The following is a 60,948-nucleotide window of genomic DNA, read 5'->3' on the forward strand; positions in this document are numbered from 1 at the left end:
ATTTTCCTCACACTCATGTGTTCCTCTGCCAGTTTTAGGTTAATTACTGCTGTGATGTACCAAGTGACTGATTGGTAGTAAAGGTGTTTTCTTTCTTGTGGTGCCTCACAAGCTCCTTGTCAGTTAAATAACTTGCTGACCTCTAGGAAATTGCCTCCAGGATTTTTGTTGTCTAGAAGGATTATTGCCCACTAATAAAGCCTGTTATTCTGACACCCTATTTCATGATATCTCCAATAAAATCACATTGCAGAAACCTCCACTACTTGTGTAATTCATCATTGTTTTTTTAATTCATCACTGTAAACATTTACTGTATATTGCTGAGTGAACAGCAAGGTCAGAAATATTTCCTAACCATTATGTAAGTATCAAGATGCCTGGTATATTTTCATAACAATATTTTTTGAAAGTAAAAGGCTACGTATTAATAAATGATGTGCTTCAAAATTTACTTGCTGTACCTTGGAGACAATTAGAGAAAAATCCCTCATCTGCCTCACTATTTCCACCATGTTATCACCAAAGGTATAAGCCACATCTAAGAGCAAAGAAGTCACAATGTACAGAAGATGCCACCAAGTTTGCAAACAGCTGTTAAATGCTTCCCCTCTCCCCCAGATGCTTTACAACTACAATGGGGTTTCCACCAAAACAGTGGTATTCCACTTAAGTATCAAATCTTAAACAACAAATGCATAATTATTCTATTCACATAATAGCCAAGTAAAAAGTCATCCAAACCATGATTCCAAGGATAATTTTCTAAGCTATACAGCATTTAAAGAATTAGCCCAAAATCATTACCTACAGAAGTTTATATACAATTTGAATAATAGGGTACAGGCCCGACTCAATATTCACTGAAGTCGAGGTCAAAACTGCCAAGATAACTCCTGAGCCATGATTATAAATCAGAACTGCATCACGACTTCTAAAATACCAATGAAACACTCACGATACTTGGGTGTTATAAAAGCCCAGGAAATCAAGGAAAGGTGGATTATATAGAATTCTGTCACCACAGTTCACACTTAGCTTTTGTATAATACAAGGCAGGAGAGTTATTTTAGGCAATGAATGCAGAGGAAATTGTTTGATAGCTCACCTTCAAGAGCTTATTCTTATTGAAAAGTATTCTTGCTATTTTTAATCTATTTGAAGTCTTATACTTTAGACAGGTCTACATGCCACAGCTGTGTTGAGAATCCCCTCATGGGTGACTTTTGCAAATGAGTCCTCTAGATACATAAAGCTTATTTGAAACAACTAGAAAGACAAAATGCACAGATCTGAAGTACATGCTTTTTGCTACTCTCAAACATGGCTTCTAGCAGATTTGAAGAGCGACTAAATAATTAAAGAAGAAACGCTATGACAAATTTCATAATGCTAAAGCTGATTTACACAGAGAAAGAATTATTTAATCTACCCTTTGCATCTTGAATCTGTAACTGCTTTTCACAATCACTTATATAAGAGGGTTTTTTCCTTCAGCAGGATATTAAAGCTTCGCCATAATTCATCTACAATGGACAGTCATTTATCAAAACTAAATAAAAACAACTGCTTTGTAAACACAGAAATTCAAAATAACTTACTGTCATATATACCAACTGCACATAAAATAGATAAGTGTTTTAAATAATTAATTTAGAAAGTCAAGTGGTTTTAAAACATGAACCCACTTAAGCTTACAAGTGCCCTACACTACAATGCAAATGGATTAATAGACTCACTGATTATTAATTCTGTAATGCCATGCTATGCTCATAATGTTTATGATGTTATGACAATATACACAATATTAACCATAATTAGCAATCAATATTTCTCTTTCAAAGCCTTAATTTCACATTGGAGTACAGCCTTATTCTTTTAACTAGGCAGTTGTTACCTAGTGCAAGTCCTAGGAAATGTCTGACTAAATCCCAGGCACCAGAGGAACGCCAGTGGGGGTGTAAGAGGCCAATCTCAGGCCGGAGCAATTACAACAAAGCACACAATCTACTAATCTCAAATAGGTACATTTGGAGGACTTAAAAAGAAGCTCTCCTGCTCATAGGATTGATGCTGGTGAATTGTTTTTCTCCGAAGCTCAAATGAGAAACGGAACTGAGCCTAGTTGCAAACAGAAAGGAAGAAACACAAAATGGGTTTATTTTGTACAATTCAAGTCAAGGAGATGAAAGTGTTCTTCGTTGCAAGTATTCATATCACAATCTCCTTGGCATCAGTGGGATCAGTGGTGTGACAAAGGGATTTCAGAGCACCAGAGATGGGGTGAGCAGTCTCTCTATATCCCTGCCAATGGACAGCTTACCAAAAGGTTTTTAACTATAAAGCATTAGGCATTCAGCCCACGGTTCATAAACTACAGCCACAGTTATTGTCATTGGAATATTTTCATGTACTTGTATTAATGTATTTCAAACATACAGTCAAAGGTTATACATTTGAAACCATATGTAACCGTCTGTATTGATGTCAAGATTTAGTTCAAGAATATGATTGACTTTTTAAATATTTTCCTTTCTCAAGTCACGGAGCATTTTGATAATTAAATAATTATCAAAAAAGACACTGCCATATCATCCTATCATCAGGCCTATTCCATTACTCCTGTGGATTATTTGAGTAACCCATAATAATAGAAGTTCTAAACAGCATTAATTTAGAGAGAAGAGACAGGATAGGACCTTCCAGTTTCTTACCATGAGAACTGTAAGGTTTACTCTGAAGGCATCCAACTGGGGTTCAGAATAATTCATTTTGTGTATGAGATCTCTTATTTAAAGTCAAAAGTAGGGAATATGCTTCAGCTTCTAAAAATTTACAATCTAATCCATTTTTTTTCAACATGTGTAATTTATGAAGTATCCACAGTACAAGTCCAAACTGAATGAAAACTATATTTTGATTAACTAAAATCTCATTATTTTTCTAATTGGAATACGCATAAGATTGTACAGTAGCAAAGCCCTCCAACTTCCACTAAATTCACTGAATACCACACCTTAACTTTATACAAGATAAAGGTACTTAACTAATTCTGTAGTGTTTGACAGTTGTAAGGTCACAGTTTTGCATTGAAAACTGTACAAAACTGTATTCTAACTGCTGTTTTCAACATCACCTTATGCTACACAAAATCACAATGCAACCTTTTCATTCCCGCTGAATACATGAAATATTATCATTAGTTACTAAAATTAATTGTTGGACACTATTGTGCTCTTTAGAGAGGTTAAAAAAATCCTTTGTTGCCCTTTAACTGAAATCTTTTGAAGTGCAAAAAAGCCAGAATCAAAGCGCAGCATTAAAGGAGAATAAACAGAAATAACCTTATTAATGAATGAAAAATAGATACTTGACCATAATGAGAATGGTTCCTATGAATGGTGTTTACCTTCTATTAATATTTATTTTGTTAATTATAACTTAGAAAAATAGTGCCTCAGATCAAAGCTTACAGCATCGTACCCTTTCAATATGTATGCTTGTTGGTTTTGTCATTTTTTTTATTCCTGTCATTGATTATCCTTTTCCCTAGTCCTCCTTCCACCTCTGACCATCATTCACCACACATGGTCTTACACTGCATATCACCTATCCATAAGGAAAACCAGTGTATTCTTCAGCCAGTGATCAAATTCAAAGTGCCCAATTAAATAAGTCTAAATTACAAAAGGTTTTTTTTAGTTCATGTTATAACTTGCCTGCTGACATTACCCCTATATCACAGAATTAACTTTTTTCATTTCTACTTCTAGATTATTTAGTTCCTAATGCCTTCCATTGCTCTCTTAAGACATATTTTAAAGCTGGTTATCCCAGCAAGGCACAACATCAAGACTGAGGTTTACCCAAGTCTTTTGCTGAAAGCCAGGAGGACAAAACAAAAGGGGAAAAAAAAAACCCAAAAACCAAGACAGCTTTGTTTTGTAACCAACAGCACAGAAAGAAAAGCATGTTTGCTTTCCTCACTCCCATCTTTACAACATCTTAGCATCAAGATGAAGTTGTTCCTTTTGCTCTTCCCTTGCTATTTCTTCCCCCACCAAAATTAAATGCCTGATGCCCTCTAGATCAACTTTTCAATGAAACTCTGCTGTGACAGAGAATGGCTACCTGAGCATACAAACACAGAGCTCAATGCCTTTAAACCCCTGCTAGTCCTTCATGAGAACGGGTCCATCCTTTCAGATGCAAAATGGCAACCTGAACTGCATAAAAAAAAATTATTTGATCTCTCCTTGAGTGCACAGTACACAAATTTTGCTCTGTAACATACCTGTTTAAGTAGTGCATCATCAAGGCTTTCTAGCCTTTACGAGAAAGTGTCATTAACATGGGGGGTGGGACATTAAACACGCATTTTTATCATTAACTCATTTTAAAGGCACATTCTCTTTCCTTTTAAATCTACATTTCACCTTCAGTTTGATTTTGGCAAACAAGACAGAGTCATAAGACAGAAAAGATCAACCCAAAACTTCCCAAAGTGAATGTGACCTCTGCAGATTGCATCCTGTTTTACCAGCTGCTTCCTCAACATCTGTGCACCTAAGAGTAGCCCAAGACACTGCAAAGGACACAACCACTGCTAATTTTGATTCTATAGTTATAGTATAGTTATAGTAAAAATTCAGGGAGATATTTCAGGGAAAAAAGAGCAGGAAATAAACAGTCTATAAGAGTTTCTGTGGTATCATGATACAGCACATTAATAGCTTTAATGTGAAAAAAATTACATATGGGCTAATAAAAAAGCCTTCTTTTAATTCCCTCTGTAATACCTCCCCATGACTTGACCATCTGTACATTGATATATGAGTAAAAACACTTGAATTTATGGTTCCAAGGGACTTGTAGATTCATAGTAGCTGACTGCAATGGCACCGTGGTGAGAACACCCCCTGGACAACCTTCAGCTCTGCACAAGCAGCCAAAGTTAGAATTTCCCCCTCCAGCTGCTTCAGAGTCATGCTGACTTCACCAAACAAAGAGTAATTTCATAAAACATCTGTCTGACCTAAAACAATACTTGAAAAGAAACAAGGGTAAGTTTGAAGGTAAGACAACTTGGAATGATCTCTCCTCTGTAAAGATGCTAATGCACATCCACTCAGTTCAAAACACACCAACTCCTAAAGCATTGTTCTCTCACTCCCCAGTAATACTTGAATAAGCTACATATACTCTTACAAAAATGATATGAAGATTATGGTTGTGTACAGAATACGTATAAAACGTTGTTTCTAGTACAAAATTTAAAGCTTCAGATTTTTTTCTAAATTCAAATTCATGGCTTGGAAATTTGCTTTGTAGGAAAACCATACGACATTCTCCTCTTAGAACTCAAACTTCCATGGGAAATAGAAGGAGAAAGAACTTGAAAAAGTATTTATGAATATCTTAAGTTTCTCTAAATCAGGAACTATAGTAATTTTCTGGTTCTGATTCCCAGCAAAACGATTTTACTAAGGAAACAGTTTCTCTGCAAACATGAACTGAGGGTTTCATCAATGCCAGTAATGAGGGATGGTTACTGTAAGTGAATGTTTCACCTTGGGGTGTATATTACAATCCAGCAAACCACAAACTATCAGGAGCATCTAATCTCATCTCACTAATTTCCCTGAAGAGTCCTCCTTGGATTTCTGACTCAGGAGTATGGGCAAGCAGGGAAACCTCTTGATAATGTTTGTTTTTCAAGGAGGAGCAGAGCAGTGTTTTTACATCTTTGCACAGCAGTCCTATTTTTACTGGGCCTGAGTTACCCTACAGTGCGCAGAATTTCTGACTTTAGGGTTGAAATTAGAACTGCAAAATCCTAAATACCAAGGATGCGGTGTGTCCTTACAAGAGAAACATCAAAAGCTAATACGCTTTGTGCCAAATTAAAGGTTTTGAGTACAAAGATCTAACAACAGAAGAGTTCATACATGCTTATACGAGAAAATATGAAGTGCATCTTCAACCTAGGGGTTGGAAATTACTAATTAAAATAAGAAGGCCCTAGCCCTTAGATGCTGTTTCAACTTTCTTCTCTTTTGATCTTAATGTGAAACAATTTATAACATCAAAATGGTGTTATATACAGAATTTTTTTTTAATTGTAATGCCAACATTCATAATAATTATAATTTGCTTTTCAAATCATCTTTGAGAAGAAAGGAATAATAAAATTATCCTACTAAATCCACTAGGGGATTATTGTTGCACTGGAATATCAAAGAACTTAGGATGCATTGAAGATTTATTGTCATACAAAACATTGAAGTGCTAATTATCTTAATCTGAAACTGGGTGTTCTTCCTTTGACTAGATGCTGTACATCAGTATGACAGTCTTAATGCTTTCTGGTCAGACTGATAGATGAAACCGATTTTGTTACATTACTCAGTATGTCTGCAAGTTAATATAGAAATAAAATGATTTCCTTATAAATTTTAAATTATAAACTATAGAGACACAAGCACAGTACAGCTGTTGCTTTCAATTGCAGTGCATGCTGTATTACAAAATGAATTCAGCAACTTCCCACCCCCAACATGAGAAAATTTTGGGAGTTTTTCCTCTGAGCTGAGGTTCATCCTAAGAAATAGTTCAGTTCAAAGTGATCAAGGCATTTAACATTTGAATGAGTTTACCAATTTAAGCAACAGTACTATTCCCATGCTTAGAGCCAGGAGCATACACACCTCACCTCACTGATTGAGCAGGGGGACCTGCAAGTCCACAATTATTCTGGAATATTAACTCTGTGGTTTACAAGCAACTCCATCCCATGATTTTTAGCAAGACTGAAACACAGCAAGAAGATTCACATATTTCCCGAGATAATGAGCCCTTGTTAATTCTTCATTTATCCTTACTAACAATACCTAGGAAACCAAGCTTTATATTGTAAATGGCTAAGGAAAAGGAAAACACAAATTTTTCCAAAGAGCTATATGGGAATAAAATAATCCATTTCAAATTATTTCATGCATACCAAACCTTGCAAAGCGGGCATGAAAGCATTCATGCCTAGGCATAAAGTATTTATGCTGATAAATGCCATCTTTCACTTGCACATCGGTGTAAGTTAATAAAAATCTTTCAAAAGCTTCCTTGGTATTTTTCAGTTTTCAAATCCAGATTTAAATAACATCCATCAAGAATTTACATACACAGGAAAAGCACAGCAACAACAAATTTAAAACTGACTCTCTGAAGTTGGCAACTCTTAGTACGCAAGACAATGCAAACAAAGCTAAAAGCAATAACTAAAAATAGACATAATTTTCTCTTTTCATCAAAAGCTGATTACAACCCCTCTAAGAAACCAGCATGACCTCCACAGGCTCCATTGTCCTATATAAGAAAGATACAGTGGCATTTATTTCTTGGATTCATGGAGTGGGTTTGTGACCTGCCTGGGCAGGGTGAGGAGGGCAGAGCTGAGCAAGCACAGCAGGTGTCTGCAGCACCTGCTCATTCTAGCACACTGCAGGACCACGTTCCAAATACAGGTTTCTACAGATGATCTCATGCCATGCAATTTGTAACAAAACTAAGGAAATCTAGGATCAGGTGGCTGCAGAGAATGCTCGCTGATTTACAAGGTTAATTTCCCATAGCAGCGTCTAGGCGGGTTAGTGAACTATGAAGCATTTTCCTTTCAGTAATGGAACAGAATAACATGCTGACAGAACTGACTGAAAATACTTAATTTCTCCCTCTTACAGAAGAATATTTAATGTGACTTCTAAATGACCCAACTGAGAGAGGCATTCTTTCCCTACATAAAATACATGACGGGGAGAAGAAAAGATATATTTTTAGAAAAAAACACTCCTTTAACTGTATCTGCTCTTTGCCACCAGCCTTTGAAATTCTTCTTCAACAGAGGACTAGCACCATGGAATAGGGCAGGAAATTCCATGACCAGAATTAAATCTAAGTAAACAAAGCAGGATGCCAAATTTCAGATTCCTAAGGTTCATGAGGTTGAATTCTCCAACACATGATGACCATAGCAGTATCAGAGAGAGCATAACAACGGCTGATGTTGGCCAAGAGTCCACAAGAAATGACTTTGACTGCTGCTGACTGGTGAACACCACACACCTCTGAACAGAATGACTCTGACAGCATTCCTGATTGCACTATCATGCAGCAGGAAGACAACCAGGAACCAAAGAAAATTCCCCAACAGCCTCCCAGAGAAGTCCCCACCAGCTCTGTACTGCTTTCATTAAGAGATGTCAGGCCACAGCTTTAATGACATGCTCTTCACAACAGTACTCCATACACGAACTTTCATGCAAATGGCTGCATGAACAATTTGAACATGTTGGAATTACAGAGGAAATTTCCAGCTGCAGTAGAAAATTAGACATTCGATGGAACTGAGCAACCGAAAATGTTATATACAATATTTCCAGGTATTTTTATAATAGACCAGTATCACTCTATCCTGCATCGAAGCAAATAAATATTTAGCATACAACCAGCTCAACTCTGCAGAGTAACACTAATGACAAGGTTTCTTTTCAAATTAATTTGTATTATTATCACTCTGATAATAACACATTACTATTACTCTTGTAATAACACATTAACTGCAATTCATGGAAATAAAAATACGCTGTTTAACATGAGTATTGTTTTATGTCAGTTTAAAGAACACAACTCTGAAGCACTTCACAGCCTCTAAATTCATGTTTAGATAACATTAGTAGATCCTTTTTACCAGTATGCAGGTATACAACCTCCCTGAATGTGGTTTAGCAGCAACATATTTCCCTAAATGACACACAAAAAAAAGACTTGGCACAAAAAACCCCTTTGGTTATATTTTCTAGAAATCACCATTTCCCCTAGCCTTGGTCAAAACTTCTTCCATATTCCATAAATGCCACCAAAATTAGGAGACATTTGCTCTAAGTTGGCCTATTCAGGAAAGTATGATGGATTCTTCAGATAACACATTCAAGTAGTCTTTGCTGAGTACACTAGGATTTATGATGGCAATTAATATAAACTGAAACAAAAAAGAAGATAAAATGTTTCAGGAGTAGATATTATTGCAAATTCTGGATTTTAGGATCAGAGTTTTTCCAAGAATGCTCAGCCATTCTCCTGCAGCAAAAGTATTTTTAACTGTCACTCTGAATTGTCCATGGTTCATCTTGAAATTAAAGAAAATCCTGGCAGCAAAAGTGAAGACTCAACCAAAACCTATCCATCTCATTCTGCTGACAATTTGATCTCAATCTCTTCATTACTCTCTGGAAGCTCCTCTACCAACTTTTCTTTCTTTTTTAGTATTAAGGGACAGAGGGATGGCCCCTCATACATTTGGAGCATCCTCAGAGCAAATTTTAATAGAACTACTCATGTTTTATCATTACCACAATCTCATATTATGTAACACTACCTAAAACAGCCTCTCCTTTGGAATAAATTTGATGTCACCAATGATTGCCCATCGCACTTCACAACTATCTGAATAGGACCCAGTATTAGATGATCTTGTTTTATTGTTCTAATATTGAGAAGAAAGAAAAGTCAGTTAAAAAGCTTAGTGCTGGAAAATGAATTTCTTATGATGCTAAGTGAAGAGAGAGACAGATTGCAGCTTGCTTATGAAGGAGGTTACTGGGGAACTGGCTTCTCTAATTCACATTCTCAAACAAAGCCATTCTGACAAATGCTCTAAAACACATTTTAAATGGCAGCCTAGAGCCTTATCCCCCTGTTCGTATGCATGTGAAAACCCTTTTCTAGCATTAAATGAAATAAAAATTACATTAGGAAAAAGGAAAAGAAAGTGTGCATATGTCCCTATACAAAGACTCCACTTCAAGAAGCACTTCAAGTGCAGTCATATGTCTGTGTAAATCCAGTTTTCATATTCTCCTATCACTGGAATTCCTTTAGACAGCACAAAGTACCCAGTAACTGCAGGGTCATCTTGCATTAGCATGCAGCTTCCCTCCCACTTGTAGAAAAGGTGTTTGTTTGCTGCCATTTCAGAAAGCCTGTTCACCCTTACCTACAGCACCTTGTTTTTTATGGCAGGTACAAAGCATACTGGAAGAAATGGAGGAAATGAAGTGCCTTCTACCAGCAAGTAGGATAAAAGTAAACTTAAATCTGCCACGTTTTTGTTGATAATTTCACCAGGGTGTAGAATTTCTGCTCCAAAAATCAAAATCAAACTTCAAAGAATTTGCACCAAAGATTTGAGGAAACCTAAAATAAAAGATTAAACAAAATTTTCCAGTTCACTACAGACACTCATTTCTAATACAGTAAAAATAGAGGACTGACAGGAATATTCTAAGAAACCATGGACTGCAGTACAGTACTTAAACCAGCCTGAAGTCTCATACAAGTAGAATTATCTTTTTTTCAGGACAACAAAGCTTGGAAGTTGCATACACAATAATATCCTTTCCTGCACAATTTGGTGGCAGAAATTATCTAGAAAGTTAGCCAAAAGAAAATTTGGAACACTTTTTTTTTATATGTGCAGTATAAAACATTCTTGTTGTACTACAGAGAAGCAAATCTTTTAAGAGAGTCACTCATAGCATGCAAGGTTGCAGTGAAAGATGACTCACATTTTCTCCAACTCAGTATTTACCCAGAGGGCAGAACGTACAGGGAAGGGGAGGAAAGAATCATTACTTAATTGCAAGGCATTGCTAGCACAGGAGTGGGTTAAGGCAGCAAAAAACCCCGAATGCCAGTAACTTCAGCTGAAGAATAGTAACTAGAGACTATTCCACATGGCTGGAATTCAGATTTGTGACAGCTCAGAGCTAAAGGAGGCACAACTTTTGATTTGTTTCTTGCTATGATCAGAACTACTGCAAAAACAGAACCAGAGACACAGATTCTTGTAATGGAGACACTGAGCAACTACAGAGATAATGGATCAGAGTTCCTGGCTGCACTTATCAAATGGGACATCATATCAGAAGCCTGATAACCTGTACAGCACAGAGCCTGGCTGCCAGGCTCACAAGACCTTTAGGCTAGAAAATAAAAATCCATTACCATGACCTTTTCACTACAGGTTATTAGAGTTTGTTCCTATCTGGAATCCAAGTATCTCACACATGAGTAAGTTGCACTTTTATTATAGGAAGCACAATTACCTGGAAAACTATTTACTGTATCTCCACCATAAATGTTATGTTTCTCAGAGCTGAAAGATAGTTACAAATACAGGCTCCAATTTAGCATAAAATTTCCAGCTTTCTAAAAGTACAGTTCCATTTATATTCTGGATTTCCATCTTATATCAATGCATAGGATTGTATGATAGGATGTAAAAGCGAGTTGATAATGCATTCCCTTGAATTTTATCCACAAAACTTAGGAAAAACAACACCACCAAAATAAACCAAACCCAGATTCCAATCTCTTCACTGTTGCAGATGTGCTCCCCAGTAGAGCACAGTTCCACCATTTCTGGGTGTTTCTTCACTTGATATTGCTGGTATTGCTTTCAGAATCCTTTCACACTGAATTGACAATTTAAGTGGGATGTCAACAGTATTAGCACCAAGTGCTACAACTTGTAGCTCTGCTACAACTAAATTCTATTTTTCTCATGAAATTATCATCACTCAGGTTTTTCAGCCAAAGAGTCACACCCAATAGTCACAATGGGTTTTGAAGCAGTGGTCAGGACCTTGTAACCCTGGAAAACCACTGCTCCCAACCAGCACTCTTGCTCCCAGGGGGAAAAAGTTGCACTGAGCAAGTTTATATTAGTTTGTATTAGCACAGTTCACTAAAGGACTCAGTTATTCTGCCTGTGTCATCTCTCCCATCTACCCAACCATTCATTTTTCTATTCCCCAAAACAAGTCATTAAAATGTTAGCATCATTTCCAGTTCAACAATTGAACGTAAGTCCAAGGTGCTCTGCTGGCCTGGGCAGAGCATCCTGTTTCCCCACACACACCACTTCTGTGAGCTCTCTTAGCCAGCTCTTCACACACTTAACATGGGGTAAAGGATCAGAGTAGTTTCACCTTGGCAAATCAGGAAATCATATGGTATTTAAACTCTATGAACACTTAGAGAATAGTTTTTTTAACTTTGAATAAGCAGAATTTACAGTGATACTTAAAGTGCTTTCTTTGCAACATCAAGTACTGCTACTCTCTATAATATGCATAGGCTTATAAAAGGCAATGCAATAAAGAGCTCCTAAAACAAAAACCAAAGGATGGCCATCATCTTAAAAAAAAAAAACCGGCACAAAGTGTACAAAAAGTAAATAAACCATGCTTGGAACTTAGATCTCTTACATCTTATTTTTAAAACAACCAGACACCCATACTATTGGACCAGATTTTAAATTATATCAAACTAAAAGGTACTAGTTCCTATTTTAAATCAGCTACAAGCCCTTGAGATTAATTCCAACTCTTTGCAATGCTGACTACAGAGCACCCAATGTCCATGGATGTCTACACTGTGTAACTGGAGACACTGCTCATTTTCCTCAATGAGTCTGCAGCATTATTGGAATAATCCTGAAGTCTAGCAAACCATTTCTCCAGTTTTTTCATGTATAAGAATTTGACCTTTCTTAGTGGATAGTCTTTAGTTGAATTCTGGTTTTTTTCATTCACAGCTAAAATAATCACCTTCGTTTCTATGCAAATATCTTTCAGATATCACTTATTCCTAACTTCAAACCAAATATCTTGCACATATAGTAATTTACAATTTCCTGAAAAACATCCACATTTACCTGGAAAGCCGTTTACTTCATCTCTACTACAAATGTTATGGTTCTTGCAGCTGAAAGTTAGGTACAAACACAGACTTATTTAGCTCCAAATTTCCAGCCCTTCCAAAGTACAGTTACACTTGTCCACTCAATTTCCATCTTATCTCTATACGTCAGATGTAACAGCAAGTACATTATACCTTCAGTTCTCTTTAATTTTATCAACCAAAATTTAAAAAACCTAAACCCAGCCTCCCATCTCTTTGCTCTTGGAGACATGCTCTTCGGAGGGGCGCATTTCCTCCATTCCTTGATTATTTCCTCTCTCCCCTTGATAACTCTTCCTATTGTTTTCCAAATCTTTGCACAGGGATTTGACCATTTTTTGATATGTCACCAGTACTGGTAGCAAATATCTCCCATGACAGAAACATATTCTACCCTCCCTATGAGTTTCACATCTCTCAGGTCTTGTTTGCCAAAGAGTAGCACAAAATATTCATATTGAATTTGGAAGCCAAAGTCTGAAAGGACCTTGTAACTAAACAAAGCCCCTGCTCACAACCAGCACTCTTCCTCCCAGAAAACAAAATTGCACAGAGCAATAATACACTGCTCTGTATTAGCACAGCTCACTAAATGGAACAGTTATTCTGCCTAATAGTATCATCTCTCCCATTTACCAAACCATTCATTTTTATCACCCACAGTACATGTCATTAAAATGTTGTCATTATTTCTGGTTCAACAATGAACATACTCAGAGATGCTCTGCAGCCTGGGCAGATGATCCTGTCTCCCCACGCACACCATTTCTGTGAGCTCTCTTTTTAGACTCTGTGTAGTCTTAGAACCTAGTTTTTTCAACTTTCAATTATTACAATTTTCCCCCATGTCCCCTCATAATTGAAATGCTTTCTTAGCAACATCAAATACTGCTAGTATTTCTGTCATTCATCTGCTGATAAAGGACATTTCTAACAGAGAGCTTGAAAACCAAACACCACTGACACTGCATCATGACCAATTTAAAAGCATTTGATTTTGTATTTGAAATGACACTTGAACCAGATGACTCAAAAAGCCCTCTGGAGGCAGATGACAAACAGTCGTTGACATGTGAACCTTAGATAAAATCATCAATGTCATTCCTAAAACTGATTAATAGATTAAACTCCTATTTAAAATACCTCACTGTGTGGTTATTCTTGTACATTTTGGAACATTTTACTTAAATAAAATTTTGTACCCATAATACTTGATACTATACAGAGTTTATAAACCTTATATAACTTCTTATCCCAATTCTATAAAGAGAAAATAATAGGTCTCTAGCCATAGGGAGAGCACAGGTCCCAAAACCCAAATCCAGGGAAACTGACAGAGAGCCCACTCAGAACACCCCAACCTTGGTTGGAAGAATTACAACAATGGCACCAACGGCACACTTCACTCCCCAGAGCACCAGCTTTGGAAACACCACCCAGAAACGCATCTCTGACAAGATCCAGGATCAACAGGGTTTTCCCAAGGAAGGAGTCGATGCTACCTTAGTGAAAACATAACTAGAAGCTCTCCACTTTCTCTTCTGGCCCTCAGTCCCGAAGAGAATAGACCTTTTTCATGCTGACATACGTTTTAGAAACACATCTCCATGTATATGGCAACCATAGGATTGGCAGCAGCCCGTGAGCCCTGGCAGTCCCTCTGTCAGAGCCATGACAGTGCCACAGCAGTGACACCGTTCTCAGGACCCCTACCTGCAGCCTGGGCCAATCCTGACACCTGATGGCCGCTCCTGCCAGCGCCGACGGCCACGGCACAGCCAGCACAGCACAGCCAACACTGACCTGCTGTCCAGCACGCAATCAAACTGCTGATTCAGCCTAGAATAACCATTACAGAACCTTTCCCATCTCAACATTTGCCTGATCTCACAGGCCTCATTGTGCACTTACACACTTGGCATTTCTCCTAGGGCTTAAGGAACAGAATCAGATCATTGAAAAATAAATAACATTCCTCACACAAAATAACTTCATACTGGTCTTACCCATTGGTAGCTTGACACCTTTGTGATAAGCCTATTCTATGGCTTATTATTATTCTATTAAATGGAAAATGACAAATGCTTACCTGTTGCAGTGCATCCTCCCCCAGAAGGCCCTATTGACACAAGCAAGCCTCGCTACACCCAACGCCATTTTTTTAGATGATTTCATTACAGCTGAAAGAATGCTTATTTCCACCTACAAGAATGCTAAAGAAATCTTAGGAGGAAAAAATACCATTAGTACCAGAACGTCTCAAGTACCTGTCATGTCATTTAGAAAGCACATTGCACCAGGAAAGCAACTGATTTCTAGAACACTCTTTTGATAGATACACTGCTCTTGCTTGAGAAATAACATTGGTCAAACAGTGAGGGAAGCATTATATTCCATTAGAGTTACAGGTTACACAAACTCACACTCTCAAAATACCTCTAAGCACTCCAAAAGAAAGCACATTTTAAATAAGAGCCTGATGGCTTATTCCAGTACTTAAATACATTTGAAAACATTTTGTCTACATTGAGAAAGAGAAGTATAGATACACAAAGAGACATTGTTTCCCCATTTGGTTCAGAACAGGTTTATAAACACACACATGACATACAAGTGTCAGAGCCGACACAAACCTGCACATAATGTACAAAAAGCAAAAAACAGTCTTTGAACTGAGAGCTCCCACAGCTTATTCTTAAGCCTACCAGGCAACCACAGTATTGGACAGGATTTAAAAGTACATCAAAGTCAAAGGTATTCTCTCCTTTTCTACATCAGCTACAAGTCCTTGAGATTCATCCCAACTTTGCAACGCTGAAAAGATTACACAGCACCCAAGGTCCATGGATGTCTATGCTCTGTAACTGGAGACGCTGCTCATTTTCTCAGTGAGTCTCCACCATTATTGGAATAATTCTGAGGTCTAGAAATCATGACCCACACTTGCCATGTATAAGACTTGGACATTTCTTAAGGGATATTCTTCAGCTGAATTCTGGCTTTCTTCATTTCCAGCTAGAGAAACAACTTCACTTCTGAAAAGATCTATTTCAGATACCATTTATTCCGAACTTAGTTATGTGCAAACTCTTTGGATGTAACTTACAATTTCACTAAATAATATCCACATTTACCTGGAAAACCATTTACTGAAACTCTACTCTAAATGTTATGTCTATCACAGATTAAAATTAGCTACAAATACAGACTCTAATTTAGCTCAAAATTTCCTGAACAAAGAAGGTAAAAGCAAGTACATCATGCATACAGTTCTCTCCAACTTTAGAGACCAAACCAAAGAGAAAAATCAAAGCCAAACACAAACCTTGTCACTAGATCAGATGTGCCCCCAGCAGAGCACTTTTCCTCCCGTTTTTGACTAGTCACTCTCTCTTCTTGATATTTTTGCTATTGTTTTTCAAATCCTTCCAAAATGATTTGACCACTTAATTGGGATGTCAGCAGTACTGGTACCAAATGATCTCTTCTGCTACAAATAAATTCAACCTTCCCTATGAAGCCAGCATCACCTGGGTTTGCTTGCTAAAGAGTCACACCAAATATTTATATTGAATTTTGAAGGATTGATCAGCAAGTACCCTGTCACCAAAGAAAGTCCTTTCTTAGACCGAGAACTCTTGTTCCCACAACATAAAAATTGCACTGAACAATAATACACTGCTCTGCATTAGCACAGCTCACTAAATGACCCAGGTATTTTACATAATGGTTTCATCTTCACCATTTACAAAACAATTCATTTGTGTCACACACAGTACATGTCAATATAAGTTATCATTATTTACAGATACACAATGAGCACAGCCAGAGAGTGGCCCTGCTGGCCTGGGCAGGGCATCCTGGTTCCCAACACACACCACTCCTGGGAGCTCTCACACAGCTCTTAATGCATTCCATAGAGGATAAAGCACCAGATAGATCAAAGCTTAAAATAAATAATAAAACATAGCTAAACAAGTTATTTAGTAAATGAAATGTAACACCATAACTAAAAAAAGTCATACAACAAATCTATATATATATTTTAGTTATTATAATAATACTACTAATAATACCATTTTTACTTCAATATATACAACAAATAGATAACAACAATACAACAAATAGATAACAAAAAACTTATACATTTGTGTTATTATAATACTACTAATAATACCTTATTTATATCAAGATATATAACAAGTACATTAACAAATCCATTAATACACTTGTAAAATATTTTAAGTTCATTCATTCCAAGTGTTGCTTCAAATAACTTATCCTAACTTTTAACAAAAGTTGTTTGTCTAAACTGTAAGATATAGTGTTTATTTTCTTATAAATTTAAAACAGCTCCAATTAAAACAGCTAAAATAAAACAAGGACAAGCACCTACTCATGAGTAAAAAAGATGCAGTTTGTTACATCATCCATCTCAACTCCAAAGAATAATAATAGGTATTGATATCAGACGGTTTAAAAGTTTCTTCTGTTCCCTTTATATAAAAATATTTAAACCCTATTATAATAACTTCCCTAAACTCTTACTACTGATATATTAATTATATCATGCGAACCTACTAATTTTTGTAATAAACATTATTTATAAGCTCCATTGAAAAGCTAACTTTATCAGCTACATAAATTAGGAAATCACATGGTATTTCAACTATGAACATTTACAAAACAGTTTTTTAACCTTGATTTAGCAGAATTTCCCCCAATGCCCATTGCATTACTGAAATGCTTTCTTTGCAACACAGAATACTGCTACTGTGTCCAATACCCATCAGCTTATAAAAGGCAGTGCAATGAAGATCTTCTAAATCAAATACTAATAACAACTAAAGACCATCACCTTAAAAGCATTTGATTTTGCTGGGGCAATGACACTTAAACCAGGTTACTCAAAAAAAGCTCTGGAACCAGATGACACACAGTCTAACATATGAACCTTCAATAAAAGTAACCACTCCATTCTTAACATTAATTAATAGTTTAAAATCCTATATCAAATATCTCCTTTAGTTATTCCTTTACATATAGGACAGCTTAGTAATTGGCCAACATTTCTACACCATCTAGAAGGAAGCAAGGTGCTCTTTTAGGCCTGACCATAAGTTAAAGGCTTTACAGCCTGCTTTGCTCACAGGGTAGCAGTGACTCACCCAGCACTGCCCCATAGTTTGCAGAAGGGCTCCCCTGGCACAGCTGATCCTGCCAAGAGCTGTTGGTGCCTCCAGAGCCTCCTCAGGGCTCCCCCTGCCCTCAGCCACCACCTCAGGCTGCTCTGCCCTGGGCCAGGCCTCAGCACTGGCCACTCACCCCAAACACTGCCAGCAACCCACTGCTGCCCTGGCACCCGCCTGGCACCCCAAACACCCCCAGGCCAACAGCCCATTGTGAGCACACCGACAGCCTGGCACCCCAAACATTCCCTCCGCTGCTGCCGCATGGCAACCAAGGGCACAACACACAAACAGCATTGCCATTTCTTGGAGTACCACAGATATAGGCTGGTATTGCTACCAAAGATAAAGATTCAACCAAAACCCCATGCATTTCATTCTGCTGCCAACCCTCTCTGACTCCCATCAGAGAATCACCCAGAAGTCTATGATGACAAGAGCTACTTCAGATACCAATTATTCCCAACTACAATCCAAACAACTTAGATATAACTAACATGAAATATCCCTAAATATTGTCCACATTTTCCTGAAAACCATTTACCGCATGTCTACTATAAAGATTTTTATTTCACTTACTTACAAACACAAACTCTAAATTAGATGAATATTTCCAGCCTTTCCATAGAACAGTTCTATTTATAACCTAGATTTCCATTTAATATCAATACCTAGCACATAGAAGCAAGTAAAAAATGCTTTCAGTTCACTTTCATTTTTTAAACCAAAACTATTAAAATCCAAACAAACCCAGATTCCAACCTAGTCACTGTTATAGATAAGTTCTCCCACGGGACACATTACCTCCATTTCTTGATTTTTTCCTCGCTCCCTTTGATAACACTTCCTTCTGTTTTCCAAATCTTGGCACAGTCATTTGACCATTTAAGTGAAACTTTACCAGTACTGGTACGAAATGCGACCCATGATAGAAACGTATTCTACCTTTCTTACTCATCACTCAGGACTTGTTTCCCAAAGAGTCACGCCAAATATTCCCATTGATTTTTGAAGCATTGGTCACAAAGTACCTCGTAACACTCTTGCTCCCAGGAAAAAACCCTTAAAATTGCACCAAGCAATATAACACTGCTCTGGATTAGCACAGATCACCAAAGGGCCCACTTATTCTGCCTAACACCATCATCTCTCCCATTTACCAAACCACTCATTGTTTCATGCCCAATAAATGGCATTAAAACGGTAGCATTATTCCCAGTTACACAAGGAACATACTCAGAGTTGCTCTGCTGGCCTAGGCAGATGATCCTGTTTCCCCACACACACCACTGCTCTTAGGTGTCTGTTAAAACCCTGTGAACACTTACAGAAGAGTGTGAATAACCATGAACTCTTGGAATTTACCTCAATCCCCCAGGCATTATTCAAATGCTTTCTAAGCAGGATCAAATACTGCTACTGTCTCTACCATTCACCAGGGGAAAGAAAGAGTGCTCCAGAGAGCTTTGGAACCAAACACCACTGACACTGCATCACCACCATTTGAAAAGCATTGGATTATGTTCTTGCACTGACACGTAAACCTAATTACAGAAACCAACTTGGGAACCAGATGACAAATAGTCTATAATAGGCGAATCTTAGATAAAACCATTCATTTCAATCTTAATTGTTTAAATTCCTATTAAAAATAAAAGAAAAACTAAGTGAGAAGTTCTGTTTCAAAACTACTTATCTCAAACACAGTTTAGAATTTCTAAGATTCAATACTTGAACCAGAAGCTCTCCACTTCCTCTTCTGTCTCTCATTCATGAAGAGAAAAGACCTTATTTCAAGCTAACATTCATTCTAGAAATTCATCTCCATGTATATGGCAACCATAGGATTTGCAGCAGCCCGTGAGCCACAGCTGGCGCACCACAGCCACAGCTGGCGCGGCAGAGCCAACACTGACCTGCTGTCCAGCACGCAATCAAACTGCTGATTCAGCCTAGAATAACCATTACAGAACCTTTCCCATCTCAACATTTGCCTGATCTCACAGGGCTCATTGTGCACTTACACACTTGGCATTTCTCCTGGCGGTTAAGGATCACAATCCCATCATTGAAAAACAATCACATACATCACACAACATAACTTCCTACTGGTCTTGCCCATTGGTAGCTTGACACCTCTGTGATAAGCCTATTCTATGGCTTATTATTATTCTATTAAATGGAAAATGATAAATGCTCACCTGTTGCAGTGCATCCTCCCCCAGAAGGCCCTATTGACACAAGCAAGCCTCCCTAGACCCAATGCCATTTTGTAGATGATTTCATCACAACTGAAAGAATGCTCATTTCCACCTACAAGAATGCTAAAGAAATCTTAGGAGGAAAAAATGCCATTAGTACCAGAACGTCTCAAGTACCTGTCATGTCATTTAGAAAGCACATTGCACCAGGAAAGCAACTGATTTCTAGAACACTCTTTTTCATAAATACACTGCTGTTGCATGAGAAATAACATTGGCCAAACAGTGAGGAAAGCAGGATATTCCATTAGAGTTACAGGTTACACAAACTCACACTCTCAAAATACCTCTAAGCACTCCAAAAGAAAGCACATTTTAAATAAGAGCCTGATGGCTTATTCCAGTGCTTAAATACATTTGAAAACATTTTGTCTACATTGAGAAAAAGAAGTATAAATACACAAAGAGAAATTGTTTCCCCATTTGGTTCAGAACAGGTTTATAAACACACACATGACATACACAAGTGTCAGAGTCGACACAAACCTTTACATAATGTACAAAAAGCAAAAAACAGTTTAAAACCCAGAGAGTGGCCCTGCTGGCCTGGGCATGGCATCCTGGTTCCCCACACACACCACTCCTGGGAGCTCTCACACAGCTCTTAATGCATTCCATAGAGGATAAAGCACCAGATACATCAAAGCTTCAATAAATAATAAAACTTAGCTAAGCAATTTCTTTAGTAAATAGAATTTAACACCATAACTAAAAAAAGTCATACAACAAATCTACACATTTTAGTTATTATAATAATACTACTAATAATACCTTTTTTACTTCAATATATATAACAAATCCATAACAACAATACAGCAAATATATAACAACAAATTTACACATTTTAGTTAGTATAATACTACTAATAATACCTTATTTACGTCTATATATATAACAATTAACAAATCCATTAATACACTTGTAAAATATTTTTAGTTCATTCATTCCAAGTGTTGTTTAATGTAACTTATCCTAACTTTTGTTAAAAACTGTTTGCCTAAAATGTAAGATATAATGTTAATTTTCTTAGAATTTGAAAAAAGCTCCAATTAAAACAGCTAAAATAAAACAAGGTCAAACACCTATTCATGAGTAAAAAAGACGCAGTTTGTTCCATCATCCATCTCATTGAACATTCTATTCTTCATTACAGTCTCTACTGGTTTTGTCTTCCACAACTAACTCCAAATAATAATAATAGGTATTGATATCAGACTGTTTAAAAGTTTCTTCTGTTTCCTTTATATAGAAATGTTTAAACCATATTATATAACTTCCCTAAACTCTTACTACTGACACATTAATTATATCATGTGAACCTACTAATTTTTGTAATAAACATTATTTATAACCTCCATTGAAAAGCTAACTTTATCAGCTACATAAATTAGGAAATCACATGGTATTTCAACTATGAACATTTACAAAACAGTTTTTTAACCTTGATTTAGCAGCATTTCTCCCAATGCCCATTGCATTACTGAAATGCTTTCTTTGCAACACAGAATACTGCTACTGTGTCCAATACCCATCAGCTTATAAAAGGCAGTGCAATGAAGATCTTCTAAATCAAATACCAATGACAACAAAAGACAATCACTTTAAAGGCATTTGATTTTGCTGTTGCAATGACACTTAAACCAGGTTTCTTCAAAAAAAGCTCTGGAACCAGATGACACACAGTCTAACATATGAACCTTCAATAAAAGTAACCACTCCATTCTTAACATTAATTAATATTTTAAAATCCTATATCAAATATCTCCTTTAGTTATTCTTTTACATATAGGACAGCTTAGTAATTGGCCAACATTTCTACACCATCTAGAAGGAAGCAAGGTGCTCTTTTAGGCCTGACCATAAGTTAAAGGCTTTACAGCCTGCTTTGCTCACAGGGTAGCAGTGACTCACCCAGCACTGCCCCATAGTTTGCAGAAGGGCTCCCCTGGCACAGCTGATCCTGCCAAGAGCTTTTGGTGCCTCCAGAGCCTCCTCAGGGCTCCCCCTGCCCTCAGCCACCAGGCTGCTCTGCCCTGGGCCAGGCCTCAGCACTGGCCACTCACCCCAAACACTGCCAGCAACCCACTGCTGCCCTGGCACCCGCCTGGCACCCCAAACACCCCCAGGCCAACAGCCCATTGTGAGCACACCGACAGCCTGGCACCCCAAACATTCCCTCCGCTGCTGCCGCATGGCAACCGAGGGCACAACACACAAACAGCATTGCCATTTCTTGGAGTACCACAGATATAGGCTGGTATTGCTACCAAAGATAAAGATTCAACCAAAACCCCACGGATTTCATTCTGCTGCCAACCCTCTGACTCCCATCAGAGAATCACCCAGAAGTCTATGATGACAAGATCTACTTCAGATACCACTTATTCCCAACTACAATCCAAACAACTTAGATATAACTAACATGAAATATCCCTAAATATTGTCCACATTTTCCTGAAAACCATTTACCACATGTCTACTACAAATATTTTTATTTCACTTACAAACACAAACTCTAAATTAGATGAAAATTTCCAGCCTTTCCATACTACAGTTCTATTTATAACCTAGATTTCCATTTAATATCAATACCTAGCACATAAAAGCAAGCAAAAAATGCTTTCAGTTCACTTTCATTTTTTAAACCCAAACTATTAAAATCCAAACAAACCCAGATTCCAACCCAGTCACTGTTATAGATAAGCTCTCCCATGGGACATATGACCTCCTTATCTGGATTTTTTCCACGCTCCCTTTGATAACACTTCCTTCTGTTTTCCAAACCTTTGCACAGTCATTTGACCATTTAAGTGAAACTTTACCAGTACTGGTACGAAATAGGACCCCTGATAGAAACGTATTCTACCTTTCTTACTCATCACTCAGGACTTGTTTCCCAAAGAGTCACGCCAAATATTCACATTGACTTTGGAAGCATTGGTCACAAAGTACCTCGTAACACTCTTGCTCCCAGGAAAAAACCCTTAAAATTGCACCGAGCAATATTACACTGCTCTGGATTAGCACAGATCACCAAAGGGCCCACTTATTCTGCCTAACACCATCATCTCTCCCATTTACCAAACCACTCACTGTTTCATGCCCAATAAATGGCATTAAAACGGTAGCATTATTCCCAGTTACACAAGGAACATACTCAGAGGTGCTCTGCTGGCCTGGGCAGATGATCCTGTTTCCCCACACACACCACTGCTCTTAGGTGTCTGTTAAAACCCTGTGAACACTTACAGAAGAGTGTGAATAACCTTGAACTCTGGGAATTTACCCCAATTCCCCAGGCGTTATTCAAATGCTTTCTAAGCAGGACCAAATACTGCTACTGTCTCTACCATTCACCAGGTGATAGAGAGAGTGCTCCAGAGAGCTTTGGAACCAAGCACCACTGACACTGCATCAGCACCATTTGAACAGCATTGGAGTTTGTGCGTGCACTGACACTTGAACCCGATGACAGAAACCAACTTGGGAACCAGATGACAAATAGTCTATAATACGCAAACCTTAGATAAAACCGTTCATTTCAATCTTAATTGTTTAAAATCCTATTAAAAATAAAAGAAAAACTAAGTGAGAAGTTCTGTTTCAAAACTACTTATCTCAAACACAGTTTAGAATTTCTAAGATTCAATACGTGAACCCGAAGCCCTCCACTTTCTCTATTGGCCCTCATTCCTGAAGAGAATAGACCTTTTTCATGCTGACATTCGTTTTAGAAACACATCTCCATGTATATGGCAACCATAGGATTGTCAGCAGCCCGTGAGCCCTGGCAGTCCCTCTGTCAGGGCCAGCACAGTGCGAAAGCAGTGACACCGTTCTCAGGACACCGACCTGCAGCCTGGGCCAATCCTGACACCTGATGGCCGCTCCTGCCAGCGCCGACGGCTGCGGCCCAGCAGCCACAGCCGGCGCGGCCCAGCTGCCACAGCCGGCGCGGGCCAGCTGCCACAGCCGGCGCGGCCCAGCAGATCTTCTAAATCTTCTAAATCAAATACCAATGACAACAAAAGACCATCACCTTAAAAGCATTTGATTTTGCTGTTGCAATGACACTTAAACCAGTTTTCTTCAAAAAAAGCTCTGGAACCAGATGGCAAACCGTCTAACATATGAACCTCCGATAAAAATAACCACTCCATTCTTAACATTAATTAATAGTTTAAAATGCTATCTAAAATATCTCCTTTAGTTATTCTTTTACATATAGGACAGCTTAGTAATTGGCCAACATTTCTACACCATCTAGAAGGAAGCAATGTGCTCTTTTAGGCCTGACCATAAGTTAAAGGCTTTACAGCCTGCTTTGCTCACAGGGTAGCAGTGACTCACCCAGCACTGCCCCATAGTTTGCAGAAGGGCTCCCCTGGCACAGCTGATCCTGCCAAGAGCTTTTGGTGCCTCCAGAGCCTCCTCAGGGCTCCCCCTGCCCTCAGCCACCACCTCAGGCTGCTCTGCCCTGGGCCAGGCCTCAGCACTGGCCACTCACCCCAAACACTGCCAGCAACCCACTGCTGCCCTGGCACCCGCCTGGCACCCCAAACACCCCCAGGCCCACAGCCCATTGTGAGCACACCGACAGCCTGGCACCCCAAACATTCCCTCCGCTGCTGCCGCATGGCAACCGAGGGCACAACACACAAACAGCATTGCCATTTCTTGGAGTACCACAGATATAGGCTGTGATTGCTACCAAAGATAAAGATTCAACCAAAACCCCACGGATTTCATTCTGCTGCCAACCCTCTCTGACTCCCATCAGAGAATCACCCAGATGTCTATGATGACAAGAGCTACTTCAGATACCACTTATTCCCAACTACAATCCAAACAACTTAGATATAACTAACATGAAATATCCCTAAATATTGTCCACATTTTCCTGAAAACCATTTACCGCATGTCTTCTATAAAGATTTTTATTTCACTTACTTACAAACACAAACTCTAAATTAGATGAAAATTTCCAGCCTTTCCATACTACAGTTTTATTTATAACCTAGATTTCCATTTAATATCAATACCTAGCACATAGAAGCAAGTAAAAAATGCTTTCAGTTCACTTTCATTTTTTAAACCAAAACTATTAAAATCCAAACAAACCCAGATTCCAACCTAGTCACTGTTATAGATAAGTTCTCCCACAGGACACATTACCTCCATTTCTGGATTTTTTCCTCGCTCCCTTTGATAACACTTCCTTTGCTTTCCAAATCTTGGCACAGTCATTTGACCATTTAAGTGAAACTTTACCAGTACTGGTACAAAATACGACCCCTGATAGAAACGTATTCTACCTTTCTTACTCATCCCTCAGGACTTGTTTCCCAAAGAGTCACGCCAAATATTCCCATTGATTTTTGAAGCATTGGTCACAAAGTACCTCGTAACACTCTCGCTCCCAGGAAAAAACGCTTAAAATTGCACTGAGCAATATTACACTGCTCTGGATTAGCACAGATCACGAAAGGGCCCACTTATTCTGCCTAACACCATCATCTCTCCCATTTACCAAACCACTCACTGTTTCATGCCCAATAAATGGCATTAAAACGGTAGCATTATTCCCAGTTACACAAGGAACATACTCAGAGGTGCTCTGCTGGCCTGGGCAGATGATCCTGTTTCCCCACACACACCACTGCTCTTAGGTGTCTGTTAAAACCCTGTGAACACTTACAGAAGAGTGTGAATAACCTTGAACTCTTGGAATTTACCCCAATTCCCCAGGCATTATACAAATGCTTTCTAAGCAAGATCAAATACTGCTACTGTCTCTACCATTCACCAGGTGATAGAGAGAGTGCTCCAGAGAGCTTTGGAACCAAACACCACTGACACTGCATCAGCACCATTTGAACAGCATTGGAGTTTGTGCGTGCACTGACACTTGAACCCGATTACAGAAACCAACTTGGGAACCAGATGACAAATACTCTATAATAAGAAAACCTTAAATAAAACCATTCATTTCAATCTTAATTGTTTAAAATCCTATTAAAATTAAAAGAAAAACTAAGTGAGAAGTTCTGTTTCAAAACTACTTATCTCAAACACAGTTTAGAATTTCTAAGATTCAATACGTGAACCAGAAGCCCTCCACTTTCTCTATTGGCCCTCATTCCTGAAGAGAATAGACCTTTTCCATGCTGACATACGTTTTAGAAACACATCTCCATGTATATGGCAACCATAGGATTGGCAGCAGCCCGTGAGCCCTGGCAGTCCCTCTGTCAGTGCCAGCACAGTGCGACAGCAGTGACACCGTTCTCAGGACACCGACCTGCAGCCTGGGCCAATCCTGACACCTGATGGCCGCTCCTGCCAGCGCCGACGGGCGCGGCACGGCAGCCACAGCCGGCGCGGCACGGCAGCCACAGCCGGCGCGGCACGGCAGCCAAACACTGACCTGCTGTCCAGCACGCAATCAAACTGCTGACTCAGCCTAGAATAACCATTACAGAACCTTTCCCATCTCAACATTTGCCTGATCTCACAGGGCTCATTGTGCACTTACACACTTGGCATTTCTCCTGGCGGTTAAGGATCACAATCCCATCATTGAAAAATAAATAACATACCTCACACAACATAACTTCCTACTGGTCTTACCCATTGGTAGCTTGACACCTTTGTGATTAGCCTATTCTATGGCTTATTATTATTCTATTAAATGGAAAATGACAAATGCTTACCTGTTGCAGTGCATCCTCCCCCAGAAGGCCCTATTGACACAAGCAAGCCTCCCTAGACCCAATGCCATTTTTCAGATGATTTCATTACAGCTGAAAGAATGCTCATTTCCACCTACAAGAATGCTAAAGAAATCTTAGGAGGAAAAAATGCCATTAGTACCAGAACGTCTCAAGTACCTGTCATGTCATTTAGAAAGCACATTGCACCAGGAAAGCAACTGATTTCTAGAACACTCTTTTGATAGGTACACTGCAATTGCATAAGAAATAACATTGGTCAAACAGTGAGGGAAGCAGGATATTCCATTAGAGTTACAGGTTACACAAACTCACACTCTCAAAATACCTCTAAGCACTCCAAAAGAAAGCACATTTTAAATAAGAGCCTGATGGCTTATTCCAGTGCTTAAATACATTTGAAAACATTTTGACTACATTGAGAAAAAGAAGTATAAATACACAAAGAGAAATTGTTTCCCCATTTGGCTCAAAACAGGTTTATAAACACACACATGACATACACAAGTGTCAGAGTCGACACAAACCTTTACATAATGTACAAAAAGCAAAAAACAGTTTAAAACCCAGAGAGTGGCCCTGCTGGCCTGGGCATGGCATCCTGGTTCCCCACACACACCACTCCTGGGAGCTCTCACACAGCTCTTAATGCATTCCATAGAGGATAAAGCACCAGATACATCAAAGCTTCAATAAATAATAAAACTTAGCTAAGCAATTTCTTTAGTAAATAGAATTTAACACCATAACTAAAAAAAGTCATACAACAAATCTACACATTTTAGTTATTATAATAATACTACTAATAATACCTTTTTTACTTCAATATATACAACAAATACATATCAACAATACAGCAAATATATAACAACAAATTTATACATTTTAGTTAGTATAATACTACTAATAATACCTTATTTACGTCTATATATAACAATTAACAAATCCATTAATACACTTGTAAACTATTCTTAGTTCATTCATTCCAAGTGTTGTTTAATATAACTTATCCTAACTTCTGTTAAAAGCTGTTTGTCTAAACTGTAAGATACAATGTTAATTTTCTTAGAATTTTAAAACAGCCCCAATTAAAACAGCTAAAATAAAACAAGGAGAAGCACCTATTCATGAGTAAAAAAGACGCAGTTTGTTACATCATCCATCTCATTGAACATTCTATTCTTCATTACAGTCTCTACTGATTTGTCTTCCACAAGTAACTCCAAAGAATAATAATAGGTATTGATATCAGACTGTTTAAAAGTTTCTTCTGTTTCCTTTATATAAAAATGTTTAAACCATATCATAATAACTTCCCTAAACTCTTACTACTGATACATTAATTAAATCATGTGAACCTACTAATTTTTGTAATAAACATTATTTATAAGCTCCAATGAAAAGCTAACTTATCAGCTACATAAATTAGGAAATCACATGGTATTTCAACTATGAACATTTACAAAACAGTTTTTTAACCTTGAGTTAGCAGAATTTCCCCCAATGGCCATTGCATTACTGAAATGCTTTCCCTGCAACACAGAATATACTGCTACTGTGTCTAATATCCATCAGCTTATAAAAGGCAGTGCAATGAAGCTCTTCTAAACCAAATACTAATAACAAAAGACCATCACCTTAAAAGCATTTGATTTTGCTGTTGCAATGACACTTAAACCAGGTTACTCAAAAAAAGCTCTGGAACCAGATGACACACAGTCTAACATATGAACCTTCAATAAAAGTAACCACCCTATTCTTAACATTAATTAATAGTTAAAATCCTATATCAAATATCTCCTTTAGTTATTCTTTTACATATAGGACAGCTTAGTAATTGGCCAACATTTCTACACCATCTAGAAGGAAGCAATGTGCTCTTTTAGGCCTGACCATAAGTTAAAGGCTTTACAGCCTGCTTTGCTCACAGGGTAGCAGTGACTCACCCAGCACTGCCCCATAGTTTGCAGAAGGGCTCCCCTGGCACAGCTGATCCTGCCAAGAGCTTTTGGTGCCTCCAGAGCCTCCTCAGGGCTCCCCCTGCCCTCAGCCACCAGGCTGCTCTGCCCTGGGCCAGGCCTCAGCACTGGCCACTCACCCCAAACACTGCCAGCAACCCACTGCTGCCCTGGCACCCGCCTGGCACCCCAAACACCCCCAGGCCCACAGCCCATTGTGAGCACACCGACAGCCTGGCACCCCAAACATTCCCTCCGCTGCTGCCGCATGGCAACCAAGGGCACAACACACAAACAGCATTGCCATTTCTTGGAGTACCACAGATATAGGCTGGTATTGCTACCAAAGATAAAGATTCAACCAAAACCCCATGCATTTCATTCTGCTGCCAACCCCCTCTGACTCCCATCAGAGAATCACCCAGAAGTCTATGATGACAAGAGCTACTTCAGATACCACTTATTCCCAACTACAATCCAAACAACTTAGATATAACTAACATGAAATTTCCCTAAATATTGTCCACATTTTCCTGAAAACCATTTACCGCATGTCTACTAAAAATATTTTTATTTCACTTACTTACAAACACAAACGCTAAATTAGATGAAAATTTCCAGCCATTCCATACTACAGTACTATTTATAACCTAGATTTCCATTTAATATCAATACCTAGCACATAGACACAAGTAAAAAATGCTTTCAGTTCACTTTCATTTTTTAAACCAAAACTATTAAAATCCAAACCAACCCAGATTCCAACCTAGTCACTGTTATAGATAAGTTCTCCCACAGGACACATTACCTCCATTTCTGGATTTTTTCCTCGCTCCCTTTGATAACACTTCCTTTGCTTTCCAAATCTTGGCACAGTCATTTGACCATTTAAGTGAAACTTTACCAGTACTGGTACGAAATACAACCCCTGATAGAAACGTATTCTACCTTTCTTACTCATCACTCAGGACTTGTTTCCCAAAGAGTCACGCCAAATATTCACATTGACTTTGGAAGCATTAGTCAGAAACTACCTCGTAACACTCTTGCTCCCAGGAAATAACCCTTAAAATTGCACCGAGCAATATAACACTGCTCTGGATTAGCACAGATCACCAAAGGGCCCACTTATTCTGCCTAACACCATCATCTCTCCCATTTACCAAACCACTCATTGTTTCATGCCCAATAAATGGCATTAAAACGGTAGCATTATTCCCAGTTACACAAGGAACATACTCAGAGGTGCCCTGCTGGCCTGGGCAGATGATCCTGTTTCCCCACACACACCACTGCTCTTAGGTGTCTGTTAAAACCCTGTGAACACTTACAGAAGAGTGTGAATAACCTTGAACTCTTGGAATTTACCCCAATTCCCCAGGCGTTATTCAAATGCTTTCTAAGCAGGACCAAATACTGCTACTGTCTCTACCATTCACCAGGTGATAGAGAGAGTGCTCCAGAGAGCTTTGGAACCAAACACCACTGACACTGCATCAGCACCATTTGAAAAGCATTGGAGTTTGTGCGTGCACTGACACTTGAACCCGATGACAGAAACCAACTTGGGAACCAGATGACAAATAGTCTATAATACGCAAACCTTAGATAAAACCATTCATTTCAATCTTAATTGTTTAAAATCCTATTAAAAATAAAAGAAAAACTAAGTGAGAAGTTGTGTTTCAAAAATATTGACCTCAAACACAGTCTAACGTTTCTAAGTTTCAATACTTGAACCAGAGGATCTCCACTTCCTCTTCTGTCTCTCATTCCTGAAGAGAAAAAACCTTTTTCATGCTGACATACGTTTTAGAAACATATCTGCATGTATATGGCAACCATAGGATTGTCAGCAGCCCGTGAGCCCTGGCAGTCCCTCTGTCAGTGCCAGCACAGTGCGACAGCAGTGACACCGTTCTCAGGACACCGACCTGCAGCCTGGGCCAATCCTGACACCTGATGGCCGCTCCTGCCAGCGCCGACGGCTGCGGCCCGGCAGCCACAGCCGGCGCGGCCCGGCAGCCACAGCCGGCGCGGCCCGGCAGATCTTCTAAATCTTCTAAATCAAATACCAATGACAACAAAAGACCATCACCTTAAAAGCATTTGATTTTGCTGTTGCAATGACACTTAAACCAGTTTTCTTCAAAAAAAGCTCTGGAACCAGATGGCAAACCGTCTAACATATGAACCTCCGATAAAAATAACCACTCCATTCTTAACATTAATTAATAGTTTAAAATGCTATCTAAAATATCTCCTTTAGTTATTCTTTTACATATAGGACAGCTTAGTAATTGGCCAACATCTCTACACCATCTAGAAGGAAGCAAGGTGCTCTTTTAGGCCTGACCATAAGTTAAAGGCTTTACAGCCTGCTTTGCTCACTGGGTAGCAGTGACTCACCCAGCACTGCCCCGTTTGCAGAAGGGCTCCCCTGGCACAGCTGATCCTGCCAAGAGCTTTTGGTGCCTCCAGAGCCTCCTCAGGGCTCCCCCTGCCCTCAGCCACCACCTCAGGCTGCTCTGCCCTGGGCCAGGCCTCAGCACTGGCCACTCACCCCAAACACTGCCAGCAACCCACTGCTGCCCTGGCACCCGCCTGGCACCCCAAACACCCCCAGGCCCACAGCCCATTGTGAGCACACCGACAGCCTGGCACCCCAAACATTCCCTCCGCTGCTGCCGCATGGCAACCGAGGGCACAACACACAAACAGCATTGCCATTTCTTGGAGTACCACAGATAAAGATTCAACCAAAACCCCTTGGATTTCATTCTTCTGCCAACTTGCTCTCAGTCTCTTCATTACCCTCTGGACACTCCTCTTCCAGCTTTGTTTTCTTTTTCCATATTAAGGGAAGAGAGGATGGCTTCTCGTCCATTAGGAGCATTTCCTGAGCTAATTTCCACAGAACAACTCATGATTATTGTCACCTCAATCCTACAACACTGTAAAATGGCATCTCCAATCAAATTAATTTGCTATCAACACTAATATGCCCAGTGCACTTCACAATAATCAGATTAAGATTAAGAAACCTGTATTAGATCTACTTGTTTTATCATTCCAGGAGTGAGAATAAAGAAGCCAGTTATGATGCTTGCTGAACACTTCATGTTCTGTGTCAGGAGGAGAGGCATACTGCAGCTTACCTGGAAGGGTGATTTCTGGTTACTCTAATTCATACTCACAAGTAAGCTCTGAATGCTCCAAAAACAAAACACATTTTTAATGTGAGCCTGATGGCTTTTTCAAATGTATCTGAAAAATATTTGCTTGCATTCAGAAAGAGAAGCATAAATACACTAAGAGAAAGGGAAATATGCACAATTTCTTTCCCCATCTGGTTCAGAAGAGGTATATAAAATAGATTCGATACACAAGTATCAGCTTGAATATACACAAGACAGTTGCCTGGATCAACCTGCACCAAAAATGTAAATAAATGTCACTTTCATGTTACACCTCTCATCTTCTGTTTAAACTAACCAGACAGCCACAGTATTGGACAGGATTTAAAAGTACATCAAAATCAAAGGTATTCTTTCCTTTCTTAAATCAGCTAAAGGCCCTCGAGATTCATTCCAACTCTGTGCAATGGGACTGCAAAGCACTCAATATCCATGGATGTCCATGCTGTGTAACTGGAGACAGTGCTCATTTCCCTCAATGAGACTGCACCTTTATTGGAATCATCCTGAAGTCCAGCAAACCATTTCCCCAATCTTTCCACGTATAAGAATCTGACCTTTCTTAACTGATATTCTTCAGATGAGTTGTTTTTCTCTTCATTTACAACTAAAATAATAATCTTCATGTCTATGAAGATAGCATCTATCTCAGATATCACTTATTCCTAACTTAAATCCAAATAAAACCCTATAAATAAGACTGATTAATAATGTAAATACCTATTCAAAGTACCTTATTAATTCTTTCATGTTTAGGGAATTTTAACTTCAAATACACTTTTGAATTAGTAGTATTCAATTCTATAGAGAGATTATAACTCTTTAGAATTCTTCTGTAGGCACAGAGCAAGCTCCAAGAACCCAAATCCAGATTAATACATTGAGAGAACACTTAGAACACCACATCCTTGATTGGGCAGAGGTACAAAATTCCCAGAGAACAAACCATTTAAAAGCAGCACCACACATCATAGCAGTGCTGAGAAAATCCAGGCTAGCACGCAGAGAACTCCCAGAAGGATGTTGGTGCTACCCTCATGCAAATCCATGGAAAATCACACCGTTGACTCTGGATACAGCTCATTTCCACATCTCCTTATGGACACCAGTCCTGTCCCAGGTACAAGGAAATGCTGTTGGAAGAATATGACACTTGAAAAAGTCCCTCAAGGAGTAAAGTGCAGGTTTATATCTTTTTGGCTCTTCCTCATTAAATCTCTTCTCAAATCCTGTATTTGTCAAAATTACTTCGTTACACTCTACCTTATTTAAATAACCAGAAGCATTCCACTTTCTTTTTTGTTCCTTGTTCCTGAAATGGAAAGACCTTTCGTAAAGCTTAATTTAATTTTAAAGTTCATATACACATACACGGCAACCATACATCTTTCCAGCATCTTGACTTACAACTTGTGAAAGCACGTGAGCGCTCTGTAAATAACAGCAGAGTTTGAGTGCACAAATTACACTGTTTTCTGGGACAGGCACTTGGAACGTGAGGCAATTGTGACACCTTATGGCTGTTCCTGTAATGACCTCGAACACTTTAAGGGTAAACCAATTGAAAAAAGAGAGAGTTAGGGGTTTTAAGTTCTGGTTTCGTCACAGGATACGAGTAACTCACCCACCACCACAGCCCTGTTTGCAGGAGAAGCTGCTCAGGACAGGCAATCCCATGAAAAGCAGTTTGTGCCTCAAGAGCCTCCTCAGGCCTCCTTCTGCCACAAAGATGCTCTGCAGAGTGTCCTGACAGAGCAGTCACCCCAAACACACCCAGTAAGCCACAGGTACCATAGCAACAGACTATGACCCCAGAGACCCCTAGGAGAGCCAGGGGCAGCACCTGAGTACTCCCCCAGCAACGTACACGTGTTGGCACCTCCTGGACTCATCACGATGGACTCGAGTAAATCCAGCACAGCCTCTCATCAGGTTATCTTACCTATAAACAAAAATTAAAAAAATACACAGAAATTGACATACAAAACACCACAACAATACTCACTGTCTACAACATTTCCAGCAGGGATTTAAGACCACTACCAGTCCCCCAAGAACACTACAAACACTCTGCCTTACCCTCAAGATATAGATTTACCCCTAATGTTCTTCAGGTGGCTCTCATCATTAGCCAGAATGTCTCCAGCTGACTTAAGTTAGGCTTTCTCCTATAAAACCCTCCACTGGAGAGAGGGGCAGCTTAAGGGAAAGTGTAATGGTTTGAATAGGTTACCCTCCTTTTTAAAGCTAAGTTAGAGACAGCCTCTTGAAAGGGGAAGTGATTTCCTATTGTCTTTGTTAGACATTTTTCTAAGCAATTTGAAATTTTATTTAGCTTAACAGGCTGATTTATGTTGGAAAAGACCTTTAAGGTCGTTCAAACCATTATTGAACTATGTCCTGCAGCTTTACACCTGTACATTTTTCATATCTTTTCAAGGAAGGTGACTCTTCTGGGCATCCTGTTCCAGTGGGGAAATTCTTCCTAATATTTAATCTAAATTTTCTTTGGCACATTTTGAGTCTGCTTTCTCTTGTCTGATTGTTTGGGGTTTTTTTTTTTTTTTGGGGGGGGGGAAGAGATGAGCCCCCTGTGCAGAGAATGATAAGGTTTCCAGAACTCTTTTTTTTTTTTTTCCTAGACTAAACATTCCTAATTTCAAGAGCCTTTCTCAGAGGACTAAAGCCTGAAAGTGTTGTTTCATCACAAATATGAAAAAAAGGAGCTGGGGAGATGAAGAAGATGAAATGAGTGTCCTTGCCTGTGTTATTCAAATGCAAAACAAATATAAAGGTGAGTAGGAGTTACAACTCTACAGCTGGTTTGACAGAGAAGGAAGGATCTGGAGATCATGCTTTTTGTTCTAATTTAGGTGTAAGCAGCTCTTTGGCTGTGTTTTTGTAGGTTCATACTCAACTTTCTCACTTGGCAGAAATGTATGGCTTGGTTTTTGTTTGGGGGGGAAGACTAGGAAAATTTTCTAAAAAATTAAACTGGGATTATTTTAGTTGTAGAAGATGCACACACACCATAGTGAAACACAATGTTAGTAAAGCTCAATGAGCTCTTGGACTACCCACTTGTCATTTATTCAATTACTCCTAAAGCAATCAATGTTCAGAAGAACTAGAGTAAGAATCTTAATTTTTGAGGTATTGCAAAAGAGGTGGAAAAAAGTCAAGAAGCTCGAGTTATGGTAAGCCTGATATTTCTGTGGTTACTCAGGATTTTTTAAATGAAATATTGTAGACAGTACAGAGTTGTGTTTGCTCATAATTCTAGCTTTAGCTAGTTCTAAATCTAATGCTGGATGCAAATTAGAACCAAGTTGCATAAATTTCTAGAAACCAGAAATAAAATACTGTTCTTCAGGCTTAGATGGATTAATCTTTTAATTATGTGTTGTATTTATGATAATCTTTGTGTTATCTATTTTTTTCAGATCACAATGAAAGGAGGCAACAACATGGGAATAATTTTTCCTTTAAATTGGAAGACACAGTGGCTTATGCCACAAATGAAATAAATTTCACAGGAGAAGAAACCATTATGGTCTGGCTCATCTTACAGTGGAATCACAGTGACGTTAGCAGGAGTGTGACTGGCAGCAAGTTATCCCAACAGCTCAAACAAAATGGGCTCATTTTTAGCCTGAATTCCTCCCATGTCAGGCTCCCATAACTGTGTGGTGGTATTATAAATATGACCCAATGTAAACCAGTGTGCCTGCAATCAGGGAACCTCCTAGACCTTCATCTCATGCCTCTTTGTGCCTCTGAGCCCAAAAACAAAATCTGGAGTTCTTTTCCAGCGTTGTGCAGACTATGTAGATTGCAAACTGAAGAACCAAAGGGTCACCTGCAGCAGGTGACACAGGGACACACCCAGGTGGATTTGGAATGTGTCCAGGGACACGGACCCAGCCATGCCCTCCCTGGGCAGCTTTTCCAGTGCTCTGCCACCCTCCATGTAAAGAAGCTGCTCCTCTTGTTGAGGCAAAACTCCTGGTATGGGATGCGACAGCCTGGTCAGAGAGGAAACGGGCTTTGTTTTCTCACAGTGGACTTGTGAGACTTTTTAGGGAGTTGGATAAAAATGATGATAACTTGTTAGTATGAACCTGCAGGTGGTGTTTTCCTACTCTGTGAGAAAGATGGTTTTGTTAGCCAATCAAGTAGAATGTGTTGAACTTGTCTATAAAAGAGAAGATTTTTGTATTAATGTCTCCTTCTCCTGCAAACCAGCCTTGAAGTGAATCTGTGCCATTTCTGGCTCAACAGTGACACAAGTGTTTTGCTTTATGCCATAAATAAGGTTCATCATGTCCCAGCTCTTAGCCTGACACAGGCCACCTTGAACTCTGCCAATTCCCTGGGGAGAGATGCCCATGCAAGTGGCTGAATTGGGATTAATTATCACCTAATGGCTGTTTGTCCCCTGACATTTGTTTTGTGTGTCCTTCAGGATGTAAGAGATCCTGTTAAAAATGACCAGATAATATTGGCTTTTGCATTTATGTATTAGCTTTTGCATTTTATTCATTATCAGTATCTAGATACAGTACAAATTATTACCCTTTTTAGCTGCTTGTTAATATGATATAAGCAGTTTAAGTATTGCTCATAGAAATAGTAGTGTGAAGAATAGAATACCTATGTATTGCTTATAGAAATAATAGTGTGATGAATGTATTGTACTATCGACCTTAAGAAAACATAAGATGTGAAAAGGCTCTTGTGTAACCAAGAACAGTGTCAGGCCATCCACTGATTGACCCCTCCAAGTGATAACCATGACACAAACCAGAACACCAGAGGATAATTAGAGAATACCATGTTAATTTTAAGGAGGACCCACTAAATCCTTATCAGAAGATGTGAAACAGCAGGATGGAGACACAAGAAGAAATAAAATATATTGACCTCATGCACAGGATCTCATGACAGCATGAAGAAGCCAAACAAAGGAATTCCCAAACCCTCAGAAAGTTTGGAACAATGTTTGAATAATGTATGAAACACGTGAATATGCATGTGATGAAACCGTATAAAGACAACGCTGTCTGCAACTACCTGCGTGTTCTTTGGCCAGGAGCACCCTAGCACCGTTTCTCATAATCCTAAGCATGTGGAAAATCACGCTGCAAAAAGCCAGTGTCCCAAAGAAGACAGCAAAGTCCTGCACGATTCAATTTTATTGGAATAAAGGGAGAGAACCCACTGCACCATGCCCCTCTGGGGTCTCTCCGGAGTTTCTGGAGCACTCATATTCCTTTTATCCCAAACTCCTGGCTGCAGGTTGCCTTCTGTCCTTTCCCCAGTGGCCGAGGCTCTAGGAAGGTACAGCGTATTCCTACCAGAACATGGATCCTTTATGCATCCCACAGTGTGTGACTATTAAATCTAGCTTTAAGCCCAGCCTGGGATGAAGATGTTAATACTCGTGAATCTATCAAGCCTGCACATTTTTCCTAGAGTTCAAAAGCTCAGGCTGTGCTGGGTTCTGCAACAAACATGACCCACACGCCCACCCTCCCAGAACCTGCCGGGCCTGTTCAGACCCAGTTGCTGTGAGGGCACTTGCAGCCTTTTCCCTCACACAGAAACCATCACCTCTGACCAGCAGAGCACTGTCCCTTTCCCCTCACACAGAAACCATCACCTCGGACCAGCAGAGCACTGTCCCTTTCCTCTCACAGGGAAACCACAGCCTCTGACCAGCAGAGCACTGTCCCTCACACTACTCTTTTTCCTGACAAGAGTATTGTTTCTCACGCTCCCTCACGATGAAACCCCCGTCTCTGACCAGCAGAGCAGTGTCCCTCTCCCCTCACACGGAAACCCCCGCCTCTGACAAAGAGAGCACTGTCCCTCATGCTCCCTCACACGGAAACCATCACCTCTGACAAGAAGAGCGCCGTCCCTTTCCCTCACAATGAAACCACCGCCTCTGACCAGCAAAGCAGTGTCCTCTTCCTCTCCTTCACAGGGAAACCCTCGCCTCTTACCAGCAGATCACTGTCCCTTTCCCCTCACAAGGAAACCATCACTGTCAAGAAGAGCGCCGTCCCTTTCCCCTCACACGGAAACCACCGCCTCTGACCAGCAGAGCAGCGTCCGTCACGCTCCCTCACACGGAAATTTCCGCCTCTGAGAAGCAGAGCAGCATCCCTTTTCCCTCACATGGAAACCATCGCCTCTGACAAACAGAGCAGTGTCCCTCACAACGAAACCCCCGCCTCTGACAGCAGAGCCCCGTCCTGTTCCCTCACACCCTCCCCGCCCCCGAACACCACGCACCCTCCCTCCACGTCACGCGTCTCGCCCCACCCCACCCGTCACGCGTCTCGCTCCGCCCCGCCCCGTGACGCCAGCGGCGCGCGCTGCCTGCCGGGAGGCGATTGGCCGGCGGGTGGCGCGTTCCCATCGTGCCCCGCGGGACCCGTTGCGCCTCCCCCGCGGCGGCGGCGCGGCCCGAGCCCGTCCCGGCCCTTCCCGGCCCTGCTCGGCCCGAGCCCCGCGGGAGCGCCCCGCCCCGCCCCGCCATGCCCCCCAAGAAGCAGCAGCAGCCGGCGGGGGGCAGCAAGAAGGCGGACCAGAAGAAGAAGGAGAAGATCATCGAGGTGAGCAGGCCTAGGCCGCGGCCTCTCGCTGGGCCCCGCCGCTCCCTGTGGCCTCCCGGGGGAAGCGGCCCAGGAAGGATCACGGGGCCGGGACCTCTCTGTGCTCGGAGCCAGCTCTGGCCGGGACATTGCCGAGCTGTGTTGTGCCTGAGCGTGATGTGACAGCCCTGCTGTGCTGTGCTGGCTTTTTCCCTCGCCCTTTCTCGTGTGCATCCTGGTGTGCTGTGTGTGCCCAGAGTCCGGCTGGCTGGGGTGTGCGTCTGTGCTTTTGGGGTAGGACCAGATCTCTCCAGAGATCGCTTCACACCTTAGTGATTCCTTGGTTCCTCACTCAGATTTGCGGTGGGTTCTGTTGTAATTTGACCAGATGGTTTTGGTTTTTTTCAAACCTAGAGGGGTGTGTGTGTTTGTCTATGCTATGCGTGTCTGAATTTATACTGACAGTACAAGCAGGGTAGTTACAGAAATTTAAATATCTCCCTGAATTAACTGGCGTGAAGGATGGTGCTCAGGTAAAATACCCGTGTAATGAGTGTGTTCCTTTAAATCTGAGGTTGTGGGTTGTTGTTTCTGTGGTTTTTTGAAAGGTCAGGTTAGTGCAGTTGGTCTTGTGTTCTCCTGATATTGGAGTTCCCGAGGTTCCTGCTGAATGCAAATGCCCTGGAAAAATTCTGCTTCTTATTAAAAAGAAATGTAGCTGAAAGTGGGGAAATAGACAGGGATTATATTTTCCATGCTGTAGTTACAGTGGAAATTAAGCGTGTAAATAATAAATTTTCTTTCCCAACTAATTGTTTTTGACTTCTCCAGTCAGCACCAAGTAACATAGGGAGCATGTTGTAAGTGAAACCAGCATGAGTCTGGAAACTTGGACCTGTTTATTTTGTAATTAATTTGTAATATGCTTTTGGATTGTTAGACTTCCAAAACCATATTTGCACTGAGCTATTTTCACTGGATGAACATCTGTTACTTTTTCCTTCAAGGAGGAAAATGTTGGTATCAAATCAAAGGCATGGATAAGTTTTTAAGGCAGGTATTTCAGTTACAAAAAATAATTTCTGCCTCAGCTACTCATGTGAAAATAAGCTGGGGGTTTTTTTGTGAATTTTTTTTCATAGGTTTGGTATAGAAACTTCTCCTTAAGAATAAAGCTGAAGATATAGAAGAAGAATTGATTTAGGCAGTAAATAAAAACTTCAAGCAGTGGATTTTAGGAAGTAGATACACCTGTCCAGACCTGATGTAGGATAAAGACTTAACTTCAGATTAGTACAGTTGGAGAAGAAAAAGCTCCCAATACTTAAAATAAAAAGTAACATGTCACATGTGGTAATAGAAGAGTGATGCCTGTTATATAGGTGCCTGTGTGAATAGTTGAAGATAGAAGTAATGAGTGATTTCAGGTAGATAGAAGAGAAACCAGCAGTAGCTATGGCTTGTCAGTTGTCCTGTGTTCCCCAGCTGTTCCTTGGGTGGTCTCCAGTGCCATCTTGTCCTGCTGCCTTGAGGGGCCTGAGAGTGCTGTGTGTCCACTCTCACACTGATACCAGGCACAAGGGGCTCTGCTGCTAAAAACAAGAGCTCACACAAGGGCCACCTTCAGCAGGGAATGCTGAAAAGCCACTTCTGAAGATGATTTGAGAGTCTAAATTTTGTCCTTACTGCTTCTTGCATTGCTTGTGTTGCTTGAGGAAACAGTCGGTGTTTTACTGAAAGCCTGAGAGGAGTGGCAAGGGTGGGGTTTCAGTTGTTTTGGTGGTTTGGGGTTTTTTTAATTAATATGGTTGTGTTTATCTCTTGATTTAGGACAAAACATTTGGCCTAAAGAATAAAAAAGGTGCAAAGCAGCAGAAGTTTATCAAGGCTGTGACTCACCAGGTTAAGTTTGGTCAGCAGAATCCACGTCAGGTAAGTGTTTGTTGTGGAATGTTTTCCCACTGCACAGTCAAATCATCTTTCACTCTGTGCACACACGGTCAGGAACTGAGGGAGAAGACAGTTGAGCTGTTCCTTGTGAGTGGCACAGATCAAGCTAACAGCTGTTGTGCAAATCTTGTCTAGCTGTACCTGTGTGAAGGTAGTACAGAGTATGGGGGTTTGTTGGTTTTTAGTTTGTTGTTTGATTGGCTTTTGTTATGAAAAAAAAACCTGCATCCCATCCAAACTCAGCTAGTCAAATTTGTCTCCACAGTATTCTGATAGTAGCATAATTCAGTGTAAGGTAAACCTGAAATGAAATAGTAGATACTGGCTGTCAGCCAAGTACAGTTGCACCTTCTTTCTATTTTTTCTCTTTAATTCTCACCTTATTTGAGAAATAGTGAGCAATTAAAATTAACAAGAGTTTTTACTAAAACTGGAATTGAAAGGAGATAGAAGTATAAATCTATATGTTCTCATTCTTATACCTACAGACATATTTATTACAATTTTAAGTGGACACAAGTCTGTCAAGTCTCCATCTATTTGGTGAACTCTTTGATCAAAAAACCTGAAATTCTGAGCTGCTGTGTGCAAGTTGGCTCTTCTGTATGATGAAATAAAATGAGATACAATGTTTACATTATACTCAGTCAGAATTGATTTAATATAAATGATCCAGGTCTCTTATTCCTCCAGTGCTAGGCAATCTAGCTGTTACATATTTGCACAGCTTTCTGTCCTATGAATAAGCCTGTAAAATAATAACATTTGCATTAGCTCAGTTCATGATGTCACGATACATTTCTTGCATAACAAGGAGAAGCTAGCATGGCAGGCCCAACTTGAAAAGTAAAGTTGGTATTTGAGTCATTAATAATTATTTTTTATTTGTGGAAAAGATTCCTGGATGTCACTTCAGAAGCACTGGTGTTATTCAAACACTTCTGAAACTTGTGTATGAAATCCCTTGATCTGTACATGGCATGTATACAAATATGTACGATAGCCAGCCTAAAATAATGTTATTTCTCAAATGCTGTTTGAGTGTTGGATGTCAGGATCAAATTTTTAAACCTGATTATACCTCTCTTACCTTGTAGAATAGCTTTCAGTCAGGATTGTCCCTGAGAAAGAACTTTTTAAAGCAATTTTCCTTATGTCATGAGATTAAAATAGAAATGCTGTCAGTTTTAGCTTAGCTTTGGTGGTGGGTCTTTTGGGGGTTTTGTTTTTTGGGTTTTTTTTCTCCCTTTTTGATTTGTTATGGTTTCTTTGGTTTTTTTTGTTTCTTATATTTTGGGGGTTTTTTTTTGTTTTTTGTTGGTTTCTTGAGTTTTTTTAAAGACAAGCTTAAAAAAGCTCATCTTCAAGCTTTTAGATCTCTGGAGAGAAACAAAAGCATTCTTGAAGTACAGTTTTCTGTAGTTGACATATGTGGGTCTGTGTGTTATTTAAAATATCATTTGTGAACTTTTAGTAGGAAAACTAGCCAAGCTGCTAAAACAATTTGGTGTGGTTTTGCCAAGTTCACCAGAAGAACAAAGCTCCTTTCTTAATATTACACTGTATTTAGAAAATAGTACCCCCATCCTTGTTTGTGGTGTTAGTCTCACAGGACCAGAGTCAAATAAACACAGAATCCTTAAGGGCAGAGATGACCTCTAAGATCAGTGAGTCCAGCCACTCACCCAGCACTAAGCCATGTTCCCAAGTGCCACATCCACACATTCTGAACATTTTTAGGGATGGTGAGTCCACCAATGCTTGACACACCCTTTCAGTGCTGAAATGTTTCCTAAAATCTCATCTAAACATTGTCTGGGGTAACTTGAGACTATTGCCTCTTATCCTGTCCCTTGTTACCTTGAAAAAGAGATGGAGCCCCACCTTGCTAAATCCTCCTTTCCTATCTGATGCAGGAATGTTTCTCCCATGTCCTCTTTCATGTGTTTTCATACTACTTTGGTATAGACACCTGCTCTGGGTTATCCAAAGAAGCATGAGGCAGAGTAAGGTATTATTTTTGTTAGACATGCAGTTTTCCTTCCCTGGATGAGCTTATTTTCTTGTCTTTGGTCCTTAGTTAAGCAATGAAGCATTCATATGTTGATATGTTGAGTTGATCCAAGTTGAAATAGTGTTCTAAAAGCACTTTCAACTTCTATGGACAGATTTCCTGGAATTTCCACCTGTTGTATAGATCAGAGCAAAGCACCATGTAGGGGACTTGAGAGGCTTTTTTTGTGCAGATCTGGAAGTAGTTGCACTGCAAAAGAAGTTTCATTGCCTTTCATTGACTTTTCCTACCTGTGAAGGTGCAGTAGGGGTCACTGTGAGACTACAGGTACCTGCCAGCACCTCTCCTCTCTGGCAGATTTACTTTGCTAAATACTTTGCTGTCCCTCCTATGGGACAGACCAGCAAACTGCACCAGCTGTACACACAAGAGCAGCAATTCTGAGCCTTGCAGGCATCACAGGTTCCTTCATTCCTGCCCTTGTAAACTGATTTTGAACTATTGGCTGTTTTAACCTGCAGTTCATGTGTAGTGAGTCCTGGCATCCTGCTCTTCTCTTCATAGGTCGCTCAATCAGAAAGTGAGAAGAAATTAAAGAAAGAAGATAAGAAAAAGGAATTACAAGAATTAAATGAGCTCTTCAAGCCTGTGGTGGCTGCACAGAAAATTAGCAAAGGTATGACTAACAGATTTCTCTTCATTTATGTTTTATTATTCATATAGCTACTTAAGGTATAATAACCCTTCAAAAACACCAGTTATTTTAACGAAATAGATGTGACTGTTTCCTTCTCCATGCCAAGTATTTTGTCAGCCCTGACTTGACACTGTTTTGGGAAGCCCTCTGGGGTCAGTAGATCATTAGAATACCAAAAGCTACATTGATGTCGGTCAGCACAGCTGAAGATACTTGGCTGTGTTCTGATTCATCAGTTAGATACTTCTGGATATGTGGCATGATTTTTGTGTGTTTTGTGATGGTATTTAAAATAGCCTGTGTCCCCAGGGGAGTGTGAAAACATCCAGAGAAAGAATATAAGATCATAACTGTTGTCTTAACAGAAGACTTGTACTCAAATCAGAGCAGTAAACGCTTTCCAGTTACTTGTATCTGACCTCATAATTAGCAGTAGCATTTGGTTTGGGTCTCTCTTGAGGTTGGTTATTGAACAAACAAATTTTTTGATGCTACCAAGTTTTTACTGACCTATCTTCTAAAGTTTATGGGCAATAATTTTTGACAAAAGAAGTGTGATTTTCATATATTTAAAGTAAACCTATCTTTACTCATTGTGGCACTGATCAGCAACGAAGGACACTGTTCTGTTTGTGACCCACAGCTTTCTGTATCAGTTTTCTCTAAATCCAGCAGTTTTTCATTTTGAGTTATTTCAGAAAACTAATATTACCCAGATTTTTAAGTTGCATTTTAAGCAGGTGTTGCTGTACATATAATCACTTTCAGTCAAAAGTGAAGCATCGTGTGAAAAACTCAACCCTAAAATATTCCATGAGAACTTAATTAATACTACAAGTAAAGTATTTCTGATTTAGTCATGTCTCATAAATACACTTAGACCTGCTTCTTTCATTGCTAATGAACTCCTAATGGTCAAATGATTCTTTGGTAGGATGATTTTTACTCAAACTGTAGTTAGGATGATTGGATAGTTCATACTGGAACAACAGTTGCTTATTTTGGGGTCTCTGATCAGCCTTTTTTTTTTTTCTATTATTAAAGGAGGAAAGTGATTGGAGTGAGTGTGTAAATTACTGTAATTTATTTGTAGGGGGTTGTTGATCTGTTGGGAAAAGGCTGACATCCAGAAGCTGCTTTGCTGTGTACTAGGGGCAAGAATAGCTTCATGTATAGGGAAGAAGTTGCACAGAATGATCTCTCTGATGTATTGTAATACACAAACAAATAATTTGCTCAGGCACACCATATTTATTTCTTTAAATAGTTATGGGCAGCTCTGGTACTTGATGTAAATACCATGCAGTAAAAGTAAATTTGGCATGTTCAGAACACGAATTATGTACTTGCCATGAACACTTTAAATAAATTTTAATTTTAAAATAACGTATTTTCATTCTCTACTTATCTTCTATAGTCTCAGAATTTTTAATATATAACTTTTGCTTAAAAACTGTATTAAAATATAAAAACTTCCTTCACTCAGGTGCTGACCCAAAATCTGTAGTTTGTGCTTTCTTCAAGCAAGGCCAGTGCACTAAAGGAGACAAGTGCAAGTTTTCTCATGATTTGTCCTTGGAAAGGAAGTGTGAAAAACGAAGTGTCTACATTGATGCTAGAGATGAAGACCTTGAGAAAGGTATAATAATTGTAGAAATTTACTGCTAAGCTATTCTGAAACTGGAATTTTAAGATTAAATGTCTTCTGTATTGTTATGATTATGAAGAACAGTGACTATGGCAGTGTTGTTCTGTCATACAAGTTGCAAGTTGAGCAGTATTTGACCTTTCTTGCAGTTGCTGTTTCCCTCTTAAGTTCTGTAGAAGGGAAAAGGGGAAGTGCAATGAGCAACCAGAGTGGCCTTCCAGAACTGCTACTAGTGTTTGGCCAGATGTGCCCATTTCTACATTTAGGGGTACTTGGGAATTTTTTCTGTGACTTTCTCTCCCCATATGACTTGTTGGCTAAGTATTCTGGATTTTACTTTTATTTAGCAGGGATTAGAGATTTTATAGAACTTGTTTTTTTCACATTTCCTTAGTTTCAGTGTCTTTATTTGAATTTTAGCCTCTGTCATCCTAAATGTATCTGATGGGATCCCACAGACTCACTGCTAATGTTGTCATTGGTGATTTGCTTCTTTTGGTGGAAGCTTCTTTTGACTTTTAACACAGATAATTTGGTATTATCTCTTTCCAGCCTCCGGTTAGATTAGCTATATTTCTGGATATTACCATCCAACTTTCTCTTTTGTTCAGTTGTCTTGTTTTTTTCTTTTCCCTTGTCCACACTCAGTACTGTACAGATGGAATGGCACATTATTGAGTGTTTAACTCACACTTGATGCATTTCAAAATAAAAATTTCTAGGGCTTTTGAGGTAATTGTCTTTTGAGTGGCATAGGAGAGTTTGAAAACAGTGTTTTAAGAACCTAAATTTATTTTCCCTAGTATAAGCTACTTAAAATGTAAGAATTGCATGTTACAACTGTTACTAGGCAGAAAACCAGCTTGCTGGCAATATTCAGTATCTGGATTTTTCTGTGAAACCATCTGTTGTCTTTTTCTAGATACAATGGACAACTGGGATGAGAAGAAGCTGGAAGAAGTGGTGAACAAGAAGCATGGTGAGGCAGAAAAGAAAAAACCCAAAACCCAAATAGTAGGTCTTCTTTTTTTTTTACTTACTGTTTTTTTAATTGAGCTCTACTAGGAGGAATTCAGTGCAGTGCAGTCTGGCATTAGATGTGTTTTATCATGATGTAAAAATTTATAATTTATAATGGAGTAAAAATTTATAATTAAAATTAAATTTATAATTTATAATTATAATTAATAATAATAATAATAATAATAATAATAATAATAATAATAATAATAATAATAATAATAATAATAATAATAATAATAATAATATTCTGAGTAGATGGCTGGCCTGATAGTATTTCTTGTAGTATCTTTAAAAATTAAAAAAAGAAAACCACAACCCAACAGCACTCTTCAGTCCATAAAAAGTTTTCTCATGTACATTACAAATGGATAGTAGGTGAAGTGCTGTATAGAAATGCTCAAGGTTTCAGCAGTATAATACATCCTAATTGCTTAGAAAATGCAAGTATTGTGATCAGTGAAATCTGTTAATGCAGTGACTGAGATATGTATTGACTTATTTATGTACTGGATGTATTGACTTATTTATGTACTGGATGACATACAAGCATTATAAGATTTTAAATTTTCACCTGATTTATGAATTGAGAGTAATTTGTAATTCCTGGGCTCTTAAGTTCACCAATATTTTTTAGTTCTGCATTAAATGGCATAGTGGCATAATCCCTTTTTCATTCTTTGGGACTATTTCACCTCATTTTTAATACCAAGTAGTTAAATAGTCTATTGGTACAGCCTAAGTTTGCAAAAGTTAAGCATTACTGTGGCTAAATATAAACTATGAATTGCTATTAAAGGTCCTAGGATGGCATCCTGGATGGCTCAGGATCCAGAGCTGGAAGATTTAACAACATGTGAGGCAGATGCAATTGATTTTGTTTAAAACTGCAGGAATGTTGATGAGCAGAAAGAGATGTGCTGTTGGTTTTACAGAAGTGCAGAGTTGCCAGTCTTCTGCCATCTTGTCTCTTTTAATTGGGATCATATTGAGGGATAAAGCTGTTGACCACATGAGTTTTAGATACTCAGTTGCATTACTTTGTTTGCTGTTTTTAGTAGCAATGCATTTCACACCTTCCTTCTGCTCTGAGCACAGTTGGCTTGGACTGACTGAACTTCTGACATGGGGTGCAAAATGCTGGGGATGGAAAGAGGACACAGTGCTAACAACCACTGTTTTTATACAGGTCTGCAAATACTTCCTTGATGCTATTGAAAACAACAAATATGGATGGTTTTGGGTCTGTCCAGGTGGAGGAGACAACTGTATGTATCGCCATGCCCTCCCTCCAGGCTTTGTATTAAAGAAAGACAAAAAGAAGGAAGAAAAGCAAGATGAAATTTCGTTAGAAGATCTCATAGAAAAAGAGGTAAAGTTGTTATGTATTTTTTGGTGGTAGTTGTTTTCATTACTCTAAAGAGCCACGTAAAAAATTGCAGATTTATGCTAAAAAACTTTTAGATGTTTTTAGAGCTGAATGAGCTGGGGCAAAGGATGCATAGCATTGATTCATGGTTTTGTTTAGAAACTATTACTTAGTGAATAGAATTAACTAGAGCTGCATACTTAGTGCAGCTGTTGCTTACCCTTTTTTAGGAGGCTTCTATTTCTTAACTGCTATTTCTCATTTATCCATTACAACTGCTTCTGTGGCTTTTCTCATCCCCACCAGTGTCTCCTTAGTTGTCCCTTAACTCTCTAATGAGGGAGCAGCACCAAGAGCACAAGGCCTTCTGAAGGTGTTGCTGCTCTGCTTCTTTCTGTCACCATTGCTTGGCAGGGCTGAGCTCTTGTCTTTCCTTTATTTTCTCCTCCAGTTTTCCTATTGATTTTCATTCCAACTCATCTCACTAACTGGAAAATCCCATGTTGAGTCAAATGTTTAAAAAGTGATGCATGTTTAACAGTGTAAGAGTCTCAAGAGGGACTTGGAAAGAAATGTTTTCAATTAGCTTCTAGAAAGAGTAATTAAATATCCAATTTGTTAATAGCCTTTGGAAAGAGTTTCTGGCATTAATCAGTCTCTTCTCTGGACAGCGTGCTGCCTTAGGACCAAATGTTACCAAAATTACTCTAGAGTGTTTTATTGCGTGGAAGAGAAGAAAAAGACAAGAAAAAATTGATAAGGCTGAGCAAGATATGGAGAGGAGGAAAGCAGATTTTAAAGCTGGCAAAGCATTGGTGGTAAGTTTTACAGTCCAATTCTTAGTGTAAGAAGAGCAAATAGATAAAGTTTTGTGAAGAGGTAGCTGGCCTGAACTTGTTTTGCTTATTATTATTGCGTGTCATTTTTGTTTCCTTCTTTTGTGGTTGGTTTGTGTGTGTTTTTTTGTAAGCAGTATGAATTGCATGAGGTGCTAACTGAAGGTTTTTTTGCTGTGAATAGATCAGTGGACGTGAAGTGTTTGAGTTCCGGCCAGAGTTGGTTGATGCGGACGATGAAGAAGCAGATGACACCCGTTATGTCCAAGGAGCAGGAGATGATGATGAGGTAAAGGAAACAGGATTAAATCAAGGAATGTTTTAGTTGCATTCAAGTTTGAAAAATGTCAGTTTGAAAGCCCTTACAATGAAATTATGAGGCTTGGTTTTTAATACTGCCACAGAGTATATTTTATTGGAAGGTTCATGTTGAAGGTGACAAATGTTGTAGACATCTTGCAGAAGTGAGGATTTTTGTGGAAAAGTGATTAATGCAGAGCATCTTGGTTTATTTTCCAGACAGAAGACCCTGTGTGCATAAATGATGTAGATTTGAACCTGTATGTCCCCAAGGCAGTAGAGGAGACTGGTATTACAGTGGCTAGTCCAGAGAGATTCAGCACATACACTTCAGTAGAAAAAGATGGTGAGTTGTTATTTTGTCCAGCCTGTTTTCATAGTTGATTATCCAGCCTTGCATATTAACCAGGTACATGCAATTTGGCCAATATAAATCTGTGTGAATTTCAAATAAAGTAGCTTCTTCATAGTTTCAAAAATCAAAAGCATGTTTAGTAGGATTGTGAATTCAGTTGGTGATTGAGGAACTTGTGACACTGAAATGCCTAAGAATTATGTTTGTTTTCAGATAATAAATTAAATGAAGCTTCTGGTGGTGATATAAACAACAGCGAGCAAAATGATTTAGATGAAGATAATGATGGAGATGGGGAATTGGAAAATGGAGTCATTGATGCAGTTCCAGTTGATGAAAATCTCTTTACTGGAGAGGACTTGGATGAACTAGAAGAAGAACTAAACACTCTTGATTTAGAAGAATGAACTAAAAAGCTCCAGTGAGGAATTAAACCTATGTGAAAACTGACTACATTTTTTTCTCCTTTTTGAATAGAATTCTTAAACAAGATGTTTATGGTTATGCAGCTGAATATGATGGGCACGTGATATACCAGGAATGTTTTCCTTCAATCTCATCTACTCCAGTCTTGGCTATGCTCACAGTAAAACATTCAGAGTAGTTCAGAATTACCCAACAGCTGAATTTGCAGACAGTGAGATTAAAACTTCCAACTAAGAGTAGGAAGTGTAACTGCTTTGCCAGTATGCAAGTGGGCAGTTTGACATCAGGTACAGTACAAAAATCCAAGTATACATTCTTCACAAAAAACCGCATTTTTATTAGTGATTGTGTTGATTTAGAAACTGCCTGAAGTGGTTTTTAGGCAGGGTACTCTAATGGAGCTGATGCAGATTATGCTTCTTTCAGTGGTGATTAGCTTTATTTGATCAGCTGGATACTGAAGATTGTGAACTGATATTTCATACAATACCAGTACAGTGCCCTCTGTTTAAAATGTTTTAAACTTTCCCACCACCTTTTGCCAATAAATCTGTAAATAAAAATCATCAACTTTAAAATACCTGTGTTGATTTTTCTCTGCTAAGTAAGGATGTCATACCAAACTGTTAAGAGCTGGATTTCCTAATAGAGTGGTAGATGTTTTTCTCTGCAGTCTTGATACAGAAGTGATGGTGTTGGCTTCAGTTACATTTGGGCTACCTGCCATTACAGTTTTTTTGTCTACCCTTGATGCAGTGTAAAATTCAGCAGCCAGCTTTTCTCCCTTGCTGTTCTTATTCCCTGCCCACCCATTAACTGATGTAATACCTGCTGTACATCACTGACTGCTATTTCAGCCTCATTCTCTCCCCACTGTCTTTTGTAGATTAGTGAAGACCTCAGGCTCTGCAGAGCAGGGATGTTACAGTCCAAAACATGCCTGTCATCCCTTTGGTGTCCTCTAGATAACAGGAAGTTGTACAGGGGTAAGTTGCCTCAGGTGCTGTACCCTGCAGACTGCACTCCATTCAAGTCAGTCTGTCCTTCTCCAGTGGACTGAGTGTCTGCCACAAAGATTTCTCAGCAGTGGTGCTTTTCCAGGAGGCTGCTCCTCCTTGCCATACTCCTGCTGTACTGATGATACCCTTTGTATTGATTTTTCTAAAGCTCTGAAATCACTCCTTCCAGACCAGTGAGAGTTACAGCATTGTTAGTGAGTTTTCCCAAACTGCTTTTGGGTGGTAATATTAGCTTTACTGGTTATTTCTGGCACTGCTGAATTGACTCTTGTTGCTATTTCTAAAATAGCAGACTTAGAATTGTTGGCCTTTTTTGGGATCTTTGTGGAATTTGTTTTTTCCTGTAGGAACAAGAAGCAGTGCTTGGGAGAAAGAGGCCTACATTGACTTCTTAATGTAAGTGTCTAAGGAAAAGCTGCACTATCAAATATAAATATTTATTTATGCAGATTTTTCTCCTGTGGCCATAAATAAACAGAGTTGATGGATTACTGTATTATACTGGCCAGCAATAGAATACCTGGCTATCAGGACACTTAAGAATGCAATTCATTTGAATGTATGTTGCATAATTTTTCAAAGTTGTATATTTTAAATTGGAATAAAAGTAATTTAATCATTATCAAGGAAGAAAATGGCTATGTTTTCTGTCCTAGGGGTTGGTTTATTGTCTATAATACTCATTTGATAATACTTACCTGTTTCACTGATGTAAATAGCTTAAATCTTTGCCAGCATTTTGTTCATTTTACTTGAGTTTTACAGTGGAGGAATGTCAGGGTGCCTCATTAATTTCAGCTAATAAAACCCTGATGGATAGGCAGAGAGTGCCTGTGTGCCCTTTTGGGTCTAAAAGGATGGTTGTGGTGCACAGCTCCTTTGTACTGGTGTCATTTAAACATTCAGACAGTAACCTTGTATAACCCTGAAACTCACTGAACATCTGTAAGCTAGCTAAAGAAAACCTGATTTTCCTAGGCAGTGGCTGTTGACAGATGACTTCACATGGGCAGGAAACAATAGCTGGCTGTCCTTGTTAGGATTTCACTCTTTTTTCCTCTCCACTTATTCTGGCACGGCTCCTGGCTGGGCTTCCTCTTCCTCTGCCCAGGTTTCCCACCATGAGAGCAGGGTGACTGCTCTTCAGGAGCCCTTTGTCAGGGGAGCACTCACACTTCTGAAGGTGGGGAACCCTCTGCTGCTGCATGTTCCTTCTGCTTTCATAGGGACTGCTAAAAGTTCTTCATCTTCTCATTTAAAGAACCTTGCATTTGTAGCTAATGGGGTTTCAGTCAATAAATGCTCAGTTGAAAATGAATGCCAAGGCATTGCTTGGGGTAGATGAATTATTAATGTTCAGGAAATGAGCAGTGACAGAAGGGAGTTCACTTGGATGTGACATCACTAAGTTGTTCTTACTGATGCACATTTCCTCTGATAAATTACTGATAATTCCTCTGAAATTACTTTGATAAAAGTCAGTGAGTCACTTCTGGAAAAATGAGCTATAATCTCAATGCAAAAATAATGGTATCTTCATTTCAGTGACTACCCAGTCTGTGTGGGTCAAAAATGCAGTATTTCACTGTTAAAAGATCAGGCAGGCTCAGTGCAGGACTCTTGCTGTGTTGAGATCAGGCTGTAAAGCATCATGAGCCAGGTCAGAAACACTTTGCAATGAACTTGCTTTCTATCCTTGCAGCCTAGGCCAGTGTTTGTATCGCCCTGTGTTGCTCCTAACTGACATGAGCACTAGGTGAGAAATGCAGCTGTGGCTTGAGGGGGCAGCCTGGTGTAGCACTGCCTTGAAATCACCTTTGGTACTGGCCCTGTGTGTGAACAAAACCAGTTAGAGGTGCTGCAGCAAACCCATGCCTTTGCTTCCTGGTGCTTGCTGTTGTGGGAGTAGAGTGTTGGTTGGTTTTCAGTTTTGGGGTGTATTAAAATCCCATTTCAGTCACACACAAACTGCTTGGACTGCTGAAACTGGCTAGCTTTACATTCTTTGAAGTTCTGGAAGGTTTTTAAAGCCTGTGTGATTAAATTTTAGGCTTGCCACTGCTTTGTTACTCACAGCTCCCTACTTTTTTTTGTAATGAACACTGTTCACAAAGGCCTGGAAAAATATTTAGAATTAACTGCCAAGACTGACCTTAAATATTGCATTATCTATGAGTTGTTTGTAATAGAAGTGTTGCCATTTCTTAATGGAAAGTGAGCCCCGATTGTTTTTATCAAGAGGAGGTTTTATTATTGATAAAACTTCAGACCTAGCAGTAGTACTTAACTTGGCAATTTAGTATTCTAATAATAGATTGTGTTTGTTTAGTATGTTGGTTACAGAAAGAATGTACACATTCAAATCAGTATGTTTTTATTAGTGTTTTCTTTCACAGCGTAGTTGGATGGGGAATAACAGCTGTCAAAAACTGTGTTCTGAATACTGAATTCAAGACATTCTGAATGCTAAATTCTAATTCTTTTGCAATGCTAATGCCCCTTTTAAAATTACCTGAATATAGTAAGTAATGCAGGCTTAATTTTGGTAAGCTTATATATCTTGCAAATAACATGCTTGGAGATTTCATAAACATCAGTTGTTATCCCTGTTCCATGTGCTGCTTTGTAAAAACCTACTAAAACTGCAATGTTTTTAAGCAGCTAAACTAAATATCTTACAAGGTTGGGCCTTTGTTTTCCTCACAGTGAATTTATTACAGCCCTAAGCTGAGAGGAAGGGATTGTTCTCATATGCAAATATCACATACATATTCACCTGAAGTGTCTCAGGTGCAATTACCTCCTGAATAATATGAATAAGAATTGGAAGAGAATTGGAAAAAACGAGATGTGGGAAGGCCAGAGGAGCTGCAAAAACCCATGTGACAGCAGCTGTGCTGCATCAGACCAAGGGACTGTCAATGACACTCCCAAAACGAGACACCTGAGGAACAAAGAGGTGGCAGAAGGACAGGCCTGTGCCCTGCTCAGGAACACTTCTTTTACAGAGCTTCCAGCAATTCCTAATCTGGAACATTTCCTCTGCTAGATGGAGCCTGTGGGGCCTCTCTCTTCAGAGCACTTTCCCTCTTGCTCCCTTGAATCCCTCCACTTCCTAACCAACTTTTGGAAACTCAGGAGTTCCACAGCTCTTACATCTTGTTTGGAACATGACTCCTGCTAGCTTGGGTTATTCCAGGAAGTCATAATCTGTGCTTTGCTTTGACTTAATGCCAAATAGAGAAGGGTGGTGTACAAAGAGAAGCTGATGTATTTCACTTATGAAAAACATAATATCTTGATGCACTTCAGTGCTAGAAACAGGGGTTTTTTTTCAAAATTAGAAGCTTTCTCTTGACATACTTGATTTTCTGCTCTAAATGGGCATCTAATAAGCAGAATCTTTTGTGAAGCAAATGTTTCATGAATGAAGTCTTTGCTTCTGGTTAGGTGTATTTTTCAGAGCTGTGATCACCTGAAGTGCTTTTACTGTGATAAGAGCACATGACCCTTTTCTTTTTCCCCCACACTGCTATTGCAGGCTTGGAAGTGACCTTGGCTTTGCCTGTCACACTTACTTCTTCCTTTCAATGGATGCTCTGTCTTTCTACAGAGAGCAGCTGTTGCTGGTGTTAGCAATAAGGCCAAGATGTTTTATTCATTTATGATGTTAGAGCCCTAATATGTGACCACAATAGGCTCCTTCATAGCACACTATTGAAATGAATGCCAAAAATAATCAGTTCTTTCAATCATAAAATAGCAGCAGCAGCATCTCATCTGTGTTTAGGGAAAGAGACCTTGGAGGAAATATTTTTATCTTACACTTGTGGTTGAAAATGTCGTGTTGTAATACATTTGGACCTAAATTTGAGCGAGGCTGACTTGAAACTTAGAGGCATTCCCTGAGTTACCCCATCAGACTTCAGAAATGTGACAGACTCCTAAATTAAAGAAAGAAACCATAGAAAAGAAAACATCACAGCTTTCCTTCAGAGAAGGAAAAAAGCAGAAGCAATCCTGAAGGAAAGAGATAAGCAAAAATTACTAGAGAAGGTTCCCAAGGCAAAACAATGTTCTCTGTACCATCAGCCATTAGGGAAATGTTCTATGGAAGCTGAATCCTTGGGCCTGTGCTTGAATGAAACTGTCTATCAGCACATAGTATGGATGTAGCACATCTCCTGCAGGAAATCAGCTTGTAACTTTTATTTCTCAGTCCTCTACCATACTTTTTGGCAGGATTCCTCTTCTAGGAGAATTCTTGTCCTCTTCATGTTCCACCTCCACTTTTGTTTCATTCCCTAGGTTTCCCTTCTTGTGCTCTGAACACAAGGCAGGCAGAGATGGGATCAAAGAGGACGTGGTAGTTTGGTCACTTTTCCATCAGTCTTAGTGATCTCTGACATGACAGGTACTTTAGTTCTTTCATTTGGCAGCAGTAGACTGCTTCAGAAAAAAATTGACTTCCTCTTCAAAGATTCCATAGTTGCAACATAATGCCTCCTTAAAATCAGGTGACAGCCAAGTTTCTAGGTAAGAAACCTTTAATCTTCATTCTTCATCACTTCCTTTTGTTGTCTTCTCCCTCTGCTGAGTATAAACACAGGGGAAGAATCTATACCAGCTAGCCCAGCAGTCCTTGTGGAGGCAGCTGCTGCCTTCTCCCTGTGGCTCCCTGCACAGGCCTGGAGCAAGGCATGGTGTCCTCAGCAGTGTGCTTCCCTAGGGTGACTCCAAACACTCCAGGGGTTTGGTTATCAAATGGAGACAAGGAGGATTAGGAAAGCTGGTCAGAAGGAATAGAACAAAAATTATTTCTTTGAATGCTTGACAGACTGAAGTCAAAATTAGAGGGAACTATAAACTGTAAGGGTCTCACTGATGTGAGCTATTTCCTTGAACAAGCACCTGGGAGATGGCAGAGCTGCTCTTGGTCAGCACTGTCAGCCCTACACCATGAGCTCTTCAGTCATTTCTTGTCAATGGAAGTCTGTATTCTGTACATGGCAGTTCCCACACAGTGCCTTCCACACAGAAATACCAAGTTCCAGCTCTGCACAGCAGTTGCTGTACATGAATAATTGCCCATTCTTTGTATGTATGGGCAGCCAGGACCAGTGGAATGAGGAATCTTCCCCCAAGAGGGCAAAAAGGGAAAAGCTTAAATGTGCTCTTTATTCAGGGCATGGAAGTGTCTGTAGTTTCCAGCACTGATAACTGTTGTCAGCATTAACTCCTGTTTGATAGATGCAAAAATAGTTCTTTGACCAGCAGTGCCCAGCTGGGACTCTACTGGAGTGACCCCTGGCAGGCCGATGGCCTAGAAGCAAATAGTACAAATTTGAAAACAAACCAAACACCCCCAGCCCTCACTGCCCTGGCCAAACCCTCTTTTAGAATGGATAAAGGTTCTGATTATGTCTTGGTCTATGTTTAGTTTTATTCCATGAGGGAAATTTTTGTTATATTACTCAGCAATGGCATGGTCACCAATGTACAGTGTTTTATAGAAAAGGACATGCTTTGGTTTAATATTAATGGCAGACAGGACAGTATTCCTTGGACACAGTGGATCAAAAGATCATGGCTTCAAGGTGAGGGGGATTTGGGGTTCTTTGGGGAGAAAGGAGCATTTCTGCTTAGGGAAGAGGGAGGAAGTTTGGGGCATGCTAGAAGGTGGTAAGGCATCTTCTGAAGGCAAGAGGCTGGAGCTTATGGCTGAGCTGGCGTGTCAATGTGGAGAATGCCTGGGCTCAAACACTTGAAATGCTTCTTGAGAGACAAGGGGAAGGAAATATCTCTCTCAGTGTCAGTTTATGTCATTACCATCTTTTAGTGCTTTTGTATTTGAGTAAAAGAATATTCAGAGTATTGGATACTCATCTCTATTCCTCCACTGCCTTTCAATCCTACTTGCTCTGCATCCTGTTATTATTTTGTTATCTAAGTCTTCAACACATTTAAAGTCTGAGCTTGTTACTAAGCACAGAGCAGCCTGAAGAATATTCCTTTCCCAGGGAATTTGAAAGTTTTCAACTTGCTTTTGTTCCAAATCCTTCAGCAGGAATGTGGAAGCATTACTGTAATACAGGAGCACTGGAGGACAGATGCTTCAAGGCAGATGTGGCATTATGTGCCTGGAATGATCAGTTAAAAAACCAGCACAACTGCTCTGTGAGTCTGAGCCTTGCTAGATTCCTTTGAAAATGCATGATGAAAAATATCATAGAAAAAAATCAGCAAATTAACAGAAAAAAAATAGAAAAAAAACTAGAAAGTTTGGGGGAAAGATTCCAAAGTTGTACATAAGAAGCTGTCTATTGTACTAAATAGGAGATGATTTGCACTAAAGACAGGGATAACAATATCTCAGGGATACAACAGGAAGCAGTGGTCTCTGGTATTTCTGTATAAGCAGAAGCAGTCAAGAAAGTAAGAAACCTAGGAAATGCCTCTTGTCATCTGGAAATTGTCCATAAATGGAAATAAACTAGAAAGTGACCCATCTTCTGTGCCTATAGAGCCTGTGTGAGGGGAAGTGCTCTGTTTCACTCTGTCCCAGCAGAATAGTGTTCCACAAGAATTTCTTCCACTTTCTAAATAAAAACTGGGTGCACACTTGCCATGGATGATGGACTCAGCAGAAATGACAGTACCTAAAATAGTATGAAAACAGTGGCAGGCAAAAGAAGAAAAAGGAAGATACTAAGATGATGGTAGAATAAATAAATCTCTTCCTCACCTTCAGGGAACTGCATAAAAGCAACATGTTCTAGAGGGTCCTTGTGAATGTAAAAAGGCAGAGTTAAAATTCATGGCATCCAGCAAGCAATGGACCTTCCTTCCAGGAAAGGGAGCAAGAAGTGGAGGAGAGAGTGATGAAGAGATGGGAGGGATGGTTCTTTGTTTAATCAAGTGTACTGTTAGCACTCCAGTATTCATTGTGACTGTTGTGTGTTTCCAAGCTTTGCTGGATACAGGCAGAAGAGTGGATCAGGAAGAACTGCAGCTCCAGGTGCAGTTCTGTGTGATGGAATTGGCCTGTAAAGGAGCAATCAGTGCAGGAGTAACTCACATGGGAGCTGGAGCTTTCCATCTCATGGGCTGCACAGCTGCTGTGCCAGGTCAGACGTTTCAGTGGGAATGGAGAAGCAGATGTAGAGAACTTTCATTCACAATACAATATTCCATGGGAGACAAGGGCACAGCCTGTTGATTTCAATGCTTCATCTCTTTTCCCACTCTAGGAGCACAAAGCCAGTTCCATCATGTTCTCTAGATTAACAAATTCTCCCCATTCCCTTCTCAAAAGCTTTCCTGAGACCTTTCCTACCAGAAGCCCCAAGAGCCTCATGTCTCCATGGCTCTGTCCTGGGAGCTCCATCACTGGGATTACCCAAGAGCACTGCACTCCTTCTGGGATAGGTGTGGTGACTTCCCTCTGGGCTGGTGTGTTCCCACACCCTCTTCCTTAACAGAGCAGGGTGGTATTTAGCTTTTTGTCTCTGTTACATCTTCTATATGCACACATATTATGAAAACATTTTCAGGGAGATGGTGCAGAGAATATTGTGGAGCTTGTTGTTTGGGTTTTTTCCTGATCCATTTCTCCCTTATTGCATTATTTCCTGTCAAAGGTTTTTTTTTTTTTTTTTTTTTTTTTCCTAGGGAGGAAGTACTCTTTAAAAATATCTTTTAAAAATATCTAAGTCTTTGGGGGTGTTACTGAGCAGCATCTGGATTTATTTGTTTGGTAATCTGCTGAAGTGCTTTGTGAAGCAAAAACTGAGTCACATGTGATTTATAATGACCAATTTTGTCAGACTGAAGAAATATGAATCCTTGGGTAAATCAAGCAGTGCTGTCCCTGAATTTAGTGCTATGAAATCCTAATGTTAAAAAAAAAGTCTGGTGAGTAATGAGCACTCTTTAAAACAAAAAAAGGGTATTGCAGAAAGACTTTGACTAAGGCTGGAGTAACACAGCTATCAGTATTGAGCAAATCAGACACAAACCTGGTACAGCTCACTTCCTTTTGATCTGGCAGATCTCAGACTCTGTGCTAGGAGCTGCTTCAACAAATGTAGCCATACCCTTGTTGTGAAAACATTGCCCCATAGCCCCGGGCTAAGGACAGCTTTTGCTAACAGAATGAGATTTGGCTGATGTGAATTGCTCATAGAGCAAATCAAGCCTAAAGGTCTCTAGTGATTTTCTCTTGTTTCACCACTTAATGCTTCCACACTTTTCAGATATAATGTTTGATTTTTCCCAATGAATGTCAAAGATAGTACTATTAAACAAAATCAAAATAAAAAGGCAAAAACGGACCAAAGCAAACAAATATGTGAAGTCCATCTTTTACTTTGTTTTCTACTGCCTTGTTAGAAACTGAGTTACTTCTTGAAAGGTCTGTTCAGAGCAGCTAAGCCTCTTGGAAGTCCAAATGTCTGCATGGCAGGAGAGCAAAATATTTACTAAAACTCTCACTTTGATGAAGGCTTTTCTGGAACACTAATAGTCATCTCCATAAACAAATGAATAGTGATCCTTTCTTTGCTCCAGAAATTCATTCTGCTGGTACTGTAAAGCACTGAATCCACTTAGAAGCTGAAGTTTATTGCTTACATACAGGACCCCTTGCTGGCCCTTTGAAAGTAGAACCACAGTGGTTTGCCCGTTTGCAGTTTCTACTGAATTGTGGCACTTTGTCCATTTCTTCCTGCTGCCTTTCATGTCCTGAGGTGGAGACTCCAAGGCAAACATTCTGAAATTCTCTGTGTTACAGGCTGGACACTCTGGAATAGCAAAAAATAATACCTGCCTACCAAAAGTGCTTTGCATCTTGTAAAGTTTAATTCAGCTGTGTTAACAGCTTGTTGTGTGAATAAGAACTAACAAGACCAGTAACTTGTAAGAGAAATATGAGTTGGATCTGTTGGATAGAGTTGGAGTCTTTAGTCTCCAATCAATTCCAAAAGAATTGCATTCTGTTTTGAATACAGGCAAAAAGTTTGGCTTAGAAGGAATCCAGGCCCTGCCCACTTCTCAGTTGTTGGTTTTCACCACTGGATTATCTTAGCCTGAGAACTGAAAGCTACAGCTAACAAGCAAATATGGAAACACATAATTAACTTGTTTACATTCTGCACTATGATCTCATTGGCTGCTCCTTATCTATTTGTTAGTCATGCTGAGAACTGAACCAACTAGGAAAGAAAATCACATCCTCACTGGAAGGCTGTTTGCTGCTCTACATAAAGAGCAAAGTCTGGGTTTGACTTTCACTCTTCTGTCCAGGATTCTGTCAGGAAGGGCAGCTCGATGCAAGCAACAGAATCAATCACACAACCTCTCCTGCAACAGAAAGCACTTTCCTTCATTTCCAGTAAGACTGGCTTTGATTAGAAGTGCATCCCAAGCCTGTACACTTCATTTTCTTTTCCCACGTGGAGGCTGGGGGCTGTGCTGCCATATAGGGAGCTGTGCCTCGGCTCTGGGGCTGTCTAGACTGCTTGACTCCGATCGTGTTGGGAATTAGGGCCAGACAGCAGCGCCGCCGCTTCCGCCGGCAGCCGTGACTCAGTGCCTGGGAGCGGAGCTGTGCTGAGTCAGGGCGGCGGGAGGAGACCTCACCTTGGGCAGCCCAAAGGGGCACGGAACAGCTGCGAAACAACAGCCCTCCCAAAGGGGGAAGAGCCTTTGGGGTGAGGGATGAGTGCCCCTGACTCTGAGTCGCTCCTATGGACTGGCTTTGCGATTTCCGACAACAAGAAGTGCTGCACAGCCAGTCCCTAGGAAGCCAAAATTGATCATATGTAAAAAAAAAATCTAGTATCTTAAAGATAACTTGTCCTTCACTGCTTGTGTGATGTTGTGAGGTTATACAGTCCCTAGGAATTTTTTTGGTAAAAAAATTCTAGTATCTTAAAGATAACTTATTCTTTGCTGCATGTGTGATGTTGTGAGGTTATACAGTCCATAAGAAAAAAAAAAAATTGATCATTTGGTAAAAAAAATTAGTATCTTAAAGATAACTTATGCTTCATTGCTTGTGTGTTGTTGTGAGGTTATACAGTCCCTAGGAAGGCAAAATTGATCATATGGTAAAAAAAAATCTAGTATCTTAAATATAACTTATCCTTCACTGCTTGTGTGATGCTGTGAGGTTATACAGTCCCTAGGAAGGCAAAATTGATCATATGGTAAAAAAAAATTCTAGTATCTTAAATATAACTTATGCTTCACTGCTTGTGTGATGTTGTGAGGTTATGCAACCATGTAGAGAAAATCAAACCTCCTTTTCTCTTAGTTAATTACTGATCGAAGTACTCATAAACCACTCTTTTAGTTTATTGCCCTATTTACTGGAGTTTGGAAACTTATTAACTCATCTCCAGTTTTGCTTTGATCAGGTCTGTAGTACAAAAGCTCTGAGATAAGTCAGTAAGAAACAATAAAAGTAATGTGGAGTTTGTATTTGTTTGGGTTTTCTCTGCTTATTGTGGAAATGTTTTTCTTTTGGGATTCCTGTTAAACTAAATCAGCCCCTCAGTAAATATGTATGGGGTATTT

The 60,948-nt window shown here is 39.6% G+C and overlaps 1 protein-coding gene across 1 annotated transcript; it reads left to right on the forward strand.

The window, feature by feature from the left end:
• Positions 1-38,583: 38,583 nt before the first annotated feature.
• ZC3H15 (zinc finger CCCH-type containing 15) lies at positions 38,584-50,992 on the forward strand. Its single transcript, XM_036386987.2, has 10 exons — positions 38,584-38,757; positions 40,567-40,668; positions 43,265-43,376; positions 44,884-45,036; positions 45,968-46,059; positions 47,255-47,437; positions 48,106-48,252; positions 48,455-48,559; positions 48,790-48,916; positions 49,139-50,992. Exons 1-10 carry the CDS (start codon positions 38,680-38,682, stop codon positions 49,330-49,332), a joined length of 1,293 nt encoding a protein of 430 aa, XP_036242880.1. The 5' UTR covers positions 38,584-38,679; the 3' UTR covers positions 49,333-50,992.
• Positions 50,993-60,948: the final 9,956 nt, after the last annotated feature.

Source organism: Molothrus ater, chromosome 7 (genome assembly GCF_012460135.2).
Source record: "Molothrus ater isolate BHLD 08-10-18 breed brown headed cowbird chromosome 7, BPBGC_Mater_1.1, whole genome shotgun sequence".
NCBI classification, from domain to species: Eukaryota; Metazoa; Chordata; class Aves; order Passeriformes; family Icteridae; genus Molothrus; species Molothrus ater.

What these genes read in the sequence shown, in the direction of transcription:
- ZC3H15 (XM_036386987.2), top strand. Translation starts at nt 38,680, where the DNA reads ATGCCCCCCAAGAAGCAGCAGCAGCCGGCGGGGGGCAGCAAGAAGGCG. An exon ending in GTCAGCAGAATCCACGTCAG is followed by an intron (nt 40,669 to 43,264) that starts GTAAGTGTTTGT and finishes TTCTCTTCATAG; the next exon opens with GTCGCTCAATCAGAAAGTGA. An exon ending in CACTTCAGTAGAAAAAGATG is followed by an intron (nt 48,917 to 49,138) that starts GTGAGTTGTTAT and finishes GTTTGTTTTCAG; the next exon opens with ATAATAAATTAAATGAAGCT.